This window comes from Python bivittatus, unplaced genomic scaffold (genome assembly GCF_059951505.1).
Source record: "Python bivittatus isolate LINGU-HERP-01145 unplaced genomic scaffold, Pbiv_v1 ctg000330_np1212, whole genome shotgun sequence".
Taxonomy (NCBI): domain Eukaryota; kingdom Metazoa; phylum Chordata; class Lepidosauria; order Squamata; family Pythonidae; genus Python; species Python bivittatus.
In genome coordinates this window covers 33,037,679-33,102,890 of record NW_028277058.1, presented here as the reverse complement: position 1 = coordinate 33,102,890, position 65,212 = coordinate 33,037,679, and the positions used below count along the sequence as shown (strand labels likewise).

Genomic DNA, 65,212 nt, shown 5'->3' with positions numbered 1-65,212 from the left:
CTCCTTCTCTTCCCACTTCAACTGCCAACATTAGCAAGAGAAGCAGGGGAAGGACTTGATTTCTCTTCTCCCCTATTTCTTTTGCAAGGGGAGCAGGAAAAGCAGGGAGACAGAACTTGATACTGGTATAGTTTTCTGCTAGATCAAGGAGTAGCTCATTCCTGTTTAACTTGGCCATGAGGAAGAGCCTTACAGTAAATAGCTATTCTGAAAGTTTGAGAAGGGAACAAGGAGAAATAAATGATTCCTGTTAGTGATGCTTTAAGAAACAGAAGTGAAGATGGATAGATGTGATTCTGCCATTGTGACCTGCTATGCTTGAGGCATCCTTGCCTGAAAACATCAAGCTATATATCTCTGACAAGTGCAAACTTGTAGCATTGATGGAAAAAAAAGGATTGAAACAGCAAATGGGTATACTTCAGCTTGTAAGAGAAGATGATTTATTAGATCAAATAAAGGAGGCACTATTCTCATATGGAGAGTCATAAAGACAGTCTTTATAACACCTTCAGTTCTTATTTATCTGGTTGAATTTTTTTTTCTAGAGACATGGGATACGTGGAAACAAATACAGTTCTACAACTTATATTGCTCATTTCTGAACTAAAAGCTTTATTCATACATACACGCCTATACGTATCTCCCCACCCAACTCAAAGTCAAGCTGAGAAGAACTCTGATCTTGCATGGAGTCTTATTCTGTGTGATGTTTGTGAAGGACTACAGTTCTTGTTCACCTTTACAAGTTCTGACAAGACTTGGCCAGTCCCAGCTTGGTTCTTAAGTGCTATCACCTCATTCAGTTCACATGGGAACCATCTCTTGCTTTGAGAACTGGTTCATGTTTTGAGAATTGTCTCATGTTTGAAAACCATCCTTGTTGAGTCTTTTTAGAAGTCTTCATTCTGGCATTTTCCCATTTGCTTCATAAGTAGAAATTAACTGGAATAAACCCTTGTGCCTGAATGGCCTGCTTTTCATGAGTCTTGTGTATTACATCTTTCATTCATGCCCTTTCATATCTTCACACAAATAGATGACACAAGGTATATGAGATATATTGGAACTATATAACCATGTAATCATTCTATAACACAGATAACAGGATGGCAACTCTACAAAAGAAAGGGTCAGAGGAGGTAATTCTCCATCAGAAAGAGAATCAGAGGAATGCATTCAGTGGATGAAAGAGACAACCAGAAAAGATATCTTAAGAACTTTGATAAGGACTTGGGTACTTCAAGAATAAGTGAGAGAATGAGAGCATAACTAACTTGGGGCCTATTAAATCACTTAGTGAAAAAATCAGAACAAATATTGACTTATAAAGTTCATGGCCACTGTCTATAAAGCAATGCTCAGAGTATGGGAAATAAAATAAGCTTGAATTCTTATCTCAGGGTCCCCCTTTTCTCCCTTCTTGGAGATAGGGATACTTACCTACTTGCTTTCTCTTGTTATCTGGTTCTTCCCCCATTCTCCAAGATTTCTCAGATTGATTGAGAAACAGAACAACTCATCATCATATTCTCTCAATATTCTAACATACAGTCATAGAATCTGGCATGAAGATCTGAATTTATTCTGGATCAGTAGGAATTCCCTGATTATATTCCTACCAGCTCAAGATGGCATCCTGCTGCTTCAAACAGTTCTTCACAACTACCTGGAAGAACATATATGCTCTTCCTAGAGAAAACTGAGCCAAAATAAGAGTTGCCTTGGCTTTGCTTCCTGTGCCCTCTTGAGCAGCTTGTATGAAAGAAACCAGATAAGACAGCTAGAAGACACCAGTAAAATTCAAAATGATCTTGATTGATTAGAGAAATGGGCTGAAAGTAACTGAATCAATGTAATATGCAGTTCTTCACATAGGAAAAGTTAAATACATATATGTAAATGGGGGATACTTGGCTTAACAATAGTACACATGAAAAATACTGGATTTCAGCACATACAGTAAGCTGAGTCAACAGTGTGGCATGGCAGCCAAAAACACAAATGTGATTTTAGGCTGTATCACCAGAATTAAGGCTTCCAAATTCCACTGAGAAGTCATTTGATACAAGGCTAAACTGTTGGACTAGAACTGGAGAAACCCAGCTCTGAGTCCACCTTTAGTCCTGAAAACTCACTGGGCCACCCAGATTTGCGTGCTGCTCACTAGCGGTGTGCTAAATGCCAGGGCTCAAAAGCAGGTGGAGCGATCCTTTTGTGAGTGTCATTCTGGCAATGAACAGATGGGTTTTCTTGGTAATGAATATAGTGTCTAAACTCTGCTTTCTTGCTGTATGACATCAACCCTCCAGAAAATATCTTTTGGGAGTCCACCACTATGCAACAGGGTGTTGAAGGAGGAAGTACTCAAGGTACATACATATTCTGATATGCAAGTATGGATGAGCAAATGAGATTATCAAGGTAATGGGGTTACCTCTGAACAGAGATGTGCAAGAAATGAAAATGAGTAGCTTATGGTTCTATAGCTTTTACCCAAAAATCTCAAAAGAAAAATTACTATGGCTCAGACCCTGATTTAAGTTAATAATTATTTAATCACATTTACATTCATGGAATTTAAATTAACCCTGCCTAATTTGTCATGTTGAGTTAAATTGGACTGAAATATGACAAACAACCTGGATCCTCCTATTGATCTCTCTGAATCAAATTACTAAAATACAGTAAACATGAAAAATGCTTACTTAAAATTTAGTTTAATAGGCACCAAGTAAAATATGTTCAATCTTTTTTCTTGAGACTACTCACATCTTGTCAGGCTGATTACTCCCATTTCAAATTCACATCATTCACCCATTTTAAAAGAAGGAGGTGGATACAGAGCAGGAAAGAATGTTGTTCTCCTACATTTGGATCATGAATTACAATATTATCAACTGAAATGTAGAAGAAGCAAGTTATAAATCAAGTACTTGCATAAGCTTTTATTTTTTGGTTTGAAATTTAGAATCCTTTAAGAATAGTATAAATCTTGTTGTTCCTACAGGAGTATGTCCTTGGAACATGACTTCTAGACCATGATCAACACTACAGTGGAAATACCCATCTGATTCTTGCCACCCATGTTGCTGAGGCCAGTCCAAGAAGTATTTCTGCCTAAAGCAAAGAAATAAATAGCAGACATACAGGCTTAATGCAATCATCACACTGGATAGATAACACAACAGTGAGTTTTGATTAACTGTCATGTCCAGAGACTGCTAGCCTGTGTTAGAATTATTGTCTCCTAACAGATGCATTGAAGCAGAATACCTGGCCTGGTTTCTGATGTCAGTCCTGTAACACTAATCCCTGCATTATTCTTCTTTTCCTTAGCCCCAACTAAAGAAGGAAATGAGGAAGATATTTCGCTCCCCACAAATGGGAGCTGCTTCTAGCCAAGATGGGGCTGGCATGGTCTAATAATATTCTTACGTATATGTATTGACCAGAATTATGGAGCTAAGTCCAGAGTCCATTCTTATATTCTGAAAGTAAATCCATAAGATACCACTGCCTATGATTCCACTTATGGCTGAAGATGTTTTAAGGAGAAAGACTTTCTTTATGGTATGCATTTGAAAGAAATTTTAGGAAAATGATAAAAACAGTCTGTAACTCGCAGCCTGTACGTCTTCAGGTTCCTGTCAGCACCTTTATTTTTCTCCTTCAGGTCTTTGGGAAAGAGGCGGAAGCCTGCTAAAAATCCTTTTTCTTCTTGTATAAATTTGTAACCTGCTTTAACACTATGCAGCATGCAAAAGTATTGTGCAGGAACAGTTATTTTTCCTTCTTGTAGATTAGAGAGGGAGGAAAAAAAGTATGTAGGCCCATTTCCCAGCCTCCTCAAAGGCAGACCCTGGTAATTACCATGCTTCTCTCATCATATCATTGGATCTTGAAGAACATTCCCTTGAAGAATATCTGGAAACTGCAATTGATCCAGAATGTGGTGGCATGGGCAGTTACGTTACATCTCTGCTCTGCATACTGCACTGACTCCCAGCCTGCTTCTGGGTACAATTCAAGGTGCTGGTTGTCACCTATAAGACCCTTCACAGCATGGGGCTGGGTTATTTATGTGACCACCTTTTTCCTATTGTTTCTATTCATCTCATTAGATACAACAGGAGGACCCATGCCCTGGGTCCTATCCATTGAGCAGTGGCACCTGATGGGACTCAGGAAACTGGCTTTTTCGGTCACAGCAGTTTTCTCTGGAATACCATACCCCATAGAATTAAGTTGCCCCCCCTCCCCACTGGCTTTTCAGAAAGCTTTGGGAACCTGGATATTTCTCCAGGCATGAGGGTTGGGAGGTTACTTTAACCTGTGACGTTTTGCTAATTTATTGTTGACTGGTGTTGTCCTCAGTTGCCATTATATGTTTTCATTATATGTCTTTATTATATTGTTGTATATTTGGTATTTGGATTTTTTTATTTTAAGCTAGCCTCCCAGAGTTGCAGTTGCGAGATGGGCGGCTATACAAAGTGAATAAATAAGTAAATAAATTCTTGCTAGATATACACAGTAATCGTCATAGAGACTGCTGTCTTTTGTTTAAATCAGAACTGGAACAATTTGCAGCCTCAGGTATCTGTGCAATTCCAACATGCTTTTTCTATTTTTGGTTGTTCCTAGAACTCCCTTTGTCCAAAAGTAAGTAATGGAATTTCCCACTATTTTAGAGTAGAAGCATTCAAAAACAATACTATATATCTGAAAAGTAGTTTGATATCATTGAAAAACAGAAAAATCCAACCTCTAACCACTATCACCACAGCAAAACTAGGCAAAAAAGTTCACTTCTGTGGGTACTGGAATGTTTCCAATATCACATCTCTTCACCCACTGCAACTTTTTGCCCTCCACAAATGTTGAGTGGCACCAAAAGCTTGATTATCCTTGACTTAAGTCTACCAGGGTAGCGCATGTCAAACTTTGAAAGCATAGGGCACAGATTCTCCCTGTCAAGATAAAATTATTGCCTTACTTCACTTTTAGGCTGTATTTGGAAATACTTTCAGCCAGGTGTGGATGCTGTAGGGAGAGATATGCTTCTCCCTATTTTGTATAATTTCTGAACACAACTCTGAGAATTGAAAGGACATCAGCTTGGAAAGGGGCATTAATTCTACAGTCAGTTGTTTGGTATAATTTCTTTTCTGATCTCTCATAGCTTTTTTATTTGGGGAAGGGGTAATTGCTCAGTCTTTAGTGAACCTTGAATTCAAACCATGCTTCCTCATCCCTCAGACAAAGATAGGTTCAGCATACCGGCAAGATTAGATGGTATGCTTGGAAGCCATATTGAGCAATTCTTCAAGATGGGCAAAATTTGGAAGAAGAAGGTTAAAAATGGCGGCTGTTCTTGTACTTGTCAGTTACTGTCTCTCTGTTCTATGCATTTGGCATCCATCTTTACCTTTAATTCAGATGGCATTTTTTAAATGAGAATTTATTAACATCTTCCAAACGTTTTCCACTTTTTTTCTTTGACGTTATTCTGGTTTTTGTCACCTACTGTAGTTGTGCAATTCTGACTCCAGAGTTGCCTGCTTCTGTCTGTGGATCAGTTTGAGCCTCCTTAATTCTATCCTTTCATCTTGTGATAGGCCCAAATGTAGTTCTCCAATCCCTAAAAAGACTTTTCCTCCCACTACCATGGCCATCTTTTGTGAAAGAGGGTTTTATTTTTCTGCTTCATTCTCATTAAGAACTTATATTTTGGAGGTAGTGTTTTTAGGTTTTTTATTATTTTGGGGCAACTGAGAGTGCTATGTTGCTTTATTTGCTTTGCACCTATAACATCTCTTGGCTATGTACATTTCCTAATTCAAAATAGAGCCATAGGAGGTACTGTTTCATAATATCTTTGCTGGCCTTTAACTGAACCACAGAGAGGTGTGAAGACTTCAGACCACAAGGGAGGGGATTTTACAGTTAAAGACAGAACATTCATACACATTCCTTGGCTACCTCATAACTCAGACAAGTACAAGAATCCAAACACATACGTTCCACTGAGAGTTTCACTGAATATTTCTTGATTTTTTTTCAAAAGAGGAAATGGTTTCCTATCAACTTGGAAGATAATTTAAAAACATGCCAAAGACAGTGCTGACTCTGTTAGATGTCTCCCTAGATAAAGTTATCACATATTGATAACCTGAATTCAAATCCTTTCTTAAACATTCTTATATTTACATCAGAAGAAGAGAAAGAAAAGTAGTCTGATTTCACAAATGGATTAATTCTGAGATCTTTGTTCTTGAACCTTTCTCCATCTCCACCTACAAGCATTTCCTGGAAACATCTTTTTTTCTGCCATGTCCCCATGATGTTGACTTCATCTCTTCACCAGCCTGTAAGTAGGCAGGTTTCACTTATCCTTAAATACATCAGTGTTAAAGCAGAATTCCCTCCTTCCCTTGTTCTGATACTGTCCAAGGGTAGCCTCTGTGTGGGTATGTACAATATGTTAGGCTTTCCATCCATTACTTTGGAGGGAAGTCACATGACTGCAGTGACTTCAAATTGAGGCAGTAGAGGCAAGAGAAGGATCAGCAATGGAGTCAACATACTTCATGCCAGTATGGTTTTCTGCTGACTCAGGGATGAGTGAGGAAGATTTCACCTGAGCAATGAGGAAGGCTCCTTTATATAAGCATGCTTTATGTAATGTCTACATTGCAGATGAAATAAACATTTTCCATAGAACAAGTGTTTTAAAGACTGCCAATTTATACAAAGAATTCTCATGATCATAATTTTTATTTTAAAACTTTAACATATATATTATTTGGGCTTATTTGGGTCTTATCAGGTCCCCTTTTTCTCTTCTCTGAGGCCATTACAGGGGATCAAAGCCTCCTATTACCACAGAGACAAGCTCCAGAGCTTTGAAGATATCCACCTAGTTCCCATTTTCAGAAGCAGTCTATCTCATTGTATGCATCATCAAAGTCCTATTGGTATCTCCCTGTGTCCGTATCAGATACAAAAAATTGCAAAAAAAAAAAATTATGGATTTTTTTCCACCAGTTCCCTTATAATATAATCATGTTATATAATCATCTATAACATCACAAGTGAAATAATTCTTTTCTGCCTAAAAATAATTAACAAGACAATCTTGTTCTCTGTAAAGAGAGGGTGTGGAAGGATATTAGGAAAGGTTTAAAAATTGTAGTAACAGTGTAGTCCCTTAAAGATGATTGGCAAAAACAATATATTGTTTAATCCTAGGGCTAAATAAGGAAGGGGAATCCTAACTAAAATTATTTCAAATGTTCATTTGCTGAAGCTGCAATATTGTTTGTATTCACATTTTCTATACTTTTTAAAAAACATGTTTATTTCTATATATCTTTGAATTGCCATTTAATTATAACAATACAGTTTGGGTTGGAGATTATAATTCTATCATTGATTGATTGATTATGTGCCATGTTGGTATCAATTCTTAGTGACCACTTAGATAGATTTGCTCTATGACAATCTGTCTCCAACCTGGTCCTTCAGGTCTTCTAACAGTGCACCTACTGTCACTGTAACTGAGTCGATCCACCTTGCTGCTGGTTGTTCTCTTCTTCTCTTTCCTCCTACCTGTTCCTGCAGAGCTAGGTCTTTGCATAATGTTTCTGAAGTAGGATAATTTGAGCCTGGTCATTTGTGCCTTGAGTTAGAGCTCTCAGTTGATTTGTTTGATGATCCATTTGTTTGTTTTCTTGGCTGTCCATGGTATCCTCAGAAGACTTTTCCAACACCAAAGTTCAGAAGTGTCAATATTCTTCCTATTTTGCTTCTTCAAAGTCCAAATTTCACTTCCATGGAGTGTCACAGGGAATACCATAGCTTGCACTATTCTGATCTTTGTAGATATAGACACATCATGGCATCTGAATGTCTTTTCCAAGGGCTTCATGACTGCTCTCTAGACTGCTGATTTGTTAGTTTATAGTGTATTTCTTGACTGCTGGTGCCTTTACTGTTGACGATTGATCCTAAAAGGCAGTAGCTATCCATCAGTTCAATATCTACATTGACAATTCTAAGACTGGTATTGTCCTACTTGTTGTCATTTATTTGGTCTTGTTTATATTCTTTATATTTAATTTTAGTCCCATTTTTCACTGTGCTTCTTGACGTTTATTATTACAGCTGGCAGATCCTTGGTATTTTTGGTTATTGCAGTAGTATTATCAGCATAGCACAGGTAATTGATGTTTCTTCCTCCAATTTATAACTATGCTCATCTTCTTGCAGTCCAGTTTCCCTTAATATATATTCAGTATATAAGCTGAATTCTAGCATCACCAAGTCACAGTCTACAAATTTTTCATGGCTGAGTTTTTAATGTAGTTACTAATTATTTGTAGTTATATGAATAAATAGTGGGTGTTCTGAATCCTCATGACATTTCACAACTTGTGCTTAAATTACAAACATTTGCACAATATTTCCAGTCAAACCACCTTTATTCTCACTTGAAAACCTTTCTGTGAACAGCACAATTTGTTGAATTTAAAACCTAATGATACTGCAAAAGATACACCAGAAGCAGAATGTATTTCTGTAAAATTTCTACATTTAACTGATCTAAGCAAATATATTAACCAGTACTGAAAAATATCAAGACATTTTCTATAGAAACTCAGTGCTTGGACATAAGAAAACAAAACTGAAAATGAAATTCTGCCTGGAGATTTCCTATTTGTTATTTGAGTTGTTTGAACAATAATAAATGCATTTATTTATGTACTCTTGATTGATTCAGTATGACACTTAGCAACCACATAGATAGATTTTCTCCATGAACATATGATATAAATCTTATTTTTTAACTAGACTGTCATTTTGCAATCAGCAAGAAATTATTTTGTCAGTTGTTCTATATTCATAATCCTAATACAGAAATTGAGCTCATATTTAGTTTAACCAAAGTACCTTAATAATTGTTCTGGGCTCACATGGCATTTCAAATACAGCTGTTTGTTTGCTATAAAGCTTTTCAATCAAACTAACACACATCCCTGAGTTGGCAAAAACTGATGTCATCCAGTCTCTTACACTTTGCGCTGCCAAAATTCAATAGCCTGCATTTTGCATTTCCTGGCAGAAGAATAAAATGTAATCCCAAAGGCCCCCACTCTTTCCAAAAAGTCAAACTGTTTTACCCCCTACCACTATGTCACTGAACATAGCCCCTGTGGACCAAGAAGAGCAATCTGTGTTCCATCCCTAATCTAGAACTCTTACTCAATGCACTTCAGTCCATTTACAGTGTAAACTACCTTACTGTATTGGGATACAAGTTCCTTGCAAACTGGAAAGAGAAAGTTGCAGTCCTATGGATCATATTAATATAAATAATATTTGTGGCAATTGGAATGAAAGAGAAAAGTACAAGTTGGGAGGGAAAGGAAGCTGCGTGAGTGTGACTTTCATACTCTCAGCATCCAGTCAGAACAACGGTAAGGCAATTCCAAAGAGGGTTGTGATGCCAGGGCGTCATCAAGTGGCCACTTGCAAAAGTGCAAAGGAAACATGGAGCACACAAACCTTTTGCTAATATCCATTTGCACCCCTCAGGAATCAGTATTTATTCAGTTATCACCTGTTCAATTATCAGGAGGTGACAGGTTTAATAGGAGCCACCTGTTTTCAAATAGGAACACTTATTGAGGCACTAAAAACATGCATGAAGACCACGACATTTCTTTATGAGCCAGGTGTCATCAACCAGAATACAAAATGAGCATTATTCCTGCAGCATGTAGTGTCTTTTGGGCATAGATGACAATGATTAAATTAATATCTGACCTAAACTTTGAATTTAACAAATTCAGACCCAAATCAAAATGCAAACTCGGTGTGGCATTAAGAATGAAATGCCATTTAAAGTTCACAGTACAAGTGCTGCTTGATATGTTGCTTTTTTGAAATGGCAATGATTTTTTAATTCATGAGAATAAGGGATGTGGTTCTTCTAGGGGCACTTCCCCACCAATCTTTGCATCACTCCAGTCCTCACAGATCTCACAACATTGTTTTTTAGAGCTGGGTCACTTTATTTCTGATGTGACTCTGGTTTATCTGAAATCACAACTGATGTTGTTTTTTGTATCCCTGCTGCTTTGCATACAGTGTTCTGGGGAAAATGCCTGGTTGTAAAATTGCCAACATATTATTATTTCACCTTATAACTCACAGGCTTTTAAAGGCACTAGAGGAATGCAGCATTCCTCTGTACCAACAGAAAACTTTGAAGGATTTCCATTCTCTTTTTCTTTTCTTTTTTATAGTTTACTTTTCCTTACATAGCTTCCCATTGAAGCAACCTTTCCTCTTTTCCTTCCTTCCTTTCTTCTGCAAACCACCAGACGAATGCAACAAATGCATGTACTGAAAAACATGGATGGAGTGGGCACTAACCATTTATTGTACAGTATACTTTTGTATGTGGAGGGTGAGGGGAAAGAAATGTTACTTTTCAGCTGAAACTAACCTCAGGAGGACACAGTGACTGGGTGACATTTTTGACACTCCCTTGTTGCCTTGCTAACAGGCAGTTGACTAGCTTGGGTCCACAGCGGTTCCTTGCATTTTGGGATCAAGTTAAACTGTTTTGAAAATGGTGTGGAAGCTAACGCTGATTTCCAAGGTCTCAGATGTGAGAATCCTTGGCTGGAGATGCTGGGGAATGGAGCTGGAGTAATATCAGGGGCCCTGAGTGTCTGCTCAGAGCCCCCAAAACACTGGCCAAGGGAAGTAGATGGCGGCAGCAGCAGCAAAGAGGCCCAGACGCAATTCTGAGCTGATGTAAACTTGCTGAGAAATGGGGCTGATGTTGCTCATAACAGTGCCTTTTTTTTTTACTATTATTTTAAGTTCTATTAAAGATGCTTGTGTGTGTGTGTGTTTTCACTCTACAACCAGCTTGTGCTTGTTCTCTAAAAAAAGTACCACCCCTCAAGGCTATGAAGTCCAGGCCATAGAATCACTTTTGGTTTCCCAGGTCTACCAGAAGGGTTAGGTGCCCTCCCTCACTTGGAACCATAAGTGCCCTCCCTCACTTGGAACACTGGTTTACTCCACCTAACAATTAAAAAAAAAAAACTTTTAAAATGTGTAACTTTCCAGTTTTTATTTAAATAATGCATGGATTTCCAGTGGAGCCTCTGGAATAATGTATCACAGAGCATCCTGTTTTGTCACCCTGGGGTATCTGCCAGGGAGAACGTGGTGAGTTGCATGATATACCTGGCTTGTAAAAAATGGTAGTACCTTTTCTGACTAACACATTTTATTAAAAAGCTGCATCTCATGAAAGCTTATGCCTTTTAATAAAATGTGTTAGTCCAAAAAGGTGTTATTAGACTGATTTTTTGCCACCATAGACTAATAGGGCTCTCCTCCTACATGGCTTGTATGATCAGTAAACCACCTGGAATTCCTCTGGACTGAGATGGGGAACAAGATCACATGATAATTTTAAAAAATAAATAAACCAGAGTGCCACATTTCTGAACCAACAACTACCTGGGGCAAATGTGCCCTGCCAGTTCACAGAGGAAAGTGACTATCTACCTGCTGGGGAGTCCACTCTTCACTCAGTTCCCTGAGGTTCCCTCAGGCCTCAGTGATAATGTAGATCAGTGTTTCTCAACCTCAACAGCTTTAAGATGCATGGATTTCAACTTCCAGAGTAGACCCTGAATTCTCAGAGTGGTAGTCCACACATCTTAAAGTTGTTGAGGTTTAGAAACACTGATGTAAATAATTCTCTGGACTCCTTTTGTGATTCTGGTGGCAAGATGAAAAAGGCAGCTTTCTGCTTCAAGGTTCCCCCTTCAAGGTTATAACAGCTCTCTCCCCTCAGGAGATGTCTCAAAAACTGAGACCAAGATGCTGCAATGGCTGCTACTACTGAATGCATGGAGTAACTAACAGGGCAGCACTTTAAGTCTCAACAGGACTTATGTAGTAGATCTCACATACACAGAGAGAGAGACACACACCAAAGGTGGCTAATAATAATCAACAAAGAGTCTTATACGGAACCGGTGGTCTAAGTTCTTTTAAAATAAGAGTCCAAGATATTTGTAATTGGTTTCCATTACACTTGTTTTTCATGTAGTTTGAATAACGTCATACATGGAATTATCCTTTTGACACACAAACACAAAGAGAGAGATGGAAGGTTTTACTGTATTCAAAGTTTCTCACCTTAAAAATAAATAATCTTATTCAAGAGACAAATTTCAATATATTGAACTTCAATGTGCAGTCTAGATCAAGACTACCATACAGGTTTAAATCTTCTACCCAGATATTTTCTTGCAAATACACAACAAGCATACTTATTTAGAAACAGATTAAAGCCTTGGTGCCACCAGAGTCTTTTTCCTTTTTTTCCTATTTCTTTTAAATTCCCAGCCACGTTCACTAGAAAGCTTGCATAGCTGTTTCTCAAGCTGCCCCTGGGTCTGTCTGTGTGCATGTGTGCATGTATGCCCAGCCACTTCATTTCACCTGCAATCCCAATACAAGAGCTGTCTGTGCATCATACACACACACGTGCAGACACGCAAGGGACAGCTTTTGAACCCTCCATTTTTGAAAGGATGTGGCTCCTTTAGCCCACTCGGGGAAGCTCCTCTTTCAAATGTCTTGCACGGCTTTTCTGCTTAGCTTTTCACAATCAATCCAAGACCAGTTTGGGACTGTCACCTGCTGGGCCTCCTCCCTGTTGGAGCATCCAAAGCAAGAACTCTATCCAATATGATGACATTTATTTGCATTACCAAAGAAATCACACTCATCTTCTTACCCCTGATTTTGTCGAATTGGTTCATGCCTTGCTGTCATGCAACAATTTCTCACACAAAATTATTCATACAAGAAGTGGTATATATGAGTTGGAGTTCCAGACAGTTTCTCCTGAGAATTGTATAATGCCAAGGTGAGAATTATGATTAAATCCTGTCAGAGACAGAACTTGGCACAAACCCATTATCAACTTAAAATTGTTGAAATTGCTTGAAGATTCCAGTCTAGATGATTTGATTTGTCCATTAGTATTATCTGGCCAAACACTATCAAATATTTTGGCTTGGCAGGGAAAAAAGTGTGTTTCACGTTCAACTGCTTTAAAATAGAAGTGGTGTAAATATTTGTTGCATAAGGCAACGCTGCCTGCAATCACCATAGTAAAAAACAAACAAACGTTAGTTTCTTTTGGTCATCACATAGCAATATGTTGACTTTAAGGGTAGGAGAAAAGAAAGAGGATTCCTTTCTACTCTTTATGGAAAGCAAGAAGACCTGTGGAAGACCCCAAAAAAGCTGCAAAGATACAGAGAATGAAAAGAAAGCCACAAGGCAGGGGGAATCCTGGAGACGGAGTAAAAAACAAGTAAATGCAAGTAAAGAAGGAAGAGAAAATAGACTTGGATATTTATTTATTTGTTTGTTTGACCAGGTTTATTCACTGCCTCAATCCCCAAACCAACTCTCAGCGGCATTTGTAGCATGGTCTGCCAACAGATTATCACTGCAGGCTTCCAGCTTAGGGAGCTAAGTATGTTTATTCAGAAATAAGCCTTCTGAGGTTTAAAGGGGTATCGCTTTGGGCACACACATTTATCCATTTATTTTTACTGAACCAAAAGCAATCTCAGTGCAGCTAAGCCAGAAGATGCTTATTTCTAGATCAGAGTGACTTCCTGAAAGGAACTTTTGAACTTAATTCCTGAGAGCGATCTGCCTTTTTTTCTGCAGTCTTCAGAGGGAATGCCTTAGAGATACTCTAAAGTGCCCAAAGAAATACTAGGAAAAATGTACCCTATAAACCAGGAGCCAGCAACCTTTCCATAGCCAGGAGCTGCATAGGAGATATGGCTGGCAAACCAGCAAGATTACTGGAATGGGCAGGACTGACGTTTATTTCTTTAATGGAGATAAGGATAACACGGAAGTATTGGGTTGTTTTTTTTTACTTACTTCTTCAGAAAATTGCACCACTGTTGTTAGAGTGACAACAAGAAGGTGTCATGATGTATGTGCCATCCCTTCATGTCTTCATATCAGGGCTGACAGTCCAATATGTTTAAGCAGAGGAAAGACAGCCATCTCACACTGATGCTTTGGTTTGGAAGCAGGGGCCTTGGGCTCAATGGCCTAGGTGTCTCCTATGAAGACTATGATTCTGTGGTACTCAACCACAAGTCATGTCAAACTACCTTTGTATCCTTCCTCTTTTTCCCCCTTTTTTCTTTTTACAAATGCTAAGCTAGGGGATTAGGGGAATGCTATGGTCATGGATGTAATATCTTCATTTCAGCAAAGTTTTCAGCAAGATCATCCAGATATTTTTCTTGGCAAGCTGGAAAATTAAGTCAGGCAAAGTTGTTCCATGGATGATAATCTTTAATAATGTGGGTAGTTTTGTTCTAAAATATGTTAATGGACTTGTGATGGACTCTCTGTGCATCTGCAGAGTGCATCTGATTGATATATTTTATCACATGAAGATGAATTAACAAAAGGACCAGCTACAAACATATACAATATATATTATTATTTATTACATGTTGACTTATGTTCAAGATAATATAAGAACTATACAAATAAATATTACATAATACAGACAAAAGCATGTAAGCAAACCCCCAACACTGCTTTCCCACAAGTTTAGGGGCAAAATACAGAATACCATATACTTGTATTTTCCATTGATTTCAGTGGGAAAATGTAAACACCTGCCTGACTCTCATATAAAAATCAAGCAACATAAGAGATGTTGATGTCACTGTCTTGTTGAGCCAAGATTTTCTTTCTTCGGTTTCTCTCTAAAATTTAAATAACTTTTTAAGGTTGTTATTATTTGGTGTTCTTCTCTAGTCATAGTATATCCGGTACACTTTTTAAGAAATGTTGACAAAGTCTTATTACATGTAATAAGGCTTATTCTCAGGAATGACATACTGCAGGCCTAATTTCACTAATTTCATTGCAACCATTTCACCAATTCTTGCAGCCTAGGTTTACCTACCCCATTCATTGTTGCAAGCTTCCCCAGTCTAGTGCCTTCCAGACATGTCATGTCCTTTCATCCCCAGACAGTATAGGCTAAGAGTGGTGATGCAGATGAATAGTTCCCATTACTATACATTGCAGAAAACTATAAATCAGACTTCAACCAAAGCCTTTAACACCCTTTTTATGGCTGCCTGATCAGACCCCCTTTGTACAGACAGAAGGAAATCATGAAATGGTATTCTAAACATCATGATGATCCTCCTGCTAATTTCAGTGCTTTAGAAAGCAAAATAAATAAGTAAATGTATAGTTAATTCAGAGACTAGTAATGGTCGGTGAGCTCTCTGCTTCTGCTATGTTCAGCAGGCCCTGTGATTGGATGAGATCTCTCTGCTGAGGAAAGTGAGCTCAGACAAATAGTTGGGGGAAAGAAATCTTGATGGATCTCAGAGACATCATCATCATCTTCATGAGGTGATCAGCCCATGTGTAATTACTGTAGTATGGTGGGAAGAACAGTCCTTCCTCACCAGCTTTGCTGTCTCCCCATCCATCTTGGTGAGAAAAGTTGAAAACAGGGCCTAAACTTCCCATGTGATTCAGAACTCATGTAAGAAGGGTTCAAAATCATGCAGGGAACCAATATACATAGGTGAAGAATCCCACTTCAAGCCTTCCTTCCTCATATGTGGATCACTGGTGAAGGCCTGGCTAGTAAAGATGAAGGCAGTTATAATTGTGTGAGAAAAAGAAATGTGAAAAAAGCAAAAGAGGTTCATTACTGAATTCAGAGTATAAAGTGCTACATGTGCTGAGCCCAGAAGACATACAGAAGAAAATGAAAACAATCTTTCTTCATCCACTGCAATGTAAGCCGTGTTCCTGATTTAGCAAAATTGAAGCACTGCTGCACCAACACCTCAGTCAACTCTGCATTGCTTCTCCCTCTTCACTGTGGTGCTGTTACTTGATTCCTTTCCCTCCAGAATACTCTTGGTATGGACTGAGCCGTGTTTTAGGGCGTGGGATAGAGAACTCCTGTTGGGGCTCAAGGTTCTGAAAAAGGAAGAGAATTGTAATTTTGAGATTATAAAGTAACATCTATCCCAAGAGAGGCAGACTCGTATTAGTTCACTTGTATGCTCCTTGAGGAGAAGATCCCAAGTAACCTAAGAAGAGTGAACCTTGCTGTTACAAAGACAGAGTGGTGGTGGTTACTATCTCATTAAATATCAAGAAGAAAAGCCAAAGCTTAGACATTTAATCTTGAACTAGTCAAATGGACAATGTTGTGTATTAGATGGCTAGCTTACATAACATATCCCTAAACCAAAGAGAAATTCATAGCAGGTCCAAGAACATCCTTAATGACTGTTCAGGCATGCTAAGAAATGACACTATCTATCATTTGCACAGTGACTTTTCTCCACCAACCCCACTCCAATGAAGAATAGGAAAGGTCTCGGTGACTTTTTTCTAACTTGGTTTAGGTTGCCTTCAGTAGCCTCCATAGCACCAACAAAATGCTTGCCCTGCAAACGTTAATTAGCTGGTATGGTACTTTGAAGACAACAGCAAAAATGCTGAGCTTAATACAGACTACAGAAAGCTCCACAAGGCAGGTAGGATTGCCAGATCTAGGCATCTAAACATCTGGATGACCAAAAGATACAGCAACACTAAGTTGCCATCTAGTGGTTTTCGAGGTTTTTGAAGCCTAGATCTGCCTGATAGCCCTAGATATAAGGAAAGGTAATTAGGAAAAATATCATCTCTCTCTGAAATCACATTTTTCACCTGAACATATCCTGAGGGTAATATTTGTTATTGTAATCCTAATCAAAATCAGAGTAGGGCCCAGCATCAAATTTTATCAAGCATTTTATAAGCACTTTACCTTTTCCTGCCCAAGAAATTGTTCTTTTCATCTGCACAAGAACATTGCCACAACTAGTTATCATTTATCAAAAGCAGCTTATTAACTAATACGTCATTACATGAACATCAGGTCCTTTTTTCCAGATGTCTAACTTTCTAAACATGTTAAACTTTCCTTCTACAGCACTTGGTTGATGAGGTTATATTATAGTGCCTTATTTCCCTAATGAAAGGAAAGTTGTTTCATTTACCTTCAGTTGAAGATGAGTTGAATAAGGGACATATGAGCCAGTATTTTCTTCTGGAACCACAAAAGAGATGCAAAGAGTGAAAAAGACAATGAGCTTTAGAATTAGTATAAGTAAGTAAATTTACTTTGGTTCAAAATAACAATCTGTGGCGTGAATACTTATACCAGCCTTTTCCAATCTGCCACCCTCCAGATGTCCACTGAAGTTGGGTGGCTAATAAATTTAAAGAAATAAACAAAGAAACAAATAAAAATAACATATTAGGACTGTGGTTTCAGAATTCCCACCATGGGCATCCACAATGACAGTCTCTGGCTTCAAAATGACAGGCATGACCAAGCGATCAAATCCTTTTTAACATCCATTGCATGCATTGCAACCATTTCAAAAGAGCATCTGCCATTCTGAAGCCAGTGACTGTTGCTGTGGACGCCCGATTCCCAGTCCATTGGAAATGTGCAGTCTCAACACACCTGGAGGTCGCTAAGTTGGGAAAGGTCATTTTATATTCCCATTGTATATTTTTGGCACCTATTCTTAAAGAGAGTTATAAAGAATGTATGACCACTTGGCAAAATGAGTGATATGCCACCTTCCGGCTCCTGAGATTCCCCCTCCCTGCCCCACAGTGCCATGCCATCAACTCACCCCCAACTCCCAGTGCTTTCCAACTAATGTGAAAAGTGTCCTTTTTGCCCTCTCTCTTGCCGCAAATCAAATGGGGTGAGATGATGAAGAGGTTGGGGGGCCTATTGCAGGCTGGAATGTTGATTTTGAGTGCAACTATGAGGATCTGATAGCAAGAATAGTAAATACTGATGGTCGGATGGAAGTGCTCTAAGGGCCATGGGAGGTCTGGAGGCAGGGCTTGCATATACATCTAAAATCTTCCTCATTTAGTCCAGCTCATGTTGTGAGTATGCAACTCATAAGATATTCTTGTGTTGTATTGAAATAAGGGGAATGAGTAATCCTTGCGAAGGATCCTTGCAAAAACTAAAAAGAAAATCCTTGTACCTGATGCTTCTGAACAATTTCAGGTATCTAACCCTTCTTAAAACAAATGAAAGATTTAGACAAAGTCACAATGTTTATCTGCCACAAATTTATCTTTTCATACTAACAAAGGTTCAGTTAAACTCTTTCAGACTGAGAGGATCTGACAGTTCAACAAATAATAAAATAAAATCAATATTAATTGTGGCTGCAGATTGCTTTATCAGAGAAGTTTTTAATAAAGTTCAAATTTCAGTTAGTGAATTGTTCAATTAAAACCTTGGCTGGTTAATCAGTAATCATAAGTTTTAATTGATGGACTCTTGCATACAATTTTAATGTGGCTTTTGTTGTATAATAAAAATAGTAAAAATGGTATTTTCTTCTGGTAAGGAATGGTGTCTTTTTAGTTATTTCTTTACACAATTGGTTATCATGGAATTTGTTTGATGAATCAAAGTATATATGATTGCTATTACATTATTGTTGTTTTTATTATCATTATCATTACCTCAAATCAATCCACTGCAGAATAAAGGCCTCAGGTGTTATATGTACTTAAATATTATCAATACATCCAGTAGTTGATCTAATGCTTAATGATTAATCAATTTGTTATTTGTCAATAATGTTAACGTTTTGAATAATATTATTAATCTTTTGCTTTAAGCATTTTCTTTCAGCTAGCTGGCTTTGGTTTTCATTGGGGTGCAGTAGTTGTTATCTTACCTTGTGCGTTGTCTTCCTGAGCATAAGCTTGATTTTCTATTCCGTATGTTTTTTTCATGCCTTTTGCCTGGCAAAAACTGTTCTCCAGAGGATAGTCTCCAGGCTGCCGTGGAGCAGGGAGGACACAGAGTTCGGGTATTGCATACAGAATCAGGAAAGCCCAGCCATTTACTATCAGAACAATGCCAAGGAGAGGATCGTTCCAAAGTGATGGTTCACCTAAAGCACTGATGCCTTGTATCAGGATAGAAATCCATGCCACCCAAATGCCTATGGAGACCAAGGCTGTGAGGAGTATGTGGACACCATGCCTCTTCCACCTCTTGTATGATCCACAAAACACAAACATGGAAACTATGCAGAGGAGAGCCATCAAGGAAAGCACATAGATGAGAATTAAAACAAAGTCTCTTCGTCTTTCCTTATTCATCACATTGCGCATTTCCTTCAAGGCTGTGATATTGACTGCTACATATTGTATGGCTATAATCACTTGTACAATAGTTAAACCAAAGACCATAATAAGCAACACTAGTGCTGAAAATGGACTTCTTCCTCTCACCAACTTGATGAGATCCAAGGCATGGGCCAGAAGACAGGCAAAGCAGAGGGCAAAGAAGACCCCAAAAAGGAAGAAACGTGTGGGAGCAGTTTGCTCATTGAGCCTGATGATAAAGGCAAATGTGAGGCCAAAAATTCCTAGAGTGCCTAAGAGGAAGAGGAACTGGACTGGGATCAGGCTACGTTTTGTATTGTCTTGGGCTTTACAGGTAAGAAGAAAAAGCACAAGGATGAGGATGGCTGTGACAATTATACCAACTGCTGCCAGAACTTCCAGAATAATCCCCCAATAATTATTGGTATCACAGAGGAAGTAGTAGTCGTTGGGTATGTTGCCACAGCCTTGGGGAGGTACAGTAGTAGACATGGCACTTCAGGTGGCTTATCTTAAAAGCAAACCTGTGGGAAATAAGACAAATTTGGGATTATAAATATATGTTAAAAAAACAACAAGTTAAATGGTCAGGCATTTAACTGTATAATGAATCAAATAATTCATATAGATACAATTCTTATTTACTTCACATGTAAATATGAAGCAACCTGATCCCAAGTTGGATCACAGGTTTGCTTAGCCCAACGTTATCTGTTCTGACTGGGAGCAGTGCTGGGGTGCAACATCTGGATCTGATCCAGTAATGGGTGGAGATGAGCCAGAAGCTGAGATTTAGGAGTGATCCCATATGAAAGGCCCTTACTGCAATAAAAAGGCACCGTATACATAGCCCATCTCTTTCTACATAGCAGAAGAATTGGCAGGAAAACACTACAAGGCTCTCTGTAATTTAAGAATAAATCTATCCATACACTCCATGGCTTTCCTATAAATGATAATCTCTTTTCTGAAGCAGCAGCAGCACCCCTGAGAACAAGGATGTCTGCAGGGGCAGGGACATCCAGGGTGGATGAATAACAAAAATGGCAGGTGTGATTAAGTGATCAAAGCCCCACCCTTTTTTACATGCATGAGATGCATGCAGTACGCTTATAAAAGGAACAAGGTGGCACCTGCCATTTTGACATAATTGATCCCACGCCCACAGATGCCCCTGTGAGGGAGGTCAAAAATATCAAAATGGAAGTGTCATCAGAAGCCCGGTACATATTACCATATGTGGTGGACATGCTCAGAAGCTAAAAGATATTGGATTAAAATCCACACATGGTTGGAAAAAATGACAAAACAACATATAGACTTTAAACCAGAGACATTTCTATTAGGAATTATACCTGAAACATGTAGTAAAGAACTGAAATATTTGATTGTAAATGTTTTGACAGCGGCTAGAATTGTATTTGCTAAAAATTGGAAAAATGAAAAAGTACCTATGCAGGAGGAAGTCATTAAGAAAATTATGGAATGTGCAGAGATGAGTAAATTAACATTTGAAATTAGAGAGCAAGAAGACAAACAATTCTATATGATATGGGATTTGTTTTATCAATGGTTGGATGAAAAGATATAGTAATGTAATAGATCAGCAAATTATATAATAGAAACTTGACAAACTGATATAAATTGCTATATATATATATATATATATATATATATATAATCAATGGATAAAAATGATATAAATCTTATTATGAAAGCTGGTGTCATAGATTAGTAACAAATGAATAATAATTGATAACTGATAAATATATAAATATGTGTTGGATAGATGACATGAGACTTTATATAAATGATGAGTGAAGACTATGAAAGGATGGCACAAATGATTGGTAACTGGCTGACACACGGTTTAAAATGGAAAATGGTTTTTTATGCTTTTTATGCTATTGTTTGTTTGTGTTTGTTGTAAAAAATAAAAAATTTACTAAAAAAATAATAATATCAAAATGGCAGGTGTAATTGCATGTGACCCTTGGACAAAATGTGTGGGGCTTTGATCACGTGGTCATGGCTGCCATCTTGATTTTTTTAACCCCTTCTGAATTTCCGCCATCTTGATTTTTTTAACTGCATCTGAATTTCTACCATCTTGAACTTCAGCAGCAATCCACTGACAAACGGAGATGTGATCTCCTACTGACTTCTGTGGCCCAAACCTAACAGATCTGAGAAAGCTAATATAGATAACAAAAATAATATTACCCAGTCCCCCTTCATGCAAATCCTTTCCAAAGTCACAGCCCAACCTTCTTATATTAATATCACATTATCAATCCATAAACTATGGTTCTTTTTTACCCCTATTTTTTTTTTAAAGGAGCATGGTTTAATTCCTGCCTTAAATTGGTAGAATGTAAACTGGTTAACAGAAGCAAAGCAGTGGCTATACTGCTCCCCCACCCTCAAGATCTGAGCCAATGTTTCTCTACCTTGGCCACATGAAGATGTGTGGACTTCAACTCCCAGAATTCTGGGAGTTCAAGTCCACACATCTTCAAGTGGCCAAGGTAGAGAAACCCTGATCTGAGCTATAAAAATCCTGGTGGCCACTAGATGGCAACAAAGAGACTATTTATTTACTATTACAACTGTTTGTATGCCACCTCTTTGAATGACTGAAGGTGGCTAACAATGGTACATTGAACAATCCACAAAACTGAAAACGTTTGAAACATTAAATCTTAAAATCTTGGGTGGGGGTTGGCGAGGGGAATCTGCTGTCTTCCATAAAATTCACTCTTCAAAAGTCCTGTGGAAGAGGAAAGTCTTCTCCTGCTTTCTAAAGGATGAAAGAAAAGGAGGGGGCTAGTTTAACCTCTAAGAGGAAGCTGTTCACAGAGAGGAGGCTGCCACTAAGAATGCTGTTTTCTGGGTTCCCACCCCCAAATCTTTCTAGGGGCAGGTACCTGCCACATCTTTTCCTTGCCAGATTGTGTAGCCTTCTACCTGGAAAAGATGGTCCCAAAGGTATCAGGCGCCCAAGCCATAGAGAGTTTTGTTTGGAAACCTTTTGGCAAATGTAGATCTCCCCAAATAGGTGTTACTCTGAACACCTCCTGACTTGAGACTGATGATCTGTGCTCCCAGATGTGATTTTTTTCTTGTAAATCATTTTGTGCATATTTATTTAGAAAAGAAAAGTAAACATAAACAAATAAAATGACTGTGAAAGACCCAAGCTTCAATGAATACTACAAAGTTATATGAATATAAAGATTTCTCCATTAGAAAAGATCTCCTCCCCTTCCCTTTCTTCTCTTCATCCAAGCTACTCAGTGAAATGTTTCTGAACAATAGGGTATTTTACCTTCCCAATAATCATATAAACTGAAGGTAAAACAGAGAATGTTGTAACTGGTTAAATATCACCCATAGAAAACCCCATGCTGAGCCTGGATTGAATCCCTGCCTCTCCCTAGAACAATATTCTGTTCTATCCATTAATCCTTACAGTAGTCTAAGATGGTTTTCAGAAGCTGAAATCTGGAAAGTTCTTAAAAACTTTGCTGATCCTGATACTACATCCTCTATTAAATCAGGTATATCAGGTAAAGATGGCAACATAACAAAATTTCTTTGGTAAGGTTGAGAGAGAGCCACCTTTATTGTTCCTGTCACCACCAGCGTTAGTGCCCTAGTAGTCCCATCACAATAACTTTGGCATCAATTTACCTTGACTGTGTTCTGGTTCAGAAGAGAAGAAGAGTTGTCTTCAACAGCAGAGGAAAGTGCCTGCTCTGCCAACTTGAAAAATAATCTCTGCTCTTGCTGCTTTTCTCTCCCTGCATGGACAAGCACAGAATTGCTCTCACCCTCTCTTGGGAAGCTTTAAAAGGAAATAAAGAAAAAAGGGGGGATAAGGGAATTGGGCACGCCTATTCCAGTTCCACTACTCCTGGTGCTGTTATAAATATAACATTCTAGTGCCAGGAGATGAAGTCAAATTTCTGACGTCAACTGGATAGTCAGTCCGATGGCTGGGTGGGGAAGGAATCTTTGACTGGCTCACCTCTCAACAGATTCTATTGCCTTTTATCCAGTCAGCCAATAATTTGTACAACGTAGGGCTTGAGAAACCTAGAGGTGTGGGGCAAGGAGATCCCCAGCCCTAGATAGTACCTTTGTGTATTATTTTTGTGTACAAAACTGACCATGTCTAGTGGGTTCCTGCTTTCTCCATTGTACTCAGTAGTCTTGGAGCAGAAGTTGATCATACTTTCATACTTGAAATTTTTCAGAAATTTCCTGGTCTTGTTTCCCTAAACAAATGTGGGGTATGGATTCTTTTTGTTTGTTTGCTTGTTTGTTTTTAGATTTTTGTAATCCCGACTTTATTATTTTTATAAATAACTCAAGGTAGCAAACATACCTAATACTCCTTCCTCCTCCTATTTTCCCCACAACAATAACCCTGTGAGGTGAGTTGGGCTGAGAAAGAGCAAGTAGCCCAAAGTCACCCAGCTGGCTTTCATGCCTAAAGCGGAACTAGAACTCACAGTCTCCTGCTTTCTAGCCTGGTGCCTTAACTATAGACCACACTGGCTCTCAACCAAACGGGCTCTCTTGCTTTTCTTCTTCAGGTAGATTGCTTGTTTAGCCCTCCAGATCATCTAAGAGAAAATATACAGAGGATGTACTGTATATCCACAGATACTTCTATACCCTGTATTGGAATACTTTATTTATCATGGTCAAAATCAGCACAACTGACTATGCTGTTGTACATAATATGGCAATGCGGAAAGGGCAGGTGGCCTCCAAGACAGGCTGTGAAATTCATGATACATTGTTGTGTCAAAAGCAGGCTCCTTGTGTGAAATCTGGCCTTAGAATGCAGGTCTTTACATTTGCAATTCTAGGTTTTTGACACAGGCTCTTTCTGATTTGCAAATGGCATTTTGTTATTGTTAGAGCACATGTCCTTTCCCAATTCTCACTCAGAATACAAAATAGAGGAGAACCAACGGTTTTACCTTTGGCATTTTTTCACCTATGAGTTAATGGAAGGGGTTGAAATCTACCTAACTTTTGATTAGATAGAGTTTGGTTATAGTAGTGTTTCTCAACCTTGGCAACTTGAAGATGTGTGGACTTCAAGTCCCAGAATTCCCCAGCCAGCATGCTGGGAGTTGAAGTCCATGCATCTTCAAGCTGCCAAGGTTGAGAAACACTGGGCTATAGATTCATAATAATATCTTCCTAATCTGAGTATCTACTCAAGTCTTATGATATTTCAAAAGAAGATGCATAGTCTAACTAAGCTGCTAAGACACTGGTTGTTCTAGAAAGCTTGGGGGGGTTGATACAGTAATAAAGTGGGTCCCCCCCCCAGCAGTTTGTGGTTAGGGTTGTTTTCCTTTGTGTGTTAATGGACAGGAAGGTTTATTGTTGTTACTGGTGCTACAGTGTCACTATGTTTTCCTTATCATTATATATAAGTCTCTAAACCGCTTACAAATAATACAAAAATATTTTTATTTTATTTTTGTATTATTTTGTATTATTTGTAAGCCGCTTAGAGACTTTTTGGAAAGCAGTGGAATATAAATTGCAGTGATAAAGCACTTATAGCCCTCTGGCCCCTAAACAGCATCCTATCTGAACCTTGAGGACCCAGTTTGTGGCAATCATCCAGATAACTGCAAATAGATGGTTGGGGAGAGACAGCCCACGATAATAGCAGGGGTGGTTGTGGAAATGCTGGACTCTAGCTTGCTAGGATGACAAACTAAAAGTTGATTAGAACTTCTGGTAAATCTTTCACTGAATATCTCCCAAAGCCCCAGCAACGAGCATGGTCATACTCGGAGGGCGGGGGGGGGGGGGGGGCTAATCAGGAGCACGCTTCAATCTCTCAGATGCTTTTACAATAATTTGTCGCAAATGTCATTCATTCCTTTATCTCCCTTGCATTGCTAAATATGATTAACATGGCTTATATGTGCAAAATATCTATTTTCAAGTAAATTGATAATGTCTGAAAATGAGGGTATTGAAACGATTTGGCAGTTTTTGTCTCAGGGGAAGAAAGTGTCACAGAACAAGTCCAAATACAGAATTTATTGAAGCCCCAAACTTACAGTTAAATACATGTCCACTCAATCAGAAGAATGTTTGTTTGTTTGTTTATTGTATTTATATGGCCATCCAGACAATGTGACTCTAGACAGCATGCAAAAGGAGAACTAGACCAACAATGCAAAATAAACATATCATTAAAAGCAAATAAACAGGTAAATGGTAGACACAACTGAATCTGCTATGACTCTTAAGATTGGGGATTCTACTTATTGTAACCCAAAGGCTCAAGGAAAGAACCAGGTCTTAACTGCCTTCCTAAAGGTCTGCAGGGTTGGGGCAAGCTGTAAGCCTTACCAGGTAGACCAGACAGGAAATACAACCAGATGAACTAATTCTACTTTATTGTAAAGCTACATTAACAGAATCTTGCAAGTCTGAAAGTACAATTTTCCCACCATCACCTTTAGAGCCCAAGAACTTAAGGTAGGTCCCTCCTAAGCTTCTTGTTCTAATCAACATGCAGCTGCAGGCTATGCTGTCTCTTATCTGATGATTTGCTAGGCAGCATTTCTTCACCCCATCTCCCAAGGTATTTCCCACATACCATTACAGGGTATGTGGGAAATACCTTTGTAAATATTGTACCTGTAAATATTATTTTCCTGTATATGTCAGGGAAAAGATGGTTTCAAAGGGCAGGAAACCCCACTGAGAAGGCTGGCCTCCTGGGACCCATAAGATAACATTGTTCCAAGGAAGGGACCCAAATATTCCCTTCCTATCAGAGCATGTGGGACGGGTACATTTGGGAGTAGGCAGTATCACAAATAACCCAGTCCTACACCATGTAGTCTTTATAGATGATAACCAGCAACTTGAATTGCGCCCAGAAGTCTAGTAGAAGCCAGTGCAGCTTGCAGAGTAGAGGTGTCACAAGGGCATAATAAGAACCTACCACATTCTGGACCAATTGCAGCTTCTGGAGGTCTTCAAGGACAACTCCATGTAGAGCACATTAAGTAAGAGGTGACTAAGGCATGAGTGACCATGAGCAGGTCCTCACTGTGTTTAGTGTTTAAACACAGTGTTTAATTCCACTGTGTTTAGTCGGGCTTACTCCTGCTAAACACAGTGGATTAAAATGTGGTTTCCTTCTCAACCCTCAAAGTTAATAGTTACAGCTGTATCTTATAAGGGCATGTGGATCACAACTGCAGAATTATTGGCTCATTTTTGGAAGGCAGACATAATTGGGACACAGAAAATTCATCCAAAATTTATATAAGTTTTCAAATTGTCTACATTTCTTTACTGGGTCAGGCAATACAAAATACCTCATGAAAACTTTCAGGAAGCTCAAAAGCTTACACATCCCTTTAGTGTATTTTTATTGTTCCCAATAAAAGTATTGCCTAACTGAGATTTTCCACCATCACAATGGACTAGCTTAGCTAGCTTTGTTATTTAAATATAATTAGGACAATAAACTGAATGACAAATATTATTTTCCTGTAAACTCTGGGTTTGATGAAAAGCATAGCTGATAATGTTCTTAAAAGCAAATAGTGACACTGGGTTAAAAAATGCGTTATAATTAGAACAGGTCTGTGACTTTGATGACTTAAGTCAGTAACCAACCTTGTTAGGTTCTTAATACTGTATTTTTATACTGTAATCAAATTATTAATATTTTTTAGTATTCCAAGTATGTATTTTTAAAATTATTGGCTGCTAAAAGCATTTCTGACTTAGCTTTCAAAACAATGTTGTGTGAAGGGAGATAGTTTTTAATGTTACTGTATTGATGGATACTCTGGGTGGTACATTTTGCTGAAGATAAACTGAGGAATAAATTATTTCTCTGTGCACAAAATCAATAATCTTTCTCTCCCCTAAAATGTCTGCAGTCTAAAAAAGATATCTGCCTTATGTCTAGCCACGTTGCAATGCTAATTGAAATCACCAACAAAATTTATCTCAGCTTTCTTCCTTAAAGCTTCCTGAAACAAATTGCTCACCTGATCGCCTCAGCCAAAGAAACATCCTAGCCTGGCGAGGATTTCTTCAGATGAAACATGACTTCAATGGCTGAAATAATGAATGTTTTATGTGAAGAAATGCAACAGGAATTATTGATTGTTTAATAAATGAATTCTTTATTAATAAGTCTTTACAAATACTGTGCCCAGCTAGGTGGAAGGGGTTAATTAACCTTAGTTGGAACCAGCTAATTCTTGGATGGAAGACCTCTAAGAAATAGTAACACTTTGGGCTAGCCTGGGAAGTTGGAAAACATCCTGGAAGAAAGTAATGGCAAATCATCCATATTCATGCCAAAAATTACATGGACATGTTCATAAAGTCACCAGAAATCAAGCTCAACTCAGCAAAGACAACCTAAAATCTGAAAGCTTTTTAACAGATGCACAACCCTTGCTCTAGAACCTTACCAAAGGCATATTTCCTCCCAAATCAGCAGCAATAATGCAGGAGAAACATTAAATCCTCTTCCTATTCTCTGTGGTCCCAACTTCATTAGGGTTGCTCCCAAACGCTATTTTCAATTTTTTAAAAAAACAAATAGCTTGCTACATACCGTACATATATGTCAGTACACTCCATATTCCTCCTAGTTGGTGGGATGCAGGCAGCAATATGTTGGCTTACAAGGTAGTCTCTAGATTAGAGATACTAGCTTGCATAGGATAGCATAAGCATGTTTGGGGTAAAACTGGGTTTGGGTTGCAGTTGCAGTTGTTGCATACTGACTAAAATATCCCAAACAACCTGACCTGACTTTATAATTAGCAGGAGATGCTGCATGTGACACAGGTATGATCAAGGCTGGTAACTTAATTTATACTTTCTCTCTGTTATTAAAAATGTTATGTGAAAGTCTTAATTGAACAAAATCATGATGAGTAGCAGAGGTCGATATCTACTATGGCATATGGAAGGGTATGACTTGGAATATAAGAAGAATAAATGGTAAAGAGCATGAATTAACTAATGAAATGGATAAAAGAAAAACTGATAGGTTGGGTTTCTGTGAAATTAAGAAAAAGGAGAAGCTTGTAATAGAACTGAATGAAGGTGGTCTGATTTTGTTAAGTACAGTTAATTAGTACACTTCTATGTACTTAAATGTAAGGTAGGTTTAATTATGAAAGAAAGCGATAAAATGTATATCATAAAATATGAATTGGTGCCATCTAATTTGTTATGCACATACCTGAAAGTAGGGATTGATAAGTTGATGATAGTTAAGATCCAGAGAAGAGTCTGGGGGAAAAAAATGCACACCATTCCAGATGAATGTGATCTGTGGCAAAAAGTTAGATGACATGATTGGATGGGTGGGAAAGAGATGAGGTGGAACTGATTGAATGAAAGAAGAATAAATCAAAATGGTGATTGCTAACTACGTATCTGCTTAGAAAAAGATCTGTTTCTTTCAAATACATAGCTTAAGCATGTCAACATACCCATGGCAAAAGAATGAATATACATCTGGAAGCATGATTGATGTGATTGTTTATGATGAAAGATTGAGAGAATTTATGAGGGATAGTAAGGTGATGAGATGTTCTGAATGTGGAGCAGACCATTTTTCGTAATGTTAAGAGTGGACCTTGGGGGGGAAATAGATATGGAAGAAAAGGAAAGAAAAAAATAACTAGAGTGAAAGTGGAATGCCTGGAGGAAGAGAAACTATGAGGCTGAATGAACAAGTATTAAAGGATAAATTGATTTCCTAGTAGAATGAATGGAGAGTGGGGGCTAATGGGAAGACTGAAAAAGGATGCATGGGGTTAAAAGAGAAAAGAATGCAGATCAGAGAATGATTGCTGCAAAAAATGAAGATAAGAGAAACTTGCTGTTTAATACTGTATAAATATAAAAAGAAAAATATAGCTTCAAAGAATGTAATCAAAGAGAGGAGTGAACAGTTAAAATTAAGAGAGACAGAGAAAGTACAAAGTGATTTTGATGAAAATTTAAAAATATTTTGGAAGTGGGTGAAGACAGCTAAATAAGGAATTTGCATCACAACAGATGGAATTAAAAATAAAAGTGATTAAATTATTGGGTGAAACTGAAGTAAGAGAATATTGGAAGGGATATTTCAGAGATTTCTAAGGGAATGATAGTGATATTTGAAAGAGTAGAACTGAAATGAATGTCATAAATGTTGGTAGCCAAAACAGGAAATGATGAAAAGGAAGTCATAAATGCTGTGAGAACATTGAAAACTGGTAAGATTGCAGGTGTAGATGGTGTAAGAAATGTGACAATACCATCTGCTTATCCAGTGTCTATGTGACTTGTTTAATGAGTGTGCAAGGATTGCATCTGTGCTGACAATTGACAGATGCTGTTATTGTTCCTCTATACTGGAGTTCCTCAAACTTGGCAACTTTAAGGTGGGTGGATTTCAACTCCCAGAATTCCCCAGCCAGCCTTGCTGGCTGGGGAATTCTGGAAACTGAGGTCCACCTGTCTTAAAGTTGCCAAGGTTGAGGAACCCTGCTCTATACCAGTGTTTCTCAACCAAGGAAGGCTGGCTAGGGAATTCTGGGAGTTGAAGTCCATACATCTTAAAGTTGCCAAGGTTGAGAAACACTACTCTATATAAAGGGAAAGCAGCAAAAGGGAATGCAAACTGAAAGGGGTCTTAGTTTATTAAATGTGTCTAGGCAGGTGTTTGGCAGAGTGAACAGATACAAAAAGTGACCATGAGAAAAATCTGGGGAGTACGTTGGAGCTTTATGCTGGCTATGCAAACCTGATTTTAGTTCTTTAGTAAGTAATTGGGAAACATGTAAATATCAGACATGTTTTACATATGTGTGTGTGTGTAATAAGGTAAACAGACTTGAATCATGGAATGTTTTAGTTGCCTATCAAGGCTGATTGGAAGTGAAGCATGCATGTCATTAAATGGAATGCTTAGTAAATGATGTAAGGAGGGATTGAATGCAATAGCAAGTCACCACTGCAAAAGAAGTTAAGCTTGAGGTGCTCTGCATTACTTTGTTTACCAAAAGCGAATAGCATGATGCATACGTACATATGTATGAGCTGTCTCAAATTATCTAGACTGTATTCATAGGGAAATGACTCAGTAAGAATAGCAACTAATACATTCCAGAATAATGACATGTCTTGAATAATTAAGAAATAAATTTGCACATTGATCTCTGCAGTGAGAGGTGAGAATAAGAGAGAAAAGAGACTTTATCTGATGCATTTCCAAAGAAAACACAGCTCAGCAATCACAGAAGGGGGCCCAGAAGGGCTCAAGACTCCTCTTGTTGAGCAGAGGGAAGGTAGACTGTAACTGCCAGTTGTGCCGGCTTGGTGGAGCACACATTGTGTAAGGCTGTTTTCAACCTATGTGGGGAGTGACTCTGTTCATCCCTCTGGAATGCATCCAACCAAAACAGGGGCTTGGGGCCAATTGGCTGGTGACCAAATATGCCTCTTTCATTTCTGCTGCTAAGTTATTTATAAAACATGCCTTAATGACATTAAGGAAACACCCTTTTTATTTCTTTTAGTCGGAATTTAGGGAGAAAGAAAACCAAGTTCAGATTTTAGCAAATCTTACATAGACTTGTATCTGTGGTGTTCTCTAGGCAATTAGACATATCACCTTTTCAAAGAGCCCTTCTTTCACCCTTCTTCTAGCTGACAGAACTTGAAACTCTTTTGATATACCCGTCACTGCTTCTTTACTACATGTTTACACTGAGGAACCACTCCTTTCAATGAATAAACACCAAATGAATCATTAAATTTTATGCTGAAGGATAGAGATGTAAACTGAAGGCGAGGCCTTCATGTCCCCCTCTGCTTTTCTTGCCCTAGAGTTTCCTCCTGCTAGCATGAAAGAAAAAAAATTATAAATCTGAGAAGTTAAGAGAAACTTCTTTTTCTGCTGCTTATGGACTATTCTAGGATTCTTATTTCATTCCTGCCCTCAGTTTTTGAATCCTATTATTCTCATTCCCACTATAATATGGCTGCGTAGCTTCCTGCAACCCATTATCTATTTTTCCTGTTCCTTCTTATTCTGTCCTCCTCTTCCCTCCCAGTCCCTTACATCTCCTCTGCTCACGTATTTTCATGTGTAACTAAAATCCAAAATAGGTTGGACCAGTTTATTTCACCCTATTAGACGCCTTTGAAAGATGAACAGTTATTCTAAGGAACACAACATTTTAAAAACTGTCAGCAAATCAATCCAGTATGAATTTCTCTCAACTTCCCCACTACTACCATCAAGATTTCTTAAGTTACATACATCATCATGCTATGCTTATGTGTTTTGTGGTATCAGAACTTCTACATAGGATAGTCCTCAAACCATATATAGGAAGTTAAATCTGACTTTGGGAACAGGGAAGAAATAAGTGAACCATTAAGAGAAGAACTTTGAGAAAATATTACTCAGTCCTAAGAAAAAGGAAAGTGTGAGAAAGAAAATCAAAATAATCCTGCCTTGATTTTGATTGTTATAAGATGGAAACTTGAACAGGCTTTCAAATCCTGTTATCTACCTTGTAACAATAAAGAACATTCCTGGAATCCCTGCTGTGCCTGTTTCTTGACCTGACCTACCTTGGAGGGCTGACAGATCTCTACCTTGAATTCTTTGACTACATGACTTGCAATTTCTTGAGGTCATTATAGCAAATCTTAAGCAAATTTTCTCTTCATTTCCAAGATATGAAATTTTCCTTTAGGTACAAATTCTGAGTGGGCAACAGACTGTTCATACCAATTAACATTTATCTTTTGTCCTAGGAAAAGGCTGTACACTGCCAGTTGTACACTACATGTGTTGCCTGCAGATTCAGTCCCCGCCTTCTTCAGGCAAGGCTAGGTTCCCTTTGTACTCAACTTTTTTTATGAAAGAGGAATGCATCAGAAAAATAATCTGGTTCCTGCTATATAGGGCTTGGCCAAGCAATCTGTTGACCAACAGCATAATATAAAGGGTGGGTACCCATCACTTACAAACTGGTAGAAATAGCAAAGTTATATCCAGTCTCCATGGTCAGAGAGAGACAAGCAATTCTAAGAGAGTACAAGACAAGATATTTCTGTGGTGGACACACACATAGTTTTTTAATAATTTTGTGTGGGTTTTGTCCCAACAGAATGTTTAAGCTTCTGAAGCACCACATAGATGTTTCTTCTGCTCTGAGGAAGCGGGGGGGGGGGGGGACTTAACTGCTGCCCACTTCCAGGTGAAAATACAACCAAATGCCTCATAATACCAGGTTAGGGAAGGCTGTCCTGTGTGATGAAAACCACCTGATTTACTGCATATCTGATCCTAAAAGTATTAATCTAATTGCAAAGTTTCAGCAATTATTACTGATAAATGTGCATCATACACTCAGAATTTTTTTCCCCACAAATCCAACATTAAGAAGCTGCTAAAAATGACTTTCTACTAGTACAAGTAATTGTGTAAGATTGAGTGGAGAGATGAGGTGCCTTCTAATATAACAAAGTATTTCCTGAAGTGTTGTGTCAAGCACTTACAATATTCTAATGGATTCTAAATGGACCAAGAACATGGGCAATTTTTTGTTTCTTTCTCTGACAACCTATTCCACACTGAAGAAAAGTATTTTTTTCATGTTTCATATTTTCTTTAGTTTTACTTTCATTCCCATAATGGTGACATTCAGCATTTGAGACAGCAATGTGTATACATTCACTACACCATCCATCCCTTGACTGATCTATTCCAGTTATTTGAGCCAGAATTCCCAGCTAGTTTTGGGTACCCAGTTGGAAAAAGGTGCATCAGATACTGTGGAATTTCAGGCAAAACCCTCTAGAAATTAACAAAGAAAACTATTAAAACATATCAAGAATAGAGGGGGAGGGTGATTAATATAAAATGTATTTAAGTAAATATAGCTATGTCTCAATCCTTATACCACTTAATGTATGACAAAAACAATCCATAATTAATGGGTAAACAATAAAAACTAATGTTCTTTTTCTTCAGTAGACTTCAGATATACTTTAGATTTTTTTTTTCCTTTGAGTTTGGTTGGATTTTTAAAAAAATGAACAATGATGTTTGGAAAATGGGTATTCTACCAAAATGAAGGCTTAACTAAAAGTAATGGTTTCAATTATATTTTTCTTTATATGTGTCTGCTCCATATACAAAAAAAGATGCAGGGCCTTCATTCTTACATCATCACCAGCTGCCTCTTTACCCTTTCAGGACATTTCTCCTCTTTTTTACTATGTACGGATCACTTCCAGTGTTGGAGCCTGAAAGAGGAACAGCAACCAACTCTAACAGGTAAGCTACAGGAACAGGGGTGGAGAAGATTTAAAACAGTACTCATCTTTGGTTTCTCTTATTTGATATCAGTGCAGATAGGGACAGATACAGGTTCATAAGAAGTTGCCTTAAATCAAGTCAAATCATTGGTCCATTAGCTGAAAATGGTTGTCAAGAAGTGGCACAATGCCAGGAGGGAGGTTTTCTATTTCTACTTCGAGATGCCAGGAATTGAACTTGGAACCATTTGCATGCTAGGCATGTGTCTGACACATCTGTTTTTCTGCTGAGCTCTAGCTCTCTCCTGTACCTAGTTTGGCCCTGGTACAGAATTTCACTGGTACTGTACTTCTTTTACAGAAAGGTGGATGGTATTCACCTTCTTCTATTATACAATAATCTAAGCAGAGAAACTCTGGAATAGAATACAGTCATGTGAGCATCCTGACAAATCCTCATCAAGGTCAGTGACTCTTTTTAGTACCTCTTCAGGAGCCAGCAGGAGATAATTTTGTTTGCTCTGCCCATAAAACTATAACCTTTGAGCACTTTGGGGAAGACCAGTAGTTCCAACAGTTCCAGGAAGAAAAGGTTAACCAAAAATAAAAATATGGGACATATTCTCTCACTGTTTCAATATTACTACATCTACAGGTTCCTATAAAATAATCAGGATCTCCCTTGGCAATTATATAATTTTATCCATTCTAACTTTGTAAATATAGGAAGGTTTATTGTCAGAAAGTACAAGAGTATTACGATAAACTAAGGGTGAGTCCTTCAGGAAATCTTTCTCCATCTCAGGGCTTTCATGCCCCAAGGATAACCAACCTACATGGGCATTTAAATGGTTTATCTTTACTCATAAAAACTAAGGCACTAAAGAATTGGTCAGTAGATTGTTGCTGCCCTTGAACTCAAAGTAGCAGCATTGTTTGGCTAAGGGAAGTGGAGCACAGAAGAAGACTATGCAGGTTATGGCATAACATTACAAGAGGGCAGAATTAGGAAAAACGTCTTCATGGTGAGAACAGATAGGCAGGGGAACCCATCACTGAGATAAGTGATGGGCTCCCTTTCACTGGGTATGTTTAAGAAGAGGCTGAATAGACATTTGTTGGGAATGCTCTAATTTGGATTTTTGCACTGAATAGTGACTCTTCCAAACTGTACAATTCTGCTATTTTATGAGTCTATGATTCTATGATGAAATAGTGTACATTATTCAATATGCCTTTAGGTGGGATTACATCAGTTACAGATGATGGGAAATCCAGCCAGGGCCCTACCATGTTCTGAGAACCAAGCCACCATGTAAGCCATGACATGATTTATTTGACTGGGCAGAGGATATTGTATGTTCTTGATCCTTGCTTTTGTGGTATCATGCTTTAAAATCAAGGGAAAAAGAAAACCAACCACGGTTGTGAAAAGGACAAAAGCTAAGTCAACCATCTTTCATTCTTCCTTCCTTGTATATGAAAACCCCCAGGCACAGAAGCTGAACCATATAAAAGAGTAGCCTTCATGTCAGGGTTTGTATCATATTCTCTGGCTCCTTCATTCACTGCCCACAGAAAAACAGCAGTGTAGTTGTGCATTCCTCCCCCTCTTTGATAAAACAGAAGCAAACGTGTAGGGGAACAAGCAATGGCTGCAGGAGAGAGATGAATGAATGTGTAACTGACAACTTGCTGCAGTGTGAAAAAGAACAGTATATTCACTGTCTCTGGCTAACTCAATACAAATAACATGTTGGAAAGGAGTCAGAAATGAAGATAGGGCTGACTGTCCTATAAAGCAGCACCACATGCCTTCTGGGATATCAAAACTGCAGGTGAGCACGTCTGTGTGTCAATACATTGACCATAATCTCATGCAGCCCCCATACCACTTTCTTTGTCTCTGAGAGCCCTCGGGGATCATCTCACAGACATCTGAAGGCAAACCAACAAAACTTAATATCATACCAATTTTCTGATAAAAACAGACTTTAAAAGATGCATAAAACTATTACATAGAATTAACAAATCTAAAAAATAAAATTAAAACATTTGTGGAAATACCAGTTGTGCTCATAATGGTCCTTGGCAGCTAGGAGAAAAAAAATAAGTGCATCTGTTCCAATTCAACAAATTCCTAACATATAACATGAATTGATTTGATTCTAAATTTCAGTATGATTTAACAGGTCAATCAGATTATCCATGGTAATTTGTTCAGCATATCAAGGTTTGTATTTTCAATTTAGAGAGAGAGAGTGTGTGTGTCAAACACTGTGTGTACTCAGAACAAAGTTCAAAAGTAGTCATGATTTCAGTTGTACCATAAAGGCATCATTCGGCTTTCTGTAGTGTTTCTATCCAGTATACTGACAATGAACTTATTCTCCAGTTGTGAAATCTAATTCAACCAAATCTGTTCTATCAACACTTACAGGAAATATTAACAGACTCAGGAGAAACCGAATGCAGGACAGAGGGTGGTCAGTGGCTAAGCATGTGTTGCTGGCCAGGAGGAAGAAAGAAAAACAAGGGAGAAGAGAAATAAAACAGGGACTTTAACACAGCATAGCTGGCTGGCACAGGAGCACCTCATGCTGTAATATTTGGATTGGAGGTTCTATCCTCTTCCTGAGGTAGCTGTTTTTACTAATATTCAGTTTACCTTTCTGATGATTGCAGCATTCCTAACTGAATTCTTTGGTGGCTCCAACATCTCTTTTTCTTTTCAAGGGATAAGAGTTAATTCAGCAGCTAAAGGTTAGGGAAAGGAAATAATTTCTCATCTGTGTGCCAACAATGAGATTTCTCAGTTTCCTGACAATTAGATCAAGCTCTAGTTGCAGTGATTAACATCAGCTGGAGGGCTGTTGCACATTCATTAAAACTGATGAGAAGTGACTGGCAAACCATGATTTATGATCACTGTCAGAGATCTCTAATCTCTAATTGCTATGTTTCTTTTGACAAGTGGCTCAGTTGGAAACAGTGAGTTCCTGAAGATGCATGACAGTGAACAGTTCAAGATGACAGACATATCAAGAGCTTAGGGAGGTAAAAAGGTGTCCTTTTTGGAGCTGCTAATCTAGTTCAAATCACTCATCAACCAAATCACCTCCCAGAAAATATTGTAAAACTGGTATTTTTCTTGATGTGTCAAATAATCCTAGTCACCTTCTAATAGGAGAGTGGGAAACAGTTCAAAACACAAGTAATGTTTGACAAAAGTTTGATCAAACTGGAATAGCAAAGAGGGAACTTCATCTGCCTCTTTTAGAAGACACACCTGAGCCTATTTTTGACATTGTTCTTCCATGGCTGACTGTCAAATAGTATGCCTGTTCAGGTCTATCCTAAGGCATTTTGTTGCTGGAAGAACAATTATGCATCTGTACTCTAGGCCAACCAAGCAACACCATCAAGATTCTTTCTTAGTGTCTGGATGGGGAGGAACAGCCTTAAGTTCAACCCTAGCAAGATCAAGTGGCTGTGAGTCCTGGGAGCCTCCAGTTGTGGGGACTTATCAATTTTGATTCTGAATGAAGTAGCGCTCTCCAGAGAGAGCTGTGGGAGTCCTCCAAGGCTCTTGCTTTGCCCAGATCCATCTGGTGAACCAACTGCAACTGTTCCTAGACCAAGAGGCCTTACTTATGGTCACTCATTCTTTGGTCATCTCCCATCTGGATTATTACAATGTGCTTGACATGGGGCTGCCCTTGAAGACCACTCAAAAACTACAGCTGGTCCAGAATGCAACAGCACACATGGTTATAGGAGTGCTTTAGCACACCCATTTAATACCTCAACTTTGTGAACTGCAGTGGTTCCCAGAGAGCTTCTAGCTGCACTTCAAGGTGCTGGTTATCACCCATAAAGCCCTTCATGACAGTGTTATTTACAGGACCACCTATTTCTAATAACTTCTGTCCATCTCAAAGAGTTGAGAGTGGGCATTGTGCTATCACACAGTGTTATCTAATGGGATCCAGTTAGCATCCTTTCTCTGTCACAGCACCTGCCCTATAGAACAGCATACCCACTCAGATTCAGATGGCCCAAACCCTGCTGGCCTTTCACAAGGCACTGAATGTCTGATTTTTCTCCCAGGCAATGGGCCAGGCTGTCAGGTGAGACTGTCTTGGTGCCATGATTGTTTCTGAGTCACTCCAAATATGATGTGTGTGTTTCCTTATTTATGGTTACTTTTTTAAATTGATTGTTAGCCGCCCAGAGTCATGTGTTGAGTAGAAGGCCATATAATTTGAAGTAATCAATCAGTCAATCAATCAAAAATTCTACATATAAAAGCTAAGTGGATTGGCAGTTACAGATTTCTCAAAAGTTGCTATCAGACAATGTGTTCTAGTAAACTTGAGTCCAGAACATTAGTACAGGGGTAGAGGACAGGTTTCTTGGCACATGGAGCTTCTTTTCCAGCTTCTCGCCACTATTTCTCAAATTACAGCGCCTGTTCCCAGAGGCAGCCATTTTGTTCAGCTTTATGATGAGGTGCCATTCCTAGTCTATTCAGAAATACAGTGGGTTGCATTAGGTGTTACAAATTGTAGAAAAAATATTCAGGAAAAAATAAAATATATATTGAAAGTGGGTGCTTAGATGATTAGTTAAAATATGTATATCCCACTTTTCCAGAGTAGACGGTGGTCTATAGAAAGATGGCAAGGTACTTCCTTCAACTTGAGCTAGATTGCATAATGAACACATGGACATGAGTTAAAGCAGCCTTCTTATATAGAAACTGTTCACATGGCAGCAGTATCACATACACCAAAATGTATCTAATGACTCACTACCTCAGTGTGGATCTGTGCCACTACAATGTCAATAAGCTGTTACCGAAAATTTATCCAAGCTGCAGAATTAACCATTTGATCAAGCAAGGAGCTTGCTACTGCTCCTTGGAGAAGATGCTGCATAGGGACTTTTTTGAACCTTCCAGTTGCAGAACATGTTTCCAAAGACCAGAATCAACCTTACCCAGCACAGCTTGCTTTCCATCTCAATCTTACTGCCTTTTATCTTAACAAAAAACTAAGCAGTTTTTGACTGGGTTCATATAATATGCAAAACTAGGATGATCCTCTTGTTTGTGGCTTAGCAATTTGAAGGAACCTGGCCCTTTGTTGTTTATAAACCATAGTTTATTATTTTATTTTATGTGAATTCAGCCAATTATGGATTCTGTAATAAATTGTATAGAAACAAATAATGATTTAGACCAGGGGTGGGCAAACTATAGCCCATGGGCCAAATCTGGCCTGCCGCCTGTTTTTGTATGGCCCAAAAGCTAAGAATGGATGGGCGGGCGTAAAATCACCATGACCGGTCAGGACCTATGGTGGCTGGAGTTTAACCATTTCAGAGAATCGTTAAAGTTGGCTTTAGGAATAGCCAGAAGCAGCAGGGTAGAGAAACAGCTTTGGCTGCCATGCAGGTTTGCCTTATTAAGAGATACTTCCTGCTTTTATGAAATGGAGCCTGTAGAAAAAAGCACCCACAGCAATCTAATCAATCATCTAGCTATATCTATCATCTCCTATATGGCTGTCACTAGCTTGGAAGGAAGTGGTACAGACCATCTACTCAAAAGGGCTTAAGACAACTTAGGATGGAAAACAACAGCCAGTTTTCTTGTTAACTTTCTAAGTACTCTTCATTTTCCAGTTTCAGTGCTTTGTTCCCTCGTTTCCCTCCTTCACCCTAAACTTATACTTTTACATCCTTCCTTACTCTTGTCCAATTGGCCACACTTTGTTTGACTGGGCAGATGCCAGCCCTACATTTAACTGCATAACTTTAGGAGACAAGCATATTCTTTAAACCAGAGCCAGGCATTGTCAGAACAGCTAGGGCTACATTTTTCAGTTTTGAGGAATGGGGTGGGGACTTGTTTTAACCTCAAAATCCTGTGTTTAAAAGATCATAGGTTTAACAAATATATTTTGGAACTTATTTTGTAATTTTAAAAGTTAGGGTGGCATCTCTTGGAGGCACTGTTTGCAGCCTCCATCCATCCATCCTCCTATCTACGGTTTATTCCATCAATTTCATTCTGATTCATGGTGGGCTTACAACAATAGTATAATCAGTAAACAATAAATGTCCATATAATAATATAAACATTAAAATGTCAGTGATAAACAGGAACTTTAAAGCAACACCCTACTGTCTGGATAAATAATAATGACACTAATACAACAGCAGATCCTATGACAGTTACTCAATAGCTCACAGTCTAATAAATATGGCACAGGCTGATCACCTCTGCTTAATCAATCCCTGTAGCCATATCAAGGTGCCACCTCCTGGCAGGCCTTCAGGAATATTCTGCCAACTCTCAGAACAGCATCAAGTGGAATGCAAGAACAGCTTCAGAGAAACCAAGGAATCTTTATCAGAGCTCACATAGTTGTGTAGATAAAGAATAGCCTAAAAATCTTGGCAAAGTGATACAGTCTCTCCCTACAACAGCTCTGCTGCCAGGTCAAATGGCTAACAGGCAGTTTGCAATGAAATGGAATCTTAAGAGGGCCACATCTCGCATCTTCTGAAATTGATCTTTTGAAAAACAAGAGCTTCACAGTCAGCCCTTTGTTTGTACTTCCCTCCCTATCCCACTAATTCCCCTTTCCCAAGACAAGGGTCTATCCACTCAGATAGTCCTAGAAAGTAGGATCATGAGAATTTTCAGAACTTGTGAGACAGAATTAAATATGCCCACCTTTGCCCTCCAGGCAGAATATTTGTGGGAAAAGCCTTCTATTCACACAGCAAGTCACTGATCAGCCAACTGGTCTGGTTATTTTTAAAGCTTATCAAGCCTTGTTGAAATCAGTGGAGCAAAACCATCTGGTTTAATCAAGTGGACTGCATGCTAGTATAATCAAGTTGACAATTTGGAGCTAGGAACAAAGGCAGAAAAGACCTGAAAATTAAACTTATCCCTTTTTAAAAAAAAAAATCATATCAGCAGGCAGCGTACACATGGCATTTAGCAAAAATAATTACTGAATATGTTTGAAAAGCTAGGAATAATTATAGAGACATACAGAAGAATAATGCTGAGAAAGAAAAGGAGTTGATTGTAAGAACAGTTGTTCAGCTGAATAGAAGACACGCTGGGAATGTCTCCATGATAGTGACATAAACAGAAGAAGCAATATTCTGAATAACCCTTACTCCTTTAAAAAAATCAAAGCAGTAGCTTTTCACAACCTACCAGAAATACTGGTGCTCAACACTTCTGCTCTTCTCTAAAAGCTCTCCTAACCTTTCTTTCTATTGTTCACCAGTGGCAAGGGAAACGGCCTTTGCAATGACAGAAGGACATCTGAGATGCCAGGGCCACCTGGAGCCACAGAAGCTTTGGGTGTAGCCTGCAGAGACCTCCAAAACTCCAAATTATAATTGTTTGATGGCAGGATAGTAATCATAGTCAGTATATTGAATTTTAATTCAATTTAAAAATAAATCTCATCAAATCAGTTTTAACTTTTGTCCTGCCCCTCCTCCTTATTTTTTCAAGTGCAGTCCTGGCACACCACTCAACTGCCAAACATGGCCTTCAGTCCAGATAAACAATCACACCCCTCATTTATTACATGATTGAGCCATGGTACTGAAAACAGATGTATTATCCAAATCTGAATCAGTCCGGGCACAAATTAAATCCTACACTGAAGAAGAAAAGGTCAAACCAAATAAGTTCATTTAATAAACTACTCCAGATTCTGTCAAGTTACGGATGGTTCCTTACTGTCAAGAAAGCTGGGTTTGAAAGCAAATCTGGTGACTGGTGGGAGATCAACTCTACCCCCCAGGCGAGGTATCTTCTGTGTTACATTATAATTATGCAGGAGTACTTGGACAGCATTTATTTAACACACTTTTGCCCCACTCTTCCCATGAAAAGGTTGCACACCAGCTTACAAATATCAGAAGGAAGAAAGACATAACCCTGAGAATTACAAACTAAAACTCAAGAGGAGGGGCCCTGGAGAGGCTTTTAAAAAAGAGACAGGGCTTCAATCACATAGGTGTACCACCATCTTGACTTTTTCGTCACATACATAGAGGAAGGAATATTATGTATGCTTGCCACCTTGAGTTACTTATCAAATAATAAAGGTGGGATAAAAGTACAATAAATAAATAAACCATCCCACAGATGCCACTGGTCAAGACTTACAAAGAAAAGGGATGGAGAGGAAGGAGGACAAAAGCAAACTGACTTTCACAAAAGGGTGGATTAGAAATGTCATTGGGAGAAAAATCCCTTAAGAGTGAGCAGAGCTTGACTGAGGAGCCAGCTATGTAGAAAGATGGTGGGCTCCCTTCACTGGGCATGCTCGTGCAGAGCTAGGCCTAAATCTGTCTAGATGCCTCAATTTGGACTTGTTGGGCACAACACCGTTTCCAACTCTATTATTCTATATTTTGATGAAAAGGGAAATGCAACGTACTGTCTTCTGAAAGAACCATAAATGCCCGGTTTTGCTTCTGGAGAGCGAGCAACCCAGAGGATGTTTAGATATTGAAGAAAATAGTTTAGATTAGAATATCTCTCTAACTCATAAGAAGCTCTCCCATCCTGATATATTTCGTTAAACTGATCATTCAAGTTACAAAGTACACCCACCAGGTCATCAAGAGAGTAGCTGCAGTGATACTACAAGAAAATTAAAAACCACAATGAAGAATCCTGGGGAAATGCTGCACATGTCAATCCTATTGCAAGCAATAAGATTTTATCACCAAATTACATGCCTGCTTGTTTGGAAGGGGTTTCTTTCAAGTAATTGTGGCTAGGATGTCAATCATAAACTGGGCCGTTTAGTGCTACTTCAGTCACATTCAGCGACAGTCCAGCTTGTTTCTATTTTCTCTTTCTCCATGGAGTAAGTACATAAAGCACCCTGCAACTTTTCTTTTATCAGTTCTAAACACATGTTAAAATGCCTTCAGTGCTTTCAAAGCATTGTTTGAAAGTGCTTCAACTGAAAGAAGTTTGAAGTTAAATTTTAATACAGTCTCTAAACTCTTCCAAGTCATTTAGAAAGCAGTTGATGGTGTTTTCTTTTCTTTTTCACCAAAAGCCATATTCCCTGAAGAGAAATAAATTCCTTCTCAGGATGTGATATCCTTGTATCAATTAATAAACTGGCTATCTATTGTACACTGACATAGAGCTATTTCAGTGTCAACTCCTAAAGTATTTCCCCTATAGAATCCTTTTTTTCCTTCAATGTTTGTTTGTAGGAATTCTCACAACAAAAACCTCCTATATGCAGATATTAATATGAACCTCATTGTACCATTTATTAGTCTGTCTAGAAGTCTTTTAAGGCTCTTTAGGCTTGTTGGCTATCCTGTGACTCGTTCACATAGAGAAGCAATTTCTTAGCACTGAAACTGGAAGCAGGAGAAAAGAAATATTTTTAGCCAAAAAAATACACATACCTTTAGCAGGTGGGGCCACTATTAAGAATGTGGGTGTAACAACATGTGCCTTTCAAGTGCACAATCCATATAACGTATGTCAAAACAGCCTAGGAGGACACGCATTTAAAGATAAGAGGAAGGAAGGGAAGAAATAAATCCATTCATCTGGTTAAAGTACACTGGCTCATATAAAAAGAGATGGTTTTCTTCTTTACGTATTGCTCTTCCTGTGCAAAATGCAGTTAAATAGACAATATTTTCAAATCTCAAGTGACTCTTATAATCCTCAGAGGAAACCCAGGTCCGTGTTGTTTTGCTATGGGAAGCTTTGTAGAAGCTCTGTGGTGCATCTTGTCTCTGGAATGCCTTTTTAGCCTAGGTTAAAGTATCTTATTTGCTCAAGCATTTTTAAGGCAGTTTGCATAATTTGCTCTATGGCTTCAGGCATCTGGGAATTATTAACCTTGAAGTATCATTCCAGCATTTAACCAACAGATATCTCAGCAAAAGAGTTTGCAAAAAAACAGAATATATGTAAATACTTTGACCATCTTTTGCCAGGACATAACATTGATAGAAGTTCGGCTAAGATACTGTTCTCTCAACAGCTGTGCTGAACTTAAGATGGTCAATAACTTCTGCCTATAAATGAAATTAAAAGATGTACAGGTCTCAATCTAATCTTTTCTGAAAGTCCACTTTTTGGGGTGGGAGGAGAGGAGTGGTGCTTACTTGCTCCCACTTAGTGCCTATGGGAAACTAAATGTATTTATTTTTCTTTCTTTTCTTTTTTTTTAAGAATCAATATACAATAAAGTTTTGGGGGGAAATGTATACTGAGAAGTTTTAAATATATAGAAGTCATTTTGGTGCTGTTGTGGAGTTAGTTTGTTTTACTTATTCTGTTTTTATTTAATATTACTGTGTGCTGCCTGGTATTATCTTGCATAAGATAGGTGGCCATAAAAATTTCTAAATAAATTAAATAAATTTTCATGAAAGACAGGTAAAAATCTAACAGATTATGGGAAGCATAAACTACTGGTAGATCCCTAGGCGATTTGCAATGGATGGGCAAAGAATTCTTACTCCAGGTATGTAAATAGCTGTCCCAAATTATACTGCTGAAATAACGATTGTTTGGGGTACTAGAATCAGATTTTTCTACAGAAGAAAGCACAGTTAAGTGGTGGCATTCAAAGCACATACTTGCCCTCAGGAAATTTTACTTCAGTTTCCTCAAGCTGGTCATCCTCCATCAATGCAGATACCACTGATTCAGCACAAAACAATTGAAATAAAATTTATTAGATGAGTTAGCAATGGCCTGGTTCGCATAAAACTACCAAGCCATTGCATGTTAACCTTCTATGATGGCTTAGCATTTTGTGGCAACCAATCTTGTCTAAAAATCCTGCCTTAGTGTTAAGCCTGCCTATTTCTCACAGATTAAAAAGTGATCCTATACTACCCCTGGGGTCAATCTTCACTTTAAATCTTGATTTTAAAAAAAATGAATAAGCCACAATAGCTAGGTTGTTATATCAGGAGTCATCTCAAATAACAAATCTTATCACTTGGTAGGATGTATGAACCATGCATTCATCATCTCATCACTGCGAGATTACATCACACCCAACAACTGTTTTTTCACTAGACACTAATTCTCACTGCTAGTGACCTCTCATTTTACTATTCTTCCATCCCACCCCTTTGCCTTCAACAATGTCTGCATGAGCACTCATTCCTGTCTCAGGACAGTACAATGTTCCTGATGAACTAGATTTTGATGTATAAAGTAATATGCAAGACTATTAATCTTTAAAATGCAACAATAATCTTGGTTGCTTTTGCTGCAACAGACTAATGCAGGAACCCCTTTAGGCATTTCTCCAAAGGGTATTTTTACTCCTCCAACCTTCAGCAACGATGTCACTTCACTGCATGATATAGTCAGTATTGAACTCTGCCCTCCCATCTTTCTCCTCCTTTTCCCATGTTAACTTTTCATGGGCAGGAAAAAAGGAATCTCTGTCATTCGTGATATATTTATTACCTATGACAATGGGCTTCTATCCAATTAGTATCTCAATGCCATTTAGAGGGAGAACATTGTCAGTCAATAGACTTTCACATGCACACATTTATAACAAGTGTATCATTCAAGTGAGCCACAGTTAGGCAATCTATTTAATTGGATATCCTCAACACTCATTTGTGCAGCTATAATCAAATAATAGTAATAAAAATGACTAATTTTTTTCTATGAAGTTGCAAGATCCTAGGGATAACCTTCTGTAATCTAGGATATAGCTGAGAAAAAGCTTGCTTGCTTGCTTATTCATTCATTCATTCATTCATTTAGGCAGGCTTGAATCACTAAAAGCTGGTGAAAGATTAACTTTACCCAAATGGTCCATGTCTGCAAGAGCTCTGCAGAAGCAGTTAAAAGCCCATCTTGTCCAGCATTTTGTACTAGTGGAAGCCAACTAGATGCCTCTGCAAACCCCAGGGCAAGACCTGAGTGCAACAGTGCACACTGCTGGCTTTGACTACTACTCAGAAACTTAAGTTGCTACAGAATGCAGCTGCTCTCTTGCTGGCACAGTAACACCTATACTACAGACACTGCACTGGTTGCCAGCGTATTTCCTTGTAAAGTGATAGTCTGAACCTATACAGCTTGTGGATTAGGTTCAGGTTATCTGCAAGACCATTTTCTCCAAAGAGGATCTACCTGATCTGTGCATTCACCTCCCCTCTTTCAAGATGCAAGTGGATTGCAGATTTGGAGGCAAGTCTTTGTGTTGATGGCCCCAACCAGCCTTTTGCCTCCAAAATCTGGATGGCTCCAGCATCATTCATTTTTTAGGAAGGTGGCTTAAATGGGGCTCTTCTGCCACATATTTAGGGCATACATTTTATTTTGTACAGCTGATGCTATTTTAAGCGGCTTTCATTAGGTTTTAATTAACCCCCCTTTTTTCCCCTAACTCTTATTTTATTGATTTCATTGTTTGATATGTTTTGGATCACACATGGATTTTTGTGTATTCTGTGAGCCACCAAGTCTGGTGAATTTGGACAACTTAGAAATTCTGTGAATTAGTAAGTTATATTCCCCTATAACTGGTACTCGGAGGTATACTGTTCCTGGTGCTGATGGTAACCATTTAGCTCCCATGAGTTACTGATAGGGCAGATCCACAGCAGGTAAGAACAAAGTCCTTTAGAGCCATTTCAGTGCTCAGCTATTATGCTTTGCGGACACAGGTTCCATAAAGAACTTTATGAAGTGTGCTTTGTCAGTTCACATTGCCCCTCCACACACTTCTCTGATACAGTCCTGTGAGGAAAACATCTCCATGCCGTGAATGTTTTTATACAACACTTTTTTCACCTGCTTTTTTTTCTCAGCTATTGTCACAAACATCAAATTTTCTCAAAGGGATGTTGCTAAAAGATGCTTTAGCACTTTGGTTGTCCTCTTCTGCAACTTTTCTGGCTCTGTGATATGCTTTTGGAGATGCAAGGTTCAGAACCATACAGAGTATGATTAAATTCTAATAATCCCCCACACAGAGTATGCTTTTTTCAAAACAGCCACATACTGAATCTATGTATATGACTGTTTTGAAAAAACTCTCTGCTCCAAACCCAAGATTTGTTTCCTGCTCAGCCTCTACCAAACCCCATCAGCATCTGAATGAAATAAGAAACTGCTTCTACTGTGAGTGGGGAAAGTTTTTTTTTATGACTATTATTTTATTCCTATCATGAACGGCTGTTTATTCCCAGCTTGGAAAAGTAGAGCCCATTAGGATATGGTGTAAGTATGCACACACAAATCCTTACTATATACAGGGCTCTCTCCCTCTCATAAGCTTTGTGATAGCAACAGAAATGTAAAAATTTAAGTTTCGTAATCTATTACTGTAAAATGTCCTGGATCAAAAATGCATGGTAAATGAAAGTATCAGATTGTTGTGAAAATTATTCTGCAAGGGTGATCAGAGCTAGATTTTCTTTAAAAGTCAAGCTAGTCTCTTCCTGCTGCTTCTTCCAAGGAAGTCCTGCTGCCTCCTGGCTGCCAGGCTCAGGAGATAAGGAGCGCAAATAGCCTTTCCATTCTCGCTATCAATGTAATTAACCCTTCACTCTCCTTGATCACATAACTACCTTCCCTTTCCCATCAATAGATTTACTGCATGCAGCTTGGGGAACAGGAAGTACCTCCCATCCCCACCCAGCTTTTCCTGATATGAGTACACAAATGTCAATCTGATGATCAATCGCACTGTTTCCTGGCACCAGATGGGAAGGGGAATCCAGGACTATAAACCTGGATGTTAAAGAACCATAGTGACAGACACGCCTTGATGAAGTGCCTCTCCTGCCACTGTCTGTGGTGGCTGATCAGAATGAGAGCTCCCCTATGTAAGTATGTTGCGCCTACTACTCAAGTTTTGTATGTTACTGTAGTCCTGGCATCGGTTGTTCATTAAATCTCTGGGATCCCCCCCACTGGCTATTGCCCCACACAACACAGGTAAAACATAGTTCTGAGGTCCGAAGCTATGTTCTCAACAGGGGATTTAAAAGGAATGCCTTCAAATTCCAATTAATCAATCAGTTATCTGATTATATGCTATGCTTGGGTGAAGTCCCTTTTAAGAGTCACCTGCAGGAAATGAGCCACAGTACTGTACAACAGTACTGTACAACAGATGATTTCAAACTTGCAACAGCGCTCTCTCATTCTAAACCCTGGCACGGTTTTGGATTTTTGCTTTATGAGCAACCAATCTGTAACAGACAATTCACTCTGGCACAGATCTTATGTGAAAGAAGAGTGCCTCTTAGTGTTGGCTGTCAGGTAGAATTGCCTCAGGAATCACCTGAAGAAGAAGAAAAACCATCAGCTTATGGAACTTCTTTAGTATAAAGGCTGTCTGGTGAGGTTACTATACTGCGAAGTCTACAGATGCATTCATAACAGACTGAGGCAAATAAAGATGGCTAAATGTCAGATAACCTGAGAAAAAAAACCTAGAAGTTGCAACTGTAGCACAATTATGTAAATAAGCAAAATTTTAGCATTTTTTTTTATTCTCCTCCTTTCAAGTCCTTCCTTTTAAAATTCAAGAATTGCATTACAGTCTGATATTTGCTGACATATCTTGAACGTATTCGTTTTCTTCTCCCCCCCCCCATGTTTTTGCAAATTATCTTATTAAATAAATTATGGGCTGTAAAAATCATTACTGTAACTTGGGTGTCAGCAGACTGAAAAGCTTCTGTCATATTCCCAATTCCATTGTCCAGAAAGAATATAGGGAACCTGTTCTGTCCTGCTTTCTTCAGAGGAATACTGAACAAGCACTGCTAGAGAATAAAAAGACTCCTCCAATGTTAAGAGAGGTTTCCCAGGCTTGCAAGGAGAATCGTTTCTAGATTATATCCATGAAGTTGGACCGCTAAATTTGCTGAGATGCTCTCCATAGTATCCCTTGAAAGTCATTCTGATAATGGGGTTGGACTGATGATTCCAAGATTCCAAATTGCATAAAAATATGGAGAAATAAAGTCTGATGGTATTTATTTCTCAACTTTCCATTTCTTTTTTTTCCCACCAGCAACTTTGTTCCTGACTCCCAATGCTCCTTCTGCATCATCATCATCATTTGTCTCTTCCCGAGAGCGTTTCTTCTTTTCCCCTTGTTGCCGCAATTCCTGCAAAGAAAACAGGAAAGTAGTATCACAAGACCTCTAAGGGATTCAATCACTGAGATAATCAAGAAGATAAAGAGCACGGAAAATATTAAACATTCCTTTTGGCATGTGAATTTGCATTTAGATACTCCCGTAGGCAGCATTTTGGGCATGTTATTTAATAAAAGTTAATTTGATTCCTTCTTTAAACATTAACAAAGTGACCATGCTGTTCTCTATCTTCCCCAAATTCCAGATATATATGAAAAACAGAGGTGAAATTTCCAAATTAGGAAAGGGGTTGGCAGCAAACACAATAGACCCTTTAGAGTTGTCCCTGAGTTAATGGGATTATGTTTTAATTTTGAAGAAAAATAAAAAAGGAACCCACAACAATGAGGGTATGCAATACAGCTCTTCATGCAAGAACACAAGAACATCTCGACTTCTTGAAGTAAACAGCCTCATTTGGAATTTGACTGCCCAAGCAATATACTTGAGGCTGTATAAATCCTATTATTCTTCTCTCAGTCATGGTTGCAACAGCCACATTTCTACATAAAACAAACCTAGACCCAGCTTTAAAGCAGCTTACCATGCGAGCAAATCTCTGTGCTTCAGCCACACGCTCGGTCAACATCATGACCTCTTCTTCATGGGTGGGAAAGGCTGGCAGCTTTTTGCCAATCAGGTGCTCAATGCGCTGGAAGAGCTCAACATCATACCTGAAGGAGGAGAAAGGATTTCTCTGAAGAATTCTCATCTTAATTAATTTCCTGTCAATTAGTTGACACGAGTGTCAAAAACAAATTCAGCGAAGTTTTTATACTATTGAATCATTTTACTATTTCTTTCCTTCAATCTTTTTTTTTTTTTAAAAAAACAACTTTTCTCCGCTATATAGAAAAAGTACAACACAGCCCCTAAGGGGCCCTCTGAGTTTCAATACACAGCCAAAACTATTCTAGACTTCAGTGTTATATAAAAAGCGTAAATAATACCATAAACCATGGGCTTTCTGGAAGATTCTCCATGCAAATACTAGGCAGGCTATGTGCTCATCCAAGTTTACTCTGCAGTAAAGCATGCAGGGGCCCAGCTTCACCCTCCAATTTATGGGCAGTTTCAGAGATTATAGCCAGGCATAATGCAGAGAGTTTAATAATGTTAGGAAAAGCTATGCTTACGTTATGTATGCCGAGGAGAGGGAAGTCTGGCACTGGAAGGAAGGAGGAATGACCCCACTCATGTGCTGTTCCCTCAAATCTCCTTCCAACTGTGCAGGGGGGAGTGTATGTTTTTTCCCCATGTTTACTGCATATTGTGGGCCCTATGAAATAATTCTGTGGTCCCCAAGGATCCTGTAGCTGGGAATCACTGCACTGGAATACAGAAATTCTGCTGGTGGTACAGCTGGAGTAGCACAGAACAGTAACTTACTGTGTCACAAAGGTGATTGATTTACCAGATCGTCCAGCTCGAGCTGTTCTCCCTACTCGATGAATGTAATCCTGAAAGGAATCCAGAGTAAGGAACAGAACAAGATGGTGGTCACAGGAGAGCCACTAAAATAAATGCCCCTAAAACAAAACTTTTGTATCACAGATATCAAATATTAAAACAGACAGTACTCCAGATAAAGGAAGCCAGTTCAGAGAAGAACTCTTAAAAAGAGATGCTCTTCACCAGGTTTCTGAAAGCTGATAAGGAGGAAAACAAGTGAACTCCCTAAAAAGGAATATGCACAGCTCAAAAAGCAGGTGCTCAGTGCAAAATAGTAAAGGCATGTCTGGCTAGTGCTGTCACTTGAGATTCAAACAGGAAAGATCCATTCTGGAGCTGCTGCCATCACCAAAAGTGGTGAAGTCCCATCAACCCACCATGACTGCGCCACATCTATAATACTAATTTCCTATCCCTGTAACTCTCTCTCTTTTACTCAACCTCTTGCTGACATACCTTTTAACCTTCTGAGCTTTAATATCACTCAGTGCTTCACAACTTCATATTCTATGTAACCATCAATTACAGACCCATTCCTTCAGGTCTATTTATTTATTTTACAGATATTTTGTAATTCACAAATTCTGAGCAGTGTACAAAGAATAAAAACATGAAAAACAATAACATTAAATCCACCTCCAAGGCGAATGTCCCTAAACAATCAAATAGGCTGAAAGGCACAGTAGAACAGAGTTGTTCCAATGACCTTACAAAATGCCAAGAGGGAAGGAGCTATAGGAACTTGTGAGGGCAGATAATACCATAAGATGGGGGCCACAATATAAAAGATCTGCTGTCTGGTCCATGTCCCCCAAACCTCACACAGCAAGCCTTCACAAGAAGTTCTTACTGGATGGGCAAACTCAGTTTCAAATTCCATGATGACATCTTTGAAATTCTAGGCAGCAGAGTTGTATATCACCTAACAGCTTTTTTACAACTCACCTTGGAATGGGTAGGAATATCAAAGTTTATCACTACATCAACATGGGGGATGTCAAGGCCTCTACTTGCAACATCAGTAGCCAACAAGATGGAACGTGCTTTAGCCTTGAACTTGTTCAGTGACCCTAATCGTTTATTCTAGAGGGACAAAAGAGCAAGTTAGCATGCACTTACGTTTTTTCACCTCATTTAGCATGACAAAGTGGAAGGTATGAAAGCTTTCACTATTTATTAATCACAATTTTCTGATGTACCACACACAACCACATTTGTGGGCAAAACATTATTGAAAGGAAAACACTTTTGAGGATGCATACATATTTGTTTGCTATTACAATATATTTATTACTTCATACAATAATCTAGAAATTTTCTTGGTCAACCTGTACCTGGCTCATCTGTCCATGGAGGGGAATAGCAGTAAAGCCCAAATTTCGAAGCAAGAGTGCTGTCCTCTGAGTATTGTTGCATGTACTGCAGAATATCATGAATGAGTTGCCAGCAAGTTCATTCAGAATATACACCAGATAACTATCCTAAGAGCATCAGAAAAGGAACTTATATCAGGAAATAGGAAAGGAGAACAGATTTAAAAAGATACCAAATAGTAGAGAAAGTCCAAAACAAGAGAGAAAAACAAATTACCTTGAACTTGGAAGGAATAAAAATATAGTATTGCTGAAGTTTTTCAACTGTCTGATACTTTGATGACACTGCACATTTAACAGGGTCTTTAAGGGCTGCACGCTGGAGTTTTTGCACCTGAGAATTAATTTTAAGTTTTCAGACAATAATTCCACTATAGCTCTATGTCTCAATTCTGCCCCATTCCCCTAAACAAATGCAAAGTGTCAAGCTGACTCACACCTTTTTAGTCATTGTAGCAGAAAAAAGAAATGTCTTCCTATCTCTGGGAATTACTTTCAGGATCTTATCTACCTGTGAAAAGAGAGAGCAAATGAAATGCAAAAGAACAGAACACTGATCAATGTGCATGTGTGCATGCAGACCTACACCAGGTATGCCTGATGGACGCAACTGAGCAAGTCAAGTCATTCCACTACTCCTCAGCAAGGAGTGATGAGTTTAACAACCAAAGAACATCCTGTGGGAAGAGCTCAAATTTAAGTGGGTCCAGTTTAGCTAGAATGCACTGGGAAGAGTCATATCCACAGGAAATTAATGAACTTATTTCCCAAGCAACTAGTTCTAAGCAACCCAGGGAATACAGGGTATGCATTCAATATCAGGAAGGGAAGCTGAAACAGGTCCCATGAATGTATGTGAATATTTTGGAATCATATTTCTGAAAAACACCACCTTCTTAACAGTTCAGTAAACCATTCTAAAATGGCAGAGATGGGTGCATCTCACCTCTGTTTCAAAATCCATGTTGAGGATCCGGTCAGCTTCATCCATAACTAGGTATTTCAGAGCTCTAAGGTTGAAACCCTTTGTATTCTCAAGATGATCAATAAGGCGACCAGGTGTAGCTACCAGGAGAAAGAGTGTTATAAATGGTTAACAGCCAAAATAGCTGATAATTTTGCCCACTTAAATATAGAGAGAGAAGAGACTGAGCTGAGTATATGGAGTACTGCTGTCATTTAACTCAACACACTCAGGTTTGTCAGCTCTCAAAGGACACTTGCTTCCCTTCGCCAAAAAGCCTTGTGAAACATATTCTGAGGAGTATGGGTTGAGCCAGAGTCCTGTATAGGTCTGAAACGACATGGCTAGTTGAATTCCACCAACACAGGGACTTGTCCTAAATCAGGAGTATATTTTTAAAAAGTTGCTCTCGTAGGCAAGAGTACAGGCAAGGTGACTAATCTATTCATTCTAAAGCTACATGATACATTTGATGAAGTAATGCTATCTAAATAGCATATATCAGTTATTGTTATTCACAGGGAAATTAATTTATCAAAGTGGAATATAATGAATTAGAGAAATTAACAACTAGAGACTCAAAGCAAACACAGCACCCAAAAGGACATTACAAGCCATTGTGTCAGATATGTTCTCCCAATTGCTATTGTTTTAAAATATAAGACCAGTAACTAGTTAATTGAACTCAGGGAGATTAACTTGGCAAGGCAAGAGATAGGAAGCTAATTATGGGTGCAGCGGATGGTCAATTACATCTCTCCTTTTTTTCAGTATCTTTCCATTTTCATAGGATCAAATTGTAGGCTAGTTCCTTACCAATGATTACATGGGGCTTCTTGGCTAGGGCCAGAGATTGGGACATCATGTCAATTCCTCCAACAATAACAGCTTAGGAAAGAAAAGAAAAATTAAACAATGGCCACTTCAGCAAGTCAACCACAACTCTATTCACCCCTACCCCAATAGTCTGCCTCAGAGATGTGAATAAGTATGCATTTACTATATTGTCATCTGATAATCCAAATAATTTGCAGTGAACAATAGACAGACATTATGGTGCAATGGGAAGTACGGACTTGTGTGTTTAACAGGAAAAACAGAGCAAATAGTGGCAAATTACATGTATATGACAAAAAAAATCTAGAACAAATAGATGAATCTGTGTATCTTGATAGAACACCTTTGCTGCGGGAGCTGCATTGGGTCCCAGTTTGCTTCCTGGTCCAATTCAAGGCATTATTACTTTTAAAGCCCTACGTGGCATGGGTCCAGGTTACCTGAGGACTGTCCCACTCCCATCACATTGACCTGTCCCACCCAGTCAGGCAGAGAAGGCATATTACAGACCCGATCAGCGAGAGGATGTCGGCTGGTGGGGCCCAGGAGGAGAGCCTTCCCTGCTGTTGCCCCCGCCCTCTGGAATATTCTCCCCCCAGAGGTGTGGCGGGCCTCTACCCTGCTGGCTTTCCAGAAGGAACTGAAGACCTGGTTCTGCCAGTTTGCGTGGGGCAAAAAGAGCTTTAACCAACCCTGGGAGTGGCTGGCGCCCTGATAATGCTCCCTGAGCCTAATAATTCCTAGCTACCGTCACTTCTTGGAAGATATTTATTATTTATTTAGGACTAATTGTTATATTGTATTTTTAATTAATATTTATCTTTTCTGTAAATCACCCAGAGTTGTTTTCTAATGAGATGGGTGGTGACAAATTTGATATATAAATAAATAAATGATATGCAAATACTGGTGGAAATACATTGCAATATTTGCAATATATCATATTGAATAATTTGTAAAAATACCCCAAAATAGCTGTGTATAAGTACAGTAGGAATGGCATATTTAAGAAGCACTGAGTGGTAAAACAAACAGAGATAAGTTGAAAAATGTATGAGAATACAGTACACATTTTGTGACCAGAATGAAAAGGTATGTTGTCATGAATTGGTGATACACAGGAAATGAATGACAATCAAATAGCAAAACAAGTATTTGAATGAAGAGTGAATAGGTCAAGAGGAAGAAGTCCAAGGAAATCATGACTGAATAGAGCTTATGAGAGGTGAGAAACTGAAAGAAAAGAAGCTGATGTATAAAGCATATATGGATGATGGAAACAAGGAAAGGATAGTTTGCAAGGACTGAAAGATATGAAGAAATATAATGAATAGTGTTGGCATAAACTAGAGGTAATCTTTGCTTTTCTCTTTTCTATCTTTGCCTTTAATTACTTTTGCTCACAATTTTAGTCTTTTTCTGTATTTGCATAACACCATATAGCCAGAATAGAAATAGCATTATGGGCACCCCCACACCTATGTCCAGGAGATGTTGTAATAATGACAACCTTACATAAGCATTGTGGAGTAGTTATCAGTGTTTACTTTAGGCAGCAAATTTTTTGTTTTGAATTGTACGCAGTGTCATGCAAAGCTCTTCCCAAGCCAACTTATCATTATACATTTTTAGAGAAGCTACACATGCACAAGAATATACCTAAGAAAAATAATGAACTTGAAGATGAAAAAACAGGACCAGATTATGGAATTGAAAAAAACAGCCACATTCAACACATTTAATTTGCATGACCATACACAGGAAAAATAACAGCTCTAAAAGTGCAATCCCATCTTCAGTTTTTTCCAATGTCCTTTTTTTAATGGTTTTGCCAAACTTTTAGCTTTATCAGATCAGTCTTCTATTAGCAAATTTCCTGAAAGCCCTAAGCAATCAGTGATCCAATGCAGAGGAATAAGAAGGTTGGTAGAGTAAGGATAGTTTATTCTGTTACCCCATCAACAGCCTGTTGTTTCCATGACAGATGCAGAAGAAAACAAGCCATTTTTTTCCAGGGATTAAGAAAGCCAATATTTTTTTCTTAATCTGTCAAAAGCTTACAGGATAGGGGCCTTCTCTGAAGCCAGCAAAAACATGTAGACTAATTTTTAAAAAATTGAAACTATAGACAGTCCTCTACTTGCAACCTTTCATGTTGCAAACTTTCATGGACACAAACAGGATGGACCCAGAAGTCAGAACCAGAAGTTGGGAGAAGGTGGGAAAGGGTTAGCTCGCAGTGCGCCACAAACTAACCTTTTCCCGTCTTCTCCCACATTCTGTTTGCATTTGAGGTTTGCGTTGAACTTGGAGTTCCCAGAAAGGGTTAGTTTACGCGGCGCACTCTGTTGCTGGGTGAGGCAGGAGAGGGAGAAGTGGCAGATGACAGGGGAGAGGGGGCAGTGGTCTCCTGCCTCGCCCAGCAATGGAGCATGCCACACCCCACAGGCTCGTCCTTTGCTCCCCTCTCCTCCGCTACCAACCCCTCTCCTGCCTCACCTGGTGATGCACTGGCAGCAGAAGATAGCCCTTTTCTGCTCACACCGTTGCCCTGCCTCCTCCTCTTTTTTTTACTCTTTACTTGGTTGGACTTACAAACAAAATGGAGTTACAAACAGCCGCTTAGAATGTAACCTGTTTGTAAGTAGGGGACTGTCTGTAGTCATTTTTGTGGATTCATATAAAGACTGGTAGAGACATATCAAAGTTCATACTTGGCAGCTAGAATGTTGTACATTTCTTAAGTCCAGCATACAATTTTTTAAAAAGGTCATGCTTTTGCCCCTACTTATTCTCTTAAACTTCACAATGTTTTATGCTCATTTGAAGTCTTGTAGCCACACCACTTACCACTCTGGACACCAATGGAAGATCCAAGAGCTTCAAACTGTTCAGAGATCTGAAAGGCTAACTCCCGGGTTGGTGTAAGTACCAGAGCAAAGAAGCGCTGAGGAGTTTCTAATAATGCCTGAAGGATGGGCAAAGCAAAAGCCCCTGTTTTTCCAGATCCTGTCTCTGCTAAGCCAATGATGTCCCGACCTATGAGAAAAGAATTGTGTCATATTCAATGCCAAAGGAAAAAAAATGCAACATAGTAGTACAGATAGATAGAACCAAAAGTAATTGTGGAAAGTTTTTTCAGTTAATATTAGTTGAGTAAGTGTGCAAAAAGAGCACCAGAAGTTAAGACTGTTCTGTTTCACTTATTGAAGCATTTGGCTCTTCTGTCATATATCAAAGGAAACTTTAAAAATTATATTTATCCTTCCATTAATTCAGGGTTAGACTAAATAATGGCGGGGAGGGTGGCAAGGTCCCATAAATAAATAAAGGATGCCTTGCAGTTTACCCTAGTTCACAGAGTTGGAAAAGCAGACCCCTGTTAATTATGTTGTTCTGAAATGAAATGAAATCTACCAGTACTGCATACTCTCTCCTTTTTCTGAAATTGCAGGTCCCAGAATCACACTCACCTTGGAGTGCAACTGGAATAGCTTCTACTTGGATCTTTGTTGGTGTCTTCCATCCTAACTGACTACATGCTTCACACAGTACATCTGTCACTCCCTGTTATTTCAAAGAAAAAAAAGGGAAGAAATAGAAGCTATGATGAGCAAGAGGGCACAGTCTTTGTTATTCAATACAGCCTGTAGCATTCTTCTTCTTAATTTCCAGAAAACTGAAAAATTTAAAGCATGGGACAACTGTAATTTTTTTATTAATGTAGTTTCTAGTGCTTCCTATACAAAAGCACCAGAAACCAAATTTATAAAATACAAAACATAATATAAAATAAAGCAAAACATATAGTAACAAAGGAAAGGAAAAACAGACTTATCTAACTTTCATACAGAGAAGGCTTGGGTGAAGATCGAGATTTTCAAGAGATTCCTACCATGGGTGTCTCATGAATTTCAGGAGGGAAAGCATTCCAGAGTAAAGTTCTTATCACAGAGAAAGCTGAGCAACAGGCGAGCATAATGGCATCGTGCAGGGCTAGGCACATGCAGGAGGACCTCCTTCAACAAAGGAAGAAACTGACCAAGTCCATCCCGTATCCTTGCCCCAAGTTGTTTAGGGCCTTAAAGGCCATAAGCAAAACTTTGGTTTTAGAAGCTTACTGGCAGCTAATGCAGTTTTATATATATATATATGTGTGTGTGTGTGTGTGTACAGTGGTACCTCGGGTCACGAACGCTTCTGTTCACGACCAATTCAGGTCACAAACAGCACCGTTTGCAAAATTTTGCTTCCATTCGTGAACTCCACATCAGGTGACAAACAGGATCCGCGGCCATTTTCCCTGCTGACACACGTGGCCGTGGCTTCCTGTAGGGAGGGGGACTCTCCCTCCAAACAATAACCGCCTCCCCACCCGCCTTCCTGTCCTCCACGCCTCAAGCAAGGTTAGCGTTCTCTCTCTTCATAGTATACTGTACTGTACTTTGTGTCATATTTTTGTGGTTTTAAAAAAAAATACATATGATTCAGAATGGATTAACAATATTTACATTGAACCTTATGGGAAAATTTGATTCAAGTCGCAACCAAAATCGGTTGGCGACCAAATTCATAGGGGTCAGAATGGATTAACCGTATTTACATTGAACCTTATGGGAAAATTTGATTCAGGTCACGACCAATTTGGGTCGCGACCAGAGTCACGGAACGAATTAAGTTCGTGACCCGAGGTACCATTGTAATTATTATTTGTAATAACATTCAAAATAATTAAATGATTAATTATTTAATTGCTAAGATATCCCTCTAGAGAAAAATGTGTAGTTGGTATACCAACCAAAGCTGCCAATAAGCACTGGCCACAGAAGTCATTTGGTCCTCCAGTGACAGCAATGATCTAACAGTACCCTCAGCTACATATTTGTTCTTTCTGAGGAAGTGCAATCTCACAGAAAATAAATTCCTATGCCTGGGAAGCACTCACCATAAGGTCTCCTCCCACCCTGAAGGAGCTTAGTTGCATTGTTGAAGAAAATATTCTGATTCTGAATGAGACCCAAAACACGCATCTGTCACTTGTAGATAGAGCAAAGAGATAGAGGAGCAAATGGCCACACTTCAGCAGATGAGAAAGCACAAGATTTTATCAGTTCAAAGAAAGCAACTCTCCATAACAAAAATGGTCAAACAGAGAAAGAAGCAAGCCCACAGGGTAGGAGTAACAACCAGAATGCAACTCTTCAACCCCAGCGGAACTCAGAGACGTTCTCAGGCCCTTGCAGATGAAACAGACTCTGGAAAAAAAAGACACACTGTAAAATGGGATTGCTCCAAAGCCAGCTTGCATTCACATACTCCAGACTGGTAGTCCCCATGCCAGACAGAGAAATACACATTCACTCATCTCAGATACTGAATCTACAAGTGACAGGTGCATGTTTTGGGTCTCATACAGAATCAGAATTCTCCCAGCTCCTCCTTCTCAGCAGGTGAAAGGGAAGTTTCAATTCTTTAAGAACAAAGGGAGAAGCTGAGTATTGGGCCTAGAAAAAGGAGAAAATTAACACTGTTCCTTTGATTAAAAGTTGGAATCTGCCAGAAGTTTGAAAAATCCAAGAAGACAAAAAGAGGATTTGTGCATCAGAAATCCATTTGCCTCCTAAGAATTGGTAAACAAGCCCAGTGAAAAAAGGGTGTTAGTTTTTTTTATTTTATTTTTTTCTGTAGGGTGCTAGTTAAATCTTTTTATCTTGTGGGTTTATATTCTCTGAACAAGAAGAAAATTCTGTTCATCCTCAGCCTTTTTTTCCCCCCCTTTGTAAGGCTGGATCCAAGAAGGTATTTTTCTCTTTATTAACTTTTTGTGAACAAAAATACTGTAAGGTCTAGCAATAGACTCTTTTCTAAGATCCTGCCCAAGTTCATTAATTGTAGCAAATCAGTGCCATCTTGTGATCTGCTTCGAACACTGCATCAGTTTTGTAAAAAAATAAAATAAACACTTTTACATACCTTTTTTTTAAAATCTCTTTTGAGACCGGTCTGTCTTCCAAAAGGGGGAAGAAAGGGTTGAAATCCCCTAGTCACATGCTCCTACTCAACAAAGCCCAGAGGTTGCAATATAGGTTGATTAGGAAGGTTTAAACTGAATTCTTGGGTGGAAAAAAGCAAAAACTCTAAAGGACTTAAGACTTGTAAAATGTAAAATGAGAAAATATTAATGAAATGGGACTCTTAAACCCCTCAATGAAAAATCAAAAAGAACGTTATAGCAAAGTTCATAGCTTTCAGTGTCTATACACTAATGCTAAGGTATCTGAAATAAATAGGATAGGATTAAACTCTTAGTACAGAAAGGCAAGTATGACCTGGTGTGTTGATTCCCATGACTGGAAAATAGCAACTGAATTTGTTCAAAAGGTACAACAGAGACAGTGTTGCATTGTTTGTAAAAAAATATCTATTCCTGCCCCAAAATCCAAATTAATTTCTCCCCTACCTTCACTATATTTACAGAACTGGGAAAAGTACCTCAAGATGTGTTTGAATTCCTAAAGAAGGAAACACTAACAACACAATTGCAAACAGTTGTGAGGAGGAAAAAAATGGAGAACAGCAGAAGCCAATGTGCACAAACTTAGCAAAGATCTGAAAACAAAAAACACACATCTAGAAAAGGATCAGGTCCAGGTCACAAAAGAAGAATATAGACAAGTAGCCTGGAATTGTATAGCTCATGCCAGGAAAACAATATCTCAGAAGGAGCTGTGTTCAGCAAAGGATATGAATGACTAAAGGGCTTATTTAAATACATTCAAAATAAAAGGAAAAGGAAAGAATCCATATACTAGCCGCTCAATGTAGACATAAAAATACTATCAAATAACAAAGAAAGACAGAGCTATTTAAAAACTTCTATTTTGGCTTAGTCTTCTCCAAAGTACCATGTTCCACCAGGAAATTATGAAAGGGCAGGACTGAAGGTTGAGACAGAAACATGGTCAAGAAATATTTCTTTATTTTGACTGAATTTAAAATAAAACTTCAGGACAAGAGGAGTTGCATTCTAGAGTAGTGAAGAAACTAGCAATAATCTGAGAAAAACTAGAAAACTAGTAAAATGCTAGTTAACTGGAAGAGATGTCCCTATATTCAAAAATGGGCTAAAACTAGAGACTGGTCAACCTGACATCACTATCTTCAAAGAATCTAGAGCAGACCATAAAAAGATCAATATGTAAGCACCTTGAAAACAATGCAATAATTTACTGGAAGTCAGCATGGATTTGTAAAGAACAAATCTACCTTTATAGATTGTAGGAATACTGCAGACATAATGTAATTTGACTACAGTAAAGTATTTGACAAAGTATGCCATGACATGCTGATTAGCAAGCTAGTTAAGTATTAGATGGCATGCCAATTAAATCAGTACATATCTGTCTTTGAAAATTATACTCAGAGAGTGTCCATTAATGGTTCTTCATCAAACTGGCCACAAGGTTGCCAAGACTGCCACAAGGTTCAGTCCCAAATCCTCTATCTGTCAATATTTGTATTAATGACTTGGATGAGGAAGAGACAATGCTTATTAGATCCAATTACACAAAATTGAATGGGATGGCCAATATCCTAGAAGACAGAAATAGAATTCAATGCAATTGTGATAATTTACAGAAATTGGCAGAAAGTAAGAGAATGAAATTTTACAAAAGAAATGCAATGTTCTTCTCTTAGGAAACAAAGATCAGAGGCACAAGTATAAGATGGGAAATACCTGGCTTGGTGATAATACTTGTGATACTTAATACTGTGATACTTGGTGATGATACTTGGTCTTGGAACAGTAGTTTGCAAATTGAACCTGAGCCAGCAGAATCATGTGGTTGCAAAAAAGGCAGATGCAACAAAGTCATTATTTCCAATTTGTGGGAAATAACCATTCTACAGCATTCTGCTTTGGTCAGACCTCACCTTGAGTAGTAATAAATTCAGTTCTGGGCAGCAACTTTAGGAAGCATTCACAAAAACAGAATAGGTTCAGAGAAAGTCAAACAAGGATCAGGAGATTAAAACTCAGTTCTGAGGAAAGACTGAAGGAGCTAAACATGCTTAGTTTTGAGGACAAAACACTGAGGGGGATTATGATAGTGCTTTTCAAATACTTGAAAAGGATGTGACATATAAATATAAGACCCATTCTCTTTTGTTCCAGAATGGAGGATATGAAACAATGGACTCAGGATGAACTCCAATTGAATCTCAGAAAAAAACTTCTTAACACCAAGAACAATTTGACATTGGAACCAATTACCTGGAGAGGTGATGGCTTCTCTTCACTGGATGTATTCAAGCAGAAATTAAAAAGCCATCTGTCTTGGATGCTTTTATTTGGATTCCTGCAGTAAGCAGGTTGAACTCAGGGGCTAAATGGTTCTAAAGAGTTCTAAAACCCTTAAGGTGAGAATAGTGGCAGTGGCAGGAAATAGGTTTAGGATCATAACAGAACAATGTTTACTTTGGATTTTCCCACATTTTGTTTTGGCCCACCCTCTTTCCCCTTCCTCATCCTGATGCATTCCACAAGGTCTCTTATGTGGCTCACAAAGTCACTGGTTCAGAACATGCACAGCCTCATCTGATTGACATGTAATAAGGAAACAGACTTCAGTACCACCAGAATATTGGTGACAGACAGCCCACATCTAGATGTTTAAAAGTACTAGCAAAGCACTCTTCATCACTCCACAGCATAGCTGTCAGGGTCCGGGGCACGGCTACCTATTACTACTAAGGCTCTTCCTACAACTAAAAGTGGAACTGCTATAACCCAGTGTCCCCCAACCCTTAACTCATGAAGGAACTCCAGGAGGACACGATTAACGGTATCAAAAGCTGCCAAAAGATCAAGCAAGATCAACAGTCTTATTTCCTCTGTCTCTCTCCTGGAGGGCTACTATGGCTGAATTTGTGTCAAAACCAGGTCAGAAAAGAGACTAAAAAGAGATGTAACCAGGACATCTGCAACTGCATAACCACCATTCTCTCAACCATCTTGCTTTCATAAGGGTATTTCTGTAGCAAATAATAATTTCTTGATCACCCTAAAGAGTTCACCAGGGCAGCTACTTGAATATGCAACAGCAAAGTAAGCCTTCTTTGCAGGCTTCACTGCCATGTGTGCATGTATACAGGAAAGCTTATCAAATCAGCTTTGAAATGAGTCTTACATCCCTGGACACTGGTGTCTTCTAGCTTACTTTACTACCTTTAGCGCTTAAGATAAAGAGGGAGATACCTGAAGTCTACAGCATCAGAGAGGGCATTTAAGAATGATGCTATACAGATGGCTAGTTTTGTTTCACTATTCCATAGGTCAATATGGGCATCCATACAATCACCAAGTCTACCTTCTGGAAAATCTTAGAGAACATTAAGAAAAAAAAAGTCCATCAAAGTCCTTAAGTCTCCAAGGACAGATCATTACAGATACCTCCCCCATGGGGGGGGGAGGGAATGCTGGGAGACCAAACTTTATCTTACCAGCAGGGCAACACTAACCTAACACCCAAACCACTCGCTCTCAACCTGAGACAAAAATTCAATGAGGCCGTGCCCCGCCCGATCCACTGGCAGCATGTCTTTTGATTTCGTTGTATGTGGCCCAGTGTCGGGAGATTGGGGCGGGAAAAACCGAGATAGGATAGCAAGTTATTCAAGCTGAACAGATGGTCAAAATGAACGGGGAAGCAAACAGAAGAAACATCAGACATTGGGGGAGGGGAGAGATGAAGAGACAATAAATAATAAAGATAATAAGAGAAAGCCCTCTCACCAGTTGTTTGAAAGTTTCCGCGACCTCTCCCGCATCACCCCCATGCTCCACACTCGACGCCATCTTCAGTTTCACCTTTAACCTCAGAATTACCGCGAGGCATCTTGGGACTGCGAGTCCAAATGCTTATATTTGCCCCTCCCATCTCGAAATAGAAAGAAAATGCATCGCCGCAAAGAGTCTCCGGGTCTGGAAAGAGAAATGTGTTCGCGTTGTTGGATAACGGTTGAAAGGCTCATTGGATTCGTCTCCAGTCTTGCTGCGGCTTTTCCCAACTCGCCTCCAGAGCAGAAATTAGACTTTCGATGGGCGTGAGAATTACAGCGTTCTTCCCAAAGATGGGCGAGTGGGGTCCTACTTTGCAGCAAGCCCTAGAATTCCTAGGTTTAGCAAATCCCGAATTTCCCCATGAATTTATATGGGACGTCACAATTGGATTCGCTCTAGATTACGGCTACCGCCCATGGGTTGCAAAAATCCGGACGACCATTAGACGGCCTCAAAGAGATACGGAAAGCTACTACTCTTTGCTGCCAGTGGGGATCGCCGGGTTTTTGGAGCTGCGATATGGCTCGTCTAGATTAGTTTTTCAAAAATACTGGAATAGAAACCGGAGTTCTCGGTCTAGAAGAGGAGGCGTCTTCTCTTTTTGGATCGTTCCCGCCGCCCAAAGCTCCCGTGGGAGGCTCCCGGAAGGCACAGAGCGCGGCAAAGGCCGTCGCCAGGAGATCGTGGGGAAGGCGCGGGGTGGGGAAAAAGGAAACGCTCCCTCGGGCCGAATTGACTCCTGGCGACACGTTCCTGTAGTTTTCCTGGCACTACCCAGAGGTAGCTAGTACGTATCTCAACTTCCCAGTATGACCTACAGATATGTGATTTCCGGGTGGTCTTCTCTCCAGGCTTTACCCCCGGTCTGGCTCTGCTCAGTTTTTCGTGATCAGCCGAGGCTAGATACCGCCGCCTGTTGGTGACTTAAGTAGGAAAAAGTAATGCTGCGAAATGGTGATGAAAAAGAAGTGGTCAGATACTGCAGGTATCTGTGCTCGTAGTAGGGTATCTGATGGTACACAAAAAATAAAGCTAAATCCAGAGAAGCAGACTTTTAAATCATGCCATGTATTAGGTCCAGTCAAGTAAAGTAGAACAAAACTGCTGGCTAACTTCTGACTCAAAAAATCTGATGACTTTTAAAAATTATTTACATGTATATGAAGCTGCTGCAATGTTTAAATTGTCCTCAACTTTCCAGAACAGATGTAGAATATTATGAAGTGGTATTGCAGAAAAATTTGTTTCCCCAAAATGAACAAGTGTTTGAGACTTTTCAGGAAGTTGTCCTAAGCCCAGATATGCATTCTTCTAATTTAAGATTAAAGGTGTAAATTCTAAATATTTATTCTGAATTATCAAATCTATCTGGATGTATTGGGACTTATTCCCAATACTTAGGAGCAGTAATGTTTTGATCCCAAGCCAAAACTTGAATTATTAAGTTTTCACCAGTCTTTGACTGTAAACCTAATTGTAGATTAATAATAATAATAGCAATTCCTCGGGGTGCCCTGTGATTAGGCAGGGAAAGATCAGTTGGGGAGACAGGTTGGCTGTCAGCCACCTCTAACCTCTTCTTCGTAAGGGCACAGCGCAGCTGCTGTGCATATGGCAGAAATTTTATGTATTTAGTTGTTGCATTTCTGTGTTTCTAACAGTACACAGTTTTTCCAGACCTTTCAAAGAGCCATCAATCCCCTTGGTCATTTGTCAGAACTGGAAAGTGATGAAAACTTTCTAGAAGACATTGTCACATGAATATGAAATAGCTATTTAATGTTAAAATTTTACCTGGAAGGCAACCTAAAT

At 38.8% G+C, this 65,212-nt stretch overlaps 2 protein-coding genes across 4 annotated transcripts; both read right to left on the bottom strand.

Annotated features, from left to right (window-relative positions):
* Nucleotides 1–14,575: 14,575 nt before the first annotated feature.
* Nucleotides 14,576–43,503, bottom strand: LOC103060133 (retinoic acid-induced protein 3). Of its 2 annotated transcripts, none has more exons than XM_007423207.3 (5): nt 43,186–43,503; nt 23,035–23,188; nt 18,906–19,865; nt 17,181–17,230; nt 14,576–16,107 (listed from the first exon to the last, which is right to left on the bottom strand). In XM_007423207.3, exons 3-5 carry the CDS (start codon nt 19,831–19,833, stop codon nt 16,015–16,017), a joined length of 1,071 nt encoding a protein of 356 aa, XP_007423269.1. In that variant the 5' UTR covers nt 19,834–19,865; nt 23,035–23,188; nt 43,186–43,503; the 3' UTR covers nt 14,576–16,014. The 2 variants fall into 2 exon arrangements, with proteins under 2 accessions (XP_007423269.1, XP_087998067.1); XM_088141941.1 differs by lacking the exon at nt 43,186–43,503 and adding an exon at nt 40,946–41,060.
* A 4,867-nt stretch (nt 43,504–48,370) lies between these two features.
* Nucleotides 48,371–63,631, bottom strand: DDX47 (DEAD-box helicase 47). Of its 2 annotated transcripts, XM_088141940.1 has the most exons (13): nt 63,353–63,433; nt 58,502–58,811; nt 57,030–57,123; nt 56,407–56,595; nt 53,536–53,607; nt 52,702–52,820; nt 52,195–52,266; nt 51,973–52,089; nt 51,717–51,863; nt 51,328–51,465; nt 50,320–50,390; nt 49,475–49,604; nt 48,371–48,900 (listed from the first exon to the last, which is right to left on the bottom strand). In XM_088141940.1, the coding sequence occupies exons 2-13, from the start codon at nt 58,538–58,540 to the stop codon at nt 48,766–48,768; spliced, it is 1,323 nt and encodes a 440-aa protein (XP_087998066.1). In that variant the 5' UTR covers nt 58,541–58,811; nt 63,353–63,433; the 3' UTR covers nt 48,371–48,765. The 2 variants fall into 2 exon arrangements, with proteins under 2 accessions (XP_087998066.1, XP_007423268.1); XM_007423206.4 differs by lacking the exon at nt 58,502–58,811 and having other exon boundaries at nt 63,353–63,631.
* Nucleotides 63,632–65,212: the final 1,581 nt, after the last annotated feature.

Excerpts from the sequence above, each read along its gene's own strand:
- LOC103060133 (XM_007423207.3), bottom strand. The coding sequence starts at position 19,833 with ATGTCTACTACTGTACCTCCCCAAGGCTGTGGCAACATACCCAACGAC. Across the intron at positions 17,231-18,905 it reads TCAGGAAGACAACGCACAAG|AAGAAAATACTGGCTCATAT; the intron begins GTAAGATAACAA and ends TTGTGGTTCCAG. Across the intron at positions 16,108-17,180 it reads CAACTCATCTTCAACTGAAG|AACCTTGAGCCCCAACAGGA; the intron begins GTAAATGAAACA and ends TTCCTTTTTCAG.
- DDX47 (XM_007423206.4), bottom strand. The coding sequence starts at position 63,415 with ATGGCGTCGAGTGTGGAGCATGGGGGTGATGCGGGAGAGGTCGCGGAA. Across the intron at positions 56,596-57,029 it reads TATTCCAGTTGCACTCCAAG|GTCGGGACATCATTGGCTTA; the intron begins GTGAGTGTGATT and ends CTTTTCTCATAG. Across the intron at positions 51,864-51,972 it reads TTATTCCTTCCAAGTTCAAG|GATAGTTATCTGGTGTATAT; the intron begins GTAATTTGTTTT and ends TGATGCTCTTAG.